Below are 59,000 nucleotides of genomic sequence, written 5' to 3'. Positions count from 1 at the left end.
AGCAATTGCATTGTGCATCACTTGCTTTGTATATTATTTTATCATTAGTAGTAGTAGTATTAACTTCTCTTCCTCTGCTGTCCTATTAAACTGCCTTTATCTCACCCCACAGGTTTTACTTTTTTTTTTTTCTGATTCTCTCCCCTATCCTACCAGGGCAGGGAGGGTGAGTGAGCGGCTGTGTGGCACTTAGTTGCTGACTGGGGTTAAACCATGACACAGGGACATCAGGCTCCTATGGCTGTCTTTATGCTCTAGCGTCAGAGTCCCATCTCTGTATGTTTGTACAGCCCTAATTATGGTTCTGCATATGAATTAAGGTTTCTCTATAGAGCTAGACTGGACTCGTCAGCCAGTGTGATAGTTGAAGCCACATAGGCAGAGCTTACAGCAGCCCACTGCAAAACCTGGCTCTCCAGGTTGTGAAATGCCCTTGCCCAGCCAGTGGACATTCCAATATCACCTTGAATCCTTGCTTGGGCTAGGCCCAGGAAGTCCTCACCCATGGTGTCATGGTGTAAGTCAGCTCTGCTGAGACATGCCAGAGTCCTGCTTTCAACACTTTTGGGGACCTCTACAAGCACAGGAGGAGAGGTCTTAGGCTGGGTGCTGCAGGGCTATGCAAGGGCTGGAGCACAGTGTGTCACCCTTTCCCTTGGGGACAGGCAGCTTCTCCCTGCAGAAGGTGGGGATTTCCCACCCCAAGAGTAGGCTCACCCCCTCTCATGCAGCCCCTGGGGTGGGTGCTTTAAAAGGCCATGGCCGGTTGCCACAAGCAACCTGCCCATTTTTGATTTGTTCCCATTGTGAATATCTCCACCATGTATGAGCACAGTGCTATTCATTTGAGAGGGATGTGGCATTAATATTTCTGTTTATTTATGTTAGTTTAACTGGTTACATTTGAATATGAAAAAAATTCTTTTCTGCCAACTGCCAGAATGGTTTGAAGCAGCAAAGAGACAGGCTTTAAAAAAATGCATTCCTGTGGGGTCCTCTTGTGTTTAATCCCTCTTTCAACAATTTCTGCGTCCTTTGGGGAATAAAGCGTCCCTATTCCAAGGCTGCTGTCATATCTAGGCATCTTAAGACACCCAGAGGAGACCACTTGCCTGTGTAACCTGTGCTGACAACTCCCCCCTCCATCTCCATCACTGACCTTGGCCAAGGTCACTGCAAAGGAAGAAGGCCTCATGAGAGGGCTTCTTTGGTCACCTGAAACAGAGCTGGAGATGGTGACATCAAAAAATATGATCATAGTGGGATAGAAGAGAGGAAGGTTACTTAAAAGAATAGCTTGGGATAGGTTAGTCAGAGCAGCATACAAAGATGTACGGAGTATGCAAAGGTAGAGTAATCAAGGCTTTGCTGTACATTTCTAGGTAATTATACACATCAAGAGATTAAATTTTTTGGTATCAGTTCCATGATCTTCTCTGAATGAGTGTACTCAACCAGTGCAAGACAGCCTTTTTTGAGTTGGAATCCACCTCAGATGGACATTCCCCCTGCCTGAGTATTTAATTCTGATCGACCTGTGTGTCTACCTTACAAAGAGGAGTTACACTGGCCAGATAACTGGCTGGTTTGATACACAACTTTAATTTTATTTAGCACGAAAATACGAAGTCACCCATTAAGAAGTACTATTTCAAATGCAACTTATTTGCACTATTTAAAGCACATATGCACAAGCTAATATGTTCTGCAAGAAAATCTACTTTCAGTATATTTCCTCTGCTTTTAAAATACTGACCATTTAACTGCTTCTCACCTCTCAGTCTTGCTGAACAGCTATGTTATGCTGCTTTGGCTGTAGTTATTGCTCATTTAAACCTGCATTAAGGGACACAATCGGATGTGTGGCATCAATATTCTTTAACCATTCCACTTGCACATAAAAGACAACCATGAATCCTGGGTTCTCAATATCACTATGTATTTACTGCTGCTGTCACTCATAACAACAGCCAGAAGCAGAGGAGCTTGGAAAGCTGTCTGAGGATTAGTTTGAAAGACTTCACCCCTGAGGTGAAATTGTCTCTTCGTGGTACAGTTACCTTATGGGTCCTATTATATTAAGACAGAAAAATATGGGCTACTTTCACACTGCAAATACATGCCAAGCAGGACTGAAAGATCTACACAGACATTGTCATGAGGAAAAAAGGAAGAAAAAAGATACAGAGATAAAAAAGCTTACTTCAAAGCACCAAAATGATACCATTTTGCATAAGTATATGTCTATTGAAAAAGGTTCCAGCTGGTGTGCTTAGATTAATGTTATTACCCACCATAAATATAATGGAAACAGCTGTACTTTCTATCTTCCTAAAGGATGATACTTACATTAAAGCTCCATTGATTTTCAAACTATAAATACAGGAGTAGTACAATAGCAGGTATGAGACTTGTGGACTTTCAAATCCCTCTCCATTTTTGGATCTTCTAACAGAAATGTTACTCTTGAATCATGTTAGTATCATGATGCAGAATTGTTTCAAGCTGGAAATACTGTTCTGCTTTGCTTTGCTCCATTCTGTTCCAATGTACAAGTGCTGATCTCCTTCCTCTTTCAACTAGGGAGCTACAGGGAGGCATTACACCATGTGGACCAGTCCAGGAGGGCATTTAGGTGCTTTGAGTGAAAGTTATTGTTTAAAACACAGAAACAGCTTTCTGAAGAGCCAAGCTCTTCTCTTGCTGTGGCTCAGCCATTGAGTTAAGCTGGATTCACCCTTGCTCCCATTTGCTGCCTCAGTTGCGCTATGCTCCAGGAAGAATAAAACTGCTTTAACCAAAAAAGGGAAATTAAAGCCCAAGTGGCAGAAGGAAGGAGACTCAATAAAGTATTGTGACTTAGGAGCTGTCTTGGAAGATATCATATTTGGGTCTGAATGCACTCAGACTGGGACGCAGCTAACCCAGGTCTTCCATAGCTTTGGTGGGGACTCTAGCTGCAGATACAGTGAGTTAGGAGTTGGAAGGCTCTGATGTCTTCAGCTGCATTGTAAGAACCATTTCTCTTCCATTTCCAAGGTGTTGGTATCCACCTCCTGGATTGTGAGTCCAGAAAGTTAGGAGACACCTTGTAGCAGTGCTGAATAAAGCACTCTCAAAGAAGGAAACGCACAACACAAGGTAGCTTTCACACATCAGCCTTCCACAGTGAGTTGCTGATTATGTCTATTAAGAGAAGTCTCCATCCACTTTCTGTGAGCTGGCTAGTCCTGAATCAGCTCTGAACCCATGATGTTACACAACATCACAGCCAGCACAGCTCTGAGACTGGACTAATAAGGCCTTGATGCCCTGTTAAAACATCTGCACAGTTTCTTGCTTGTGCGAGGTATTGACAAACTGACCTCACATCCAACTGCAAAAAGCCACACTGACTTGCCTTTAGGTAACTCTCCTCTGAAGGGGCTTTTTTGTGGGTACTGTATTGAAGTACAGACTCCATGCTCTGGATAGGCAGTCTCAGTGCCTTGTTTAGGGACTCCGCTCTGCAAACCAATGACACATCACAGCATACAGCATTCTTGACTTGCACAAACCTTTTTGGATTGGTGCTTGTGTAAATACAATATATTTATACATGGTGATAAATCTTTGTTAATGAGGCTGCAGCATACTTGCTGCCTTTTCCACTAGCACCAGTGCTTTGAATCAATGGCAACATCACATTTTTAGGACAAAAAAAAATTTCAGGATAGACGTGCTTGTGTGTAAAGGTAGAAGTACAGAGGGCCAAGCAGTGTATGTATACCCCCTGAAAGGTATAGAGTTTGGGACTCCATAGGAACCTTGCACAAATGTAAGGGACTGAGAGGAGAACGACTGTGATAGAAAGCAAGGTAGATTACTCAGTTAATCATTACCATCCTGTCTCTGGGCCCAGGGTGGTAATGCAACCTCACAGCTGCAGCAGACTGTAGCTCTGCATGGTGGAGATCTCCTCCTTCTGCTCACCTTTGGCACAAGAGATGTGAAAGCTTTCCTCAGATTCCCAGAACTAAGGGGATTTTTTGCATTAGTGAGAAAAAATGAATTAGTGTCTGAAGGCCAAAAATGTTGAGGGTCACCTGTAGGTGTCTCTTCCTCTGCTAATCTATACTAATTAAGGTATGTAAAATAAGCATTCATGCAATACACAGGAAGATAATAGACTGACTAGATGAAGATTGGTATTTGCACATGGCAGGTTCTAGTCAGTAGGCAGTGATTAGTGAGTTACAGCAAATCTTCATTTTATCTTCTGGAGGGCATTGCAAAGGATCCCCATCTCACCTGCAAAAGAAAGAATCAAAGCAGTTAATCCTACAGCTAGCCCATTTCTAACAGTCCTGTACATGTTTACCTTTTATATCCATTCCCTGAAAGAATAAGATGAACAAAGAAATGCTGGATCAGAGACATTTATTAGGGTCTTACTGGAGTAAGGTTTGAAGAGTCACCCCTTTGCCTTCATCAGCCATATGAGGATGGCTCAGAGGAGCAGGGGTGCTGGCTTTTAGCAGTCTTGCCGATGTTAGGGGGAAAACATATCAGGAAAAAGGCTAGAATGGCAAAAGGAAATAGGATTAAAGCCAAGCTTTTCCTTTTCTTCCTTAAGGAGAACTGCTAGACACACACATCAGAATCCATCACAAGGCCCTCTGGCCTTTCCTAGAACCTCCACTAACACTGGATATTTCAGATGTAACAAACTACAGTCAAGCGGAAATGTTATTTTGAAGCTTGGCCAGAATTAGGAAGCAATTTTTGCACCAGAAAGGAGATGTGTGCTGGTTGAATTTGGTTAGGCTCAGAGCATTAAATACAAACAGGCAAAATCTGCTTTGTGGTTGCTATTTCTGATCCAAGTTTTGAGGAGTTCAAGGTAACAAATCTGCAGTTCCTTACCATTGATAGTGTCGGCTAAGTTCTTCAGCTGCTTTGCATTGTCCAAGACTTCAATCCTCTGGGTGTAGGGATTGTACCGAACAGAGAAAGGACGAGGGATCGTTTGAGCAAATTTCCTGAGGCAAAAATACAAAAACACATACAAACTTGAAAAGCTCCTTCTTTTCAGTAACTCACTCGTTTCTTGGTGTGTGCATTTGATGAGGGAATAAGAAAATCTGCGAGAGGAAATAACTGAAATTCCTGCTGAGTGATCTGAGACCTACAGCATTCTGTAACACGCTTGAATCTGCATTTGTCCTTACCACCTTTGTTTTTTTCCAAACAGGACTAATTATGCTATTGGCATGGCAACACTGCTGCTGGTATAGGCCAACTATGTAGCTATTGGGATTTGCCAAACTTGAAAACCTCATTTTCCTTGCAGTAATGCAAAATATAGGAACCCTGATCCAAGTCTGCAATTTCTGGGAAAGTAAGGTCAAGTATCTATGCCACCCTGGCATACCAAGGAGTAAGCAGAGTGCTAACTTCTGGCATGGTTAGTAGCAGCTTCCAGGTCATTGCAAAGATAGGAGATAGTCAATGGACTGAAGCAGCATTCTTGCCACCCCTTATTTGCAGCCTTCCCTTCTTCAAAATAGTTAATTCCATGGCAGAAACATTAAGATTTTGGTATCTTGGGAAACATTAATTTGCATAACCACAGAACAGTGGAAAGGAGGACTCTGAATGGGATGAGATGGTCAGAGCTATTGTTCCAGGCTCCTTGTAGACCCCAGCAGGATACTGGCTTATATATCTGCTTTGGATTACTGAAGTTATTGCTGAAAGAGGAAGGAAAGCACGCAGGAGTTGATTATGGAGCTCCACTATACAGACTGTGACCCAGCATGGTAAATCCCATATGCCCAGTACAGTGGAATATGCTGGATGCCACCTCCACATTGCTCCTTCAGTTTAGTCCTAATTATCATCAGCTAAGACCATTGTCTCAAATAGAGTTCAGTGTGAGCAGGCCATAAGGTGTGACAGTGGAAAAGATTATGCTGGCTAAGATGAAAGTGTTTAGTGGCATCCGTCCAGTTTTTCTAAGGGGAGAGATCCATGTTAGAAGACAGTCTTCCTAAATCTCAGCTGAAGGTAAGATCCTAATTAGGAGATTAATGCCTTAAGCTGAAATATTTTAGGTCAGCCTCAGAATAATTTCTCAGGGAGGTTTTCCATTACACACAAACATACATGTCCAGGTGCAAGCCACAAACACAGGCACTGGACCAACCCCCAGACCTCTATTTCAATTTAACCAGTTTTCCAATTTGGTCATTGAAACAACTGAAAGAATCTCCAAGATCTTTTTTATAAAGTAAGGCAGCATATTCTATTTTCTCAAAACTTGCTACTCAGTTGGAGAAGTATACAGAGAAGACAGAAAATGTGTGCAGGATATTAACAGCACAAACCAGAAGAGAAGGCCATCTTTCTCAGGTATTACCCCAGAGAAAAGGGCAGAAGGAGAGGCTGCAGGCTTACGACAACTGAGGAAGGAACGGGGGAGGTAGCTAGGAAGGCTTTGGACCTGGGGAGCCTGGGGCAGCAGAATATCTTGGGTCTCGGTATACGTTTATCTGTGAATGGGAGAGAGAGAGAGAGAAGAGGTTGCAGGTCTGGGACAAGTCCCTGTGTGGCATCTCCAAGTAAAATTTTGTTGAGTGTGAAGCAAGGCTAACTCCCAGTGGCTTGGCTAACATCCAGAAATATGGTGGTGTGTTTTTTAACAGAAATAGATATATTGCTGTGAGGTGGAACCCAAGCTGAACCCCACAGTCTGAGCCATTCCTGTTTCAAGAACCAGAACTGAACCTGGACCTTTTTTTCAAAGTCTTGTTGAACTGGAAAGGAATCTGTATTTCAGTCACAGATGACTGAAAGATTTACTGTGTAGCCCTGTAGTCTTGTAAACACACTGCTGGTAACAAGCTGGAGGCTCTGTATTAAGCTAACCACACAGGCCTCAGGATTGGGTTTATTAGGCTTGCTTGCAGTTTTGTTTAGCTGTAATAGCAATTGTCTAATGACCATGCGGCTATTACCTAATTTGTTTTAGTTTTGCTTAATTCTGAATAACTGTGTGCTATAATGCCTATCATTAATAATTTTTATATAGGCAGGAATAGCAAGTAGTTATGCTGTACAGAGTGAACTAAGTCTGACCCTCAAGTAATGATGCAGCATAAAGGAGTACCAGCATGGGCTGATAACAGAGGTCTTCAATGTGTGAGCATAGGATGATGCTGGTTGTCCCTGGGCTATCAACAACTCCCCACTGGTCAGTTATTCATAGTAAAGCAAACTTAGGAGATGGGGGGGGGGGGTGGGTGGGGGGGTGGGGAAGAGTTTTAGAGAAAACAAAAAGGACAAAGAAAAACATATTTACCATAAATTGTAAAGTCAGAAGTAACATAGATTTTCAGACCAATGTAGAAAGAGCAAGACGTAAAGCATGTTAGAAAACATAAAAATGGCCCTGGGGAAACCTTGGGCTGAGGAGGAAGAAAGGAAGCATCAACACCATCCACCTCCTCACAGAAGAGGAAGAAGCTCCATTCATTAACATCGCAGCCCTCCTCTGAAGACCTCAAGATGCTGATTACTTGACAAATCCAGCCCCCCCACCAGACCGAAACGGTTCACTTAAGACACAAAAGAAAGTGTAAGGGTAAGCATAACTCCAGAGGAAAATGAGTAAAAACCAGGAGATTTTTTGTACAACAACTTATAACTATACTACTGTTACAGAGACTTGTTTTGCATTCATTAGCTAGCTTTGACCCTAAGTGTTAGTGTCATTGCAGTTGGACTAATAATAATTTTTTGTTGCGTTTTGGTTATACAGATGAAACTCTTAATTAGGTGAACCACAAATTCTTGGCTTCATGTATAAGGTATGTTCCCCTTATTGCCCATAACAAGATTTTGAGTGTAACAACTGCTTAGTCTCTTTAAGCATTGAACAACTTTTTCTAATGCCTCTCAAAACATTACTGTCAACACAGGACTTGTTATGGCAATGCGATCCATTTCATTGGCAGTGAACAAGAAATTGGATCTTATATGGAATGACTGGATTACCTTAGCTTTTCTTTTGCATCTTTAAAACTTTCAGCAACATAGTAGACAGGCTGGAACTCAGTAACAGGGTACTTCTGCACAGCAGTCTTCTCCAGGACAAGAGGCTGAATCTCAGGCTTACTTGATAAACAATACTATGAGCAAAAGGGTAAGAAATTTATTTCAGCTAAAAAGCACTTGAATTTGCTGTGAAAGAAAGATAGAGCTACTGAATGCCACCCAGTTTCAGACAGGAAAGAGTTGCTCCTGTGGAATACAATGACAATGTCACTTACAGGAAAGAAGCAGGTATGAGTCCCCTGTGTATGTATACACTGACACATTTATTAGAGCTCTTCAATGAAGTACAACATTTCATGCTATTTCTATGCACAAGTATGAAGCAAAATAAGGATCTGAAGACATTCAGAAGAGAAATTTGAGGGGTTATAAACATCTTTGAAATGTTGTTTTATAGAACACACCTGCAGCTCCCCAAATGAAGACAGCAGCCCTGCACCATATGCCTTGAGTGAATCGCCTTCTTTACATAGTCCAAACTCCACCGTAAACCAATAAACCTAGCAAGAAAATTAGAAGGAAGCATATGATTCCTTGATCAAAAAGAGCAGGCACACATCATTGATTTGAATATATTTGGAGTTTACATTTCTATTTAAAATGTTGCCATGTGTCAAATATCAACTGTATAAATACAATAAATGTCCTCACAGACTGCAATTCTTCACCTGGAAGGGGCACAGTGCTAGACTCAATGTGCCTGCAAATCAGTTCGGTTCCCTGACACACACAGTTGTATTTTACCGTGCTTACATTTGTCAGCAGAGCAGAGACAATGAAACCTTAGCAACAAAACTTCATTTTGGCTGGCCAACCCAGTTGAAATTTGAACCTTAGTTGACAGAAGTTTGTGTCCTGTTTCATACAGAGGGCATCTAGTTGCAGCAGCAAGAGAGGGAATAGGATGTTAGTGCAATATTGAAGAAAGATGGTGTGTGGCTTAGCTTGACTTCTTGGTCTGTCATTTTGAAGGGATACCTGCTCTGGCTCAGAAGAACTACCTCATCTATCAGAAACAGCAAAGATGGTGCAATGCTTCACCCTGTTGGGTTGGCACTGGGGACACTAATCTCACAGGTATATCCTTGTTTTTATTTGAAGTTTGCAGTTCTGGGTCTCAGTAGTCTCAAAGTAGGATTCAGGTGAGCCATACTGACTGCAGAGGACATTATCTGCCTGGCAGGGTGGAAGAGAAGGGACACTCGCAGGTAGAACAACTACTGAAGCTGCCTCCTGAAATTTCCTGTTGAGATGTAGTAACATGTAATCTCTTCTTGCCCAATATGTTTGTGCTGGAGGAAATCTTGTCTGGGCTTCTGTGTTTAATCACAACTGTCACTTTGAATAAGGGGTGCCAAAGTTATTTTCCTTTAATGCAACTGTTTCAGGGTGGGGTTTTCCAATCATGGACTTCACTCTGTTCCCATTCAACTCTATGGGAGTTCTATCAGTGACTTCAGTGGCAGCAGAATTAAGACAACACAGGGTGCTTTGGAAAATTGAGCCCTCATTTATTAAATTACCGTAGCGAGTTTCTCGATGAAATCATCTGGAGCTCCCAGAGATGCCAGTCCAATTTCCTGTAACAATAAACCATTATTCTTCAAGCTGTTTATTGCAAACATTCTTCCTGTCTCGTCTTATGTAATTTCTCATATTTTAAATGTTACCATCACTTACTACCACACACAAATGTTTACAGGACATGTTCCTATCATGCAACATCAATTTTAAACCAGAAATCTCTCCAGAAATGAACAAAGGGTCTTGTCCAAATGTCATTTACAAGGCACGATCCTTTGTGCCTGGTAAAAAGCCCACTGAGGTCAAATAAAATTTTCCTCTTGCTTTGACAGGCTTTTGATCAAGTCTACAATGCACACCCAAGAGAATGATGCTGTCAAAAGGAGGTAAATCAGTTACACCCACACACCTTAAATATTTCTCCTGTTAGCAGGAGTTTACCTGGAGCCTTGAATGAGTTACTTTTTATGAATGGCAGGGCACGATTTGAAAGAGCTTATTTTTACCTTAGGAGCTAATGGAGACTTTCCTGGGAGGCATGCAATAACTGGATTCAGAATACAGCCACACAAGACTGTATATAACCAGGTACCTTTCTTGGTTTGCTCCAGTGAGGACTGTGCAGTACAAAATCAGAGTCCCACACACACCCACATCAAGAGCATGGGAGCAGCCATCACCGTGTCATATCCTAATAAGTCAAGGTCCAGTAGGGCTTATCTTGCAGGAAACCCCAGTTCTGGGAAAGGGCAGAACCTGAGGGCAATACTGAGTGCTTACTAACTACTTCAAGTCAACTTTTGTCTTGTCAGCAGGATGCTACATCAAGTCCATTTTCCCTTCCTTCTTTCCCTCCTTCCTTCCTTCTTTCCCTCCTTCCTTCCTTCCTTCCTTCCTTCCTTCCTTCCTTCCTTCCTTCCTTCCTTCCGTCCTTATACCCTTCTGTCCTCCATCCCTCTTTCCATCCTTCTTTATCTCTCTTTTTTCTTTCTCGTCTTTCCTTTTCCTTCCTTCCTTTTTCCTTCCTTCTCTCTGACTCCTTCTTTCTTTCTTTCTTTCTTTCTTTCTTTCTTTCTTTCTTTCTTTCTTTCTTTCTTTCTTTCTTTCTTTCTTTCTTTTTTCTTTCTTTCTTTCTTTCTTTCTTTCTTTCTTTCTTTCTTTCTTTCTTTCTTTCTTTCTTTCTTTCTTTCTTTCCTTCCTTCCTTCCTTCCTTCCTTCCTTCCTTCCTTCCTTCCTTCCTTCCTTCCTTCCTTCCTTCCTTCTTTCCTTCCTTCCTTCCTTCCTTCCTTCCTTCCTTCCTTCCTTCCTTCTTTCCTTCTTTCCTTCTTTCCTTCTTTCTGTTTGTCTCTTTTTCTGTCTCTCTGTCCATCTGCCTTTCTGTCTTTCTGACTTTCTCTCTTTCTGTCTTTTCATGTTTTCTGGTAATATGCAGCCAAAAGTTTACTCCTTCACCGAGGTTTGGCTTCTTTTCCAGAGACATTAACACTACCAAAGAGAAAGCTCCTCTCCAGCCTTCTCCCATGCTTGCAGCTGGGACAGCTCCCCACTTCACTCAGCCTCCTCTGTGGCTTCAATAGAAAACAAAAAAAATCTTCACTTTCCCTAACATTTGGACTGCAGGGTGGGGCAATAATTCATCTGACTCATGAGCCATTTAACTTTGCTCAGAAGGATCAACATCTACAAAAAGGTTTTAGATTATGAGTTTTTCTGTAAAAAAACAACTCACACAAGACAGACATTTGGAGTTTGGTTGTATGAGTTCACCTAAGTGATTTGTGTTAAGACTTCAAGCAATAAATAAATCAGCCTCAGCCACTCTTAAACACTGTGCTAATAAACACCCCACCCCTCATGGCTCTTGGTTCATCCTCTGAGTTATTTAGTCTCTGGTGTGTTCAATTATAAAAATAGTATAAACACTGAGCAACTTACCTGGGAAAACTGAGCAAAGCTGGGATCAGCAAAAAGAGGCACATGTCCTAGCAGCTCATGGCAAATATCACTGCAGGAAAACATGACATCTGAATAACTAATTTAGGAAAAGTCCATCAATGCTGGATGAATGCCCCAGAGTCAGCACATAGTCAGGAGTGCCGCGCACTTGCTCCTACCAGCAAATAATGCTCCAGACTCACGGGAAAACATATTGCTCTAAAATCATTCTTGTGATGGAAAGGCTTGCACACTCCAGGGTTTTCAGTGCTTTTATCATCATACAAACCTCAGAGGAAGGATGATACATTATTTCTTTTTCCTTATGGAAGAAAACCATCCATTCAACTGCCCACCCCACTCAGAAAAGCCCAGAAAGAAATCACCCCACCAAAGGAAACATGGATATTTCAGTCTCAAGGGCAAGAAACCTCTTTAGATGAAGCTCAGGCTACTGAGACAATTTACCATGGAGTCAAATATGCACCTCAGGAGCTTAACTCCAGTCCATGTTCAGGCCCACAGCCTCCCACTGAGAGGTGGAAGCTCGCCCTTCCTCAGGTAGGGCTATTTTCATCACAAGTAGAAGTTGGCAGCTGGACAGGCACGTTTGGGGAAGAACTCACCTAGGGACTGCTAGATTTTTCAAAGACAGAGAAGTCATTTGGTAAGATGGAAAGGGGAGAGGGATAAGATGTTCCCAGGAGGGCAAGGTCTGTGGAAGATATTTCAGCCTGGCTTTGTACACAATAAGAATGGGGTGAGGAGAAGCAGTGAGGAAAATCAGAAGAATGATGGCTAGAAAAAAAGGATGGGAAAAGGAGGTTGTGCAAAGAAGTAGGAAGGAAAAAAATGATAAGGGAGAGGAGAAAGAATTGAAACAATATGAAGCAGAGGAAGAAAACTGTTTTGAAAACGACAAGTGGAAAAGGACAATGGACAGGGACAGAGAGAAACATTGCAATATAAAACTGAAGGAGAGAAGGGATCAATGATCTGGGCTTCCTCTCTCTTGCTGCCAGAAGCTTGCTTGTAACATGTTGAGTCATTCCTGCACTAGATTTCACACCACTATTTGAGTGCTAATAGCTAAGCTAAATGCCTTTGTACACTGCTCTCTTGCCTCCCAGCCACCACGCAAGCATGCCTTCAGTAGCAAAACTGTCTGATCAGTCCCATAAGAACTTGCAGAAGAGGATGCATCTTGTTAAAAAGACTAGAAATCTTCTGAAAATGTTTTCAGAAGAGAGCAGTCGCTTGGCTGCTCTCCATTAGCTCTGTTCCCAGGAGTGCCCCAGAGTTCCCACATGGTTATTATCAGTTGGGCTGACCCTGCTGTTAGGCTGCTGCAACTTTACACACTTTACACTTGTGCCAAAGTACTTACGGCTCTGGTGTGTACATGGGTTTGGACGAATGGCGAATATACTGTGTAGAGTGAAATACTCGGAATGCCAGCCCAGCCAAGAAGTCCCGAGAGGACAGTAAGCCTGCAACAGGACGTAGGCGAAATCCAGTGCAGGCTGAAGGGACAAAAAAAATGACATGTTAAAAACTAGTGTGCTTGATTTATCCTTATCTAGACTCCTCACAGTGGAAAAATTAATTGTTTTCTTTACTCTCCTTATGCTAAGCAGTTTAGTTGTGAAAAAGCAGGGAATCTTCTACCCATCACAGTATCTGAGTATCTGTACCATTGTACCCCTGGAAGTCTTAGAGAGGGACCTGGGACACGGGCTAAGTGATGTGCCCAAGCACCACAGGGAGCCTGTGATAAAGCAGGGACTGCTTTTCCATTTCTGGAAGCACCACCCCCACTGATAGCTGAGGCCTTTCATTTGATTTGGTTCTTTTATATGCTTCAAACTTACTCTGCAAGAATTTTGAAATGTCTTCAAGCTGGGGAATGTTGTCCTCCCGGTAGCCACAGTACTTCTCCAGCAGTGGGAACACATGGTTGTGTTCATAACAAGCATGAGTTGGATAGAGACTCTTCAGCTCCCTGAAGACTGTGGCCCATGTTTTCTTTTCTTCTTCCGTGTAGGTAACTCGAGGAATAGGCTGGCCACTGGAGAGAAAATGGATACCCTCCATAGAAGTGACAAATGTCCTATGGCACCAGCATCATACTCAGGAGCTTTACATGGGCTGGTGCAGCAGTGGAGATGCCTTTGGTCTGACATGTAGGTGCAAAAGGAGCCTCACTTGCCCCCAGGCACAGGCTGGGAAGGACTCTACTGACCTCAGCTGAGATACTGGCCTTTAGAAAACTCCTTGCATTACTCTGGTAAAAATAAATTAGTGCTTATTTGTCTTATCAAGATGTTCTAAAAATATTGGCTGGCTGTTTGTTTCAATTTATTTGCATTTCTAGATTTGGAGCAGCTGTTGTATTTCTTGCTCTAACACACATTACATTAATTGTTTTGGTTACAACAGGGAAACCATCAGCTCCAGAAAACTCTGTTTCTTGGAGGAGCAGAGAAATTCTGATCTGTGCTTTATGCTGTAACAGATGCAGACTCCAGCCAGTTTGACTTTTTATAATTGTAATGAGTAATTTTGAGTCAAATCCCACCCTCAGGCCTCCATGTACTTAGCTCATGTTGAAGCTAGCAGGAGTAAGACAATCACAAGCAAGGTAGTTTGGCCTCCTGTGAATAGTCAATTCCTTAGCAATAATGATAGGGCCATAGGTGAATACAGCAGCTTTGAAAAATCAAAGGGTTTTAAGTAACATAATAGGGTTAACATCACTGCTGGAATAATGCTGGAGCTTTCCAAGCCCCAGAGACCCATTGTTAAAATCTTGATGACACTCCGCCATCTCCCACTCCCTCATTTTTTCCTTGAGCCTCAGGGCAGCTCCTCTGGAGCACCGTCATTTTCTGTCTCTCTGTATCAGCCCTCCTTGATCTGTGGAGCTTTAAACATCATGTTGAATTATGAGGATTTCTGGGGGATTTTTGTTCCTATAGAACTCCTAAGTAATCCTCAACCACCTTCCAGGGCTACAGGAGGAAGCTATGGCTTAAAAACCTTTCAAATTTCAATTAAAAAATTTCAGGGATGAACAGGGCCAGAAGCAAAGGAAGGCAGAAGGAAGAGGCAAGCTAAAAGCAAAGAAAAGAATGGTCAGGAAAATTAAGCATTCAACAAAAACAATGGGTAAATGTATCAGGAGAGAAGGCAAAAGAGCAAAGGCAGAGTAGAGAGGCAAAGAGCAGAAGGAAAGAGGACAAAGTAGGTCCAAAAGAAGGGACACAGAAGAGGATGAAATTGATGGTGGGAAGAAGCGTACAAGACAAGCAACCACAGACACACCTCACCTTTGTAGCTGGGTAGCACCTTCACAAGCTAAGCACATTTGCCTTTTCAGATACTTCCCATGAAACCTGATAACTTTGGTTGCCCAGATCTCTGGATCTCTGTCCCCCTATGCTGGAGACACCCCCTTGACCTCTCCTCTCCACTGTAGACCCTGAAAGGCAGGTCTGCCAGGTGTAGCACCCAGGGCAAAGACATCACAGATCCATCTAGGCCTTCTCAAATCAACACCCAAAGTCACAAAAAACACACACCTTCTTTCCCCGAGCCCCAGAAGCCCAGACATGGGCTTTCACACCCTACTTACTGCTCTGTTACTGAAAGACCTAATTGGAAAGTCCAAGAACTTTACATAAAAGGTGCTTTTCAGACATAGGTCCAGGTCTGCATAGGCTCTGTTTCCAATGTGTCTGGGGATCTGGATAACAAACTAAATATTAATTAGTTACATCTTAGAATATAATGGTTTCATCTTCCTAGGATGGTTTTGAATCTTGGGGGGAGGGGGTGGTTAACAATTTTTTTGCTTTATTTCTATGTAGGATTTGGTGAAAGCCTGCAAACTAGAGACCAGAATTTGCTATCCATTATGCAGGAAAGATAAGTCCTCTGTGGGATACCTATAAATGGGCATTAGAACCATCTGCATCTGGCCACAAAGTCTTATCCAAATTTTCTAGCTATAAACTGGGCCTCTGACTTTTTTCACCTGACTTTTTTCACTTTCCATCAATCAGTCCAGCTTTGTCTCTCATTTTGTAATTAGATTATTAGCTCTTTGGCTCAGGAACTATCTTTTCATCACAATCTTGTGCAAAGCGGAGCCTTAAATGTACAGCACATGTTACTTTATCTTTTGCAGTCACAATTTTTACCAGTCTCAGCAAGAATCAGGCCCAGTAGTACTGATGTAAATGTGTGAGTGGTTCTGGGAACAGAATTTTATCTCCTCTGGATTTGATCACTGAAAGCAATCAAGCAAGCCTGTTCTAACTGAATTTATCATCTCCATTTATTTTTCTTGAGAAATGAGAGCCCAAATTGCTGATTGCAGCTGGGTCAGACATGATAAAAGTAGAGTATCAGGCGTTGGATTAGCATCAGAACCATAAGTTATTCATTATTTTAATAGTGTATGCAGCTCCTGCTTTAATGTAAATGATAGGCACTCCTCCCCCAGCCCTGGTTTAATGGGGAGAATACCAGAAGCGGCTTTATTCAATGCTCAGGTCTTTGTAGTAGCAACATAGTCTGCTGCTCAATTAGACAACAAAGCTGGGGAAGAGGGGTGCTGTGGGGAAAGAAGGGAGGCGACGTTCTTTTCTGAACATATGCCTGGAACGATTTACTTTTGTTTTACTGTGATTTGGGGATAAATGCACGAACAGGAAAATTTAAACATACGGCAGAGAAAAGCCAACAGCAGGAGAACGCTTGTGGAAACGTAGGGATTGCCAGAAAAGTGAGAGCCCCTAGGAGAGGGCAGGAGATGTGGGCTTGCTTTCTGCCCACACACAGAGCACTCACTGCCTGTAGTTGTAGGCGATATCTGCAAACTCCTTCCTCCGGGCCCGGTACACAGGATCTTTGAACCCCTAACGAAAAACAGTGATGGTCAGTCCCTGTGTAAGTGCAGGTGGTGAACAACCATCCTCTCACCAGGTGCCCTCAGGGACGGCTGGTGCAGTCCAAGAAGTGCAGGAGGGTGAGTGGGGAAGCTGCCTCCATCCTGCCCAGCTCCGCTCACATAGGGCACCGCTCCTTCCCGGTCTGCAGGGCCACCAGAGCAACCATTCAGCCACAGCCTCCCAGCACCTCTCACCCCGCAAGTCCTTTCATTTTCTCATTTACACTTGCTACAAAAAGGGGAAACATGCTCTTTGCAAGTGACAGCAAGGTGCTCCTGTGACAGCAATCCACCTCATTAACGGCACTCGAAAAGCCAGGTCCTTCCAGTTTCTTACAAAGCTTGTTGCAGGTCCCAACAGAGCTGGGCTGGTCTAGAGGAGCAAGGTTAAACCACTTTAGAAACACACTCATCAACTCAGTCAGGCCTTTTAGGTGGGTTTTCAGCATGAACCATGTTTCAAGGTGCTCATTTTCAAACTGTTAGAAGAACAATAGGCAGTTAGCAGGCCCCAAAGCCCTGTTTGCACTACGAATTCAACCATTTGAAGGGATTTAATTACTACAGAGAATGTCTAACGGACCTTGCAGTTGGGAGCTTGACCTTTGCAGTTTATTCCCAAAAAAACTAGGGGTAGGAAATATAATCTCTAAATCTTCATCTGGGATAACCATTCCCCTATCCCACTGTGCCTACTATTTAGACTAAAAGTTCCTCAGGGCTAGGAGTGTCTTCACCCCCTGAGGTGGAGAAACATCCTTCCAAGCTAGGACAGCCTTCTGCAGGCAAATAGCAACAACTCTCTGGGCAGTTCATGAATGCATCTCTTAGTGGTGCACAGCACGACTGGACTGAGGGGCCACAAAACACAACCAGGTATAGGAAACAGCTGAAGTAGGGTGGAGATCTAAGAATGTGTGTCAAAAAGAGGCAGTCAATGGCCTAAAAAATGCACTGTCCAAGATTAACCTGGCATGGAGGTATTTGTGATTAAATCCCATATCATTTAACTACAAAAAACACAGGCTCTTTTAATTTCTCTTTTTTTGCACTCTATGTACTGTCACACCTATTTACCTCAGCAGCTGGGTTTCCTTTTTTAGGCTCACTAACTAGTTCTAGGAACTGGAGCAGAGATCCTTCATTCCTTTTAATATGGGGGGTTTTTTTGGTGTCTTTTTTCAAATACAGTCTTGGTCTATTCCTGCATGACACACAAGGGGGCCATTGACTCAGTGTATCTCCTTTCATTCTGCCTTTCACATGACCACACTGAACATCATGAATCATTGTACATGATACATAACACATCTCGAATTAAGCAATAGGTAGTGAATGACTAATCACCCCATCTCAATTAAACTAATAGCAGCAATTTTTGTTGCGCTGCATGTAATTTATTTATAATCGCCCTATCCCAATTAAACTAATAGCAGCAATTTCTGTTGCACGGCATGGAACTCAGTGTGTTTTGACAAATGAAAATAAGTTGTTGTTTGCTTGGAGAGGGAATAGAGGCAGAAAGTATTCTTGTATCTGGAAGAGCTGAAAAACTGCTGAACAAATTTTTTTTATCAGCTAAGCCTCTGAACAAAACTTTCTGACTCTACCATTTAAACCACAAGCTTTTTCAAACAGAGACCTTTTCTTTTGTTCTGTCTCACCATACAAGAATCATTTCAGATTTAACAACCACATAACAAGGCATTAAGCTCAATTGTGTGTATGTGATCGAAGATGAAAAAAACAGTCTTCCTATCTCTGGGCTATGATATGCTGCTTCTGAAGTTTTTGTTGATAGTGATTCACAAAACAAGTCTGAAGTCACCATATCAGAGCCACTTGGGAAAAACAGAGGTGCTCTGTGCTCTGATGACCTCTATGACTTTTAAGGTCTCCTGGTATTTGCTCAAATTAAAGCAACCTTTGGTCTGATTTATTTCATACTAGGAACTGGGCTGATTCTAACCCTAGAAATGTGGTACCCTTCTTGTCCTAAACCACATGAGACTTAGTCTACTAGATTTACCTTAAAGCAGAGCAAATGTAAATAAGAGAAACATCTGATCCAATAACTAGAAACATAGTAAAAAAATAAAGCTCTGTTTCTTACAGGATGGTCAGCATCCAATTCTGATCCATAGCTTAGGATCTGATTGGCAAACCTGTCCAGCTCCTGGATGCTTCTTGGGAACCATGGCACTGCAAAACAGAAAAGAATAGAGACTGGTATGCTTCTTCACTACTTGGTTTGGGGTCGTCTTCTGGTCTTTCCATCTTTTCATCATAAATATAAAGAAACATATGCAAGGGGCTAAATTCTTTGGGCAGCAATGGTCTTTCCCTGTAGCAGGAGGCAAGAGCAAACCCTGCAAGTTGTCTTGAATTTGTGGCTGCTTTGCATTGCTGGAAGAATACAGAACATCAGGAATGTCTAGCCTTTGGCACAGAGCTGGCTTGTAATGTTTATGATTTTCTGTTTATTATTCTGGTTTCTTGGCTTACCAAAATGCAGAAATTTCTCCAGAGTATCCTTCCTGTCATAGTAGCTAGAATCAGCCATTTCAAAGGAACAGCAAGAAACCCCAGAACAAGGATGACACAGGATTATTTGACCCTCTGAAAATCTGTTTCTAAGACCTACTTGGTGGCCTCACTTAAGCTAGGATGCTGAAATAAAATGATAAATGGCACCCTAGTACCTCAGACTAGCATTGTATTACTGCAGTCATTATACAATAACACATTCATTTAATTAACATTCTGGGCCTTACTCTCTATTGCCTTGTAACTCACATACTATACACGCTGCCTACAGTACAGCCAGGATATGAAACAGGACCACACCAACTACACAGCATGTAATGCCAATGTGGCCCTCCTTTTACAGAAGGACATAAGGTGGAGAGCAAGGAAGAATCACAGGGCTTTCCAGATGTGATGTATTCAGATAGGGGAAAGCGGAAGGCAAGTGTCTTCATGGCAATTGCACCACGAGGAGAGGCTTTTTGCAGCACATGAGGTACATAGAGCAGTCATCCCAAGTCAGACCTCCTTCCTGGAGGCATGAGTATATTCAACCAGTGGTCCAGGCAGTCCCTTGCCACATGTTGTCTCACCAGCAAGAGGCCTGCCACACACATGCAGTGGCTGTACCAGGCTGCAGCCCCCTCTTCCATCTCCTCCAGAAGGGTCTGGCTGCATATCAAGCAAGGGACCTCCTTGTCAGCTACCACTGGGCCTGGCCACCCTACCGCTCTGAAACACTGAGACAGGGAAGTTCAATGGAAGGGGTGCAGGGACTGTGGGCCCATTCCTCTCCCTTGTCCTGTCATCAGTTCAGGAAGTGCATCTGTAGGTATCACTGGCAGCTGGGCACATCCTGGGAGCTGCCAGTGCTTCTGGGTTCAGCTTGTTTGGCTTTCCCTTCTACTGCCCCATTCTTACATTTTTTGGCCCTTTGACCCTAGCTGCCTGCCTCTTTTCTTTTCCCCTTCTCTTCCCTTCCCTCCTGCCTGAGTCAGAGGCTACAGCCATGACTGAATTTAAAAGCTTGTGATGAACTTCTCACAAATACAACTAATTGCTCTTTGAACCCATGTACACATCTGTCTCCAGAAAACTCTGCAGCACTGAACTCTATCATTTCTTTACATGTAATATGAAAAATTACTCCCTTTTGTTTTAAACTTGATTACTTCATTTAGTGTTAATTAGTTCCTGCATACAAACGTCATTTGTTGTTATTCACCTTCTCCAGGCCACCTAGCTCCCTGTCAGATCCTCCATCAACCATCCATCATCCTGACTGAGACTTTGCCTGTGTATTTCAGCCACAGAAACCATGCGCTATCTTTGAGCACGCACATCACTTCTCTCTGCATCACTTCCAGTTCTACCATGTTTTTTCTGAGGAAAGGGCACAAGACCTCCATTTAAGGACATACCCCATGCTTAGGCCCTGCAATCATGCCCTATACGCTCCCCACACTGAGTACAAGTCAGCTCCATGGACTCCGAGGCTAATATCACCCAAAGCTCTGCTGGTCCAAGCCCAGGGACTCTGAGCAGTCTCTTTATCAGTAAAATGTTGCAGTTCATTTAGTGACTTTCTTGCACGAATGGGTGTCACTTGCTCAGTCAGTGCTTGGAAAACAGCTCATTCCCCTGTGTGTCTCTCTGCTTGGCTGGAAGCAGAGGTATGGTATGCCGCTCAGCCATACCTCCCCATTTGATTTTGGGTTTCGTGCCAAGTGAACCTGATCCCCAGCCGGCAGCTGCTGCATGAGCTCCCTGCAGTGCTTTGCTGATGAGGCTCATCCCAGACCTGGATGGACCACCTACAGGATAAGAGGATCACTCTGTTTCTAGGACTATTCAGCCTTGCTTTCTGCTGTGTCTAACACCACAGAAGGCACTTGTGGCACTGGATTTCTGTCAGGCACCTGCTCAGAGGGGTCGGCGCAACATCAGCAGATTTACAGGGTACGCTTTGAGCAACCGCAGCTCAGCCCCACACCGAGCGCTCGCTCCCCCTGACCTGCTGTCCCACCAGCAGCCTGGCTCCATCCAACGCTCCTGCTGGGAGCCCTCAGATTTGTTCCAGGCAGGCCAGGGAAAGCCTGCCAGGGTGGCTGCCAGCCGGGGGAGGTCCCGAGCTGCCCGGGATCCCCGGGCTGCAGAGACCCGGTCCGGCAGCTCGGCAGTGCTCCCGCCTGTGCCTCCCCTTCTCCCGCCCAGCACAAGTGGGTTTTGTTCCCCCGCACCTTTCCGAGCTGCACCCCCTTCTGCTTTGCCCTAAAAACCAGACCTGAACCAGTCACTAGATGGCAGCAGCAGTCCCAGGAAGACCTTCCCAAAAAGACACTATTTGCTGGGTGTACCGTTAGCTCTCTAGTTTCTCCAGAAACAGCCTCTCACCTTGTTGTTAGCAACCTTCCTGTACCTCCAGCCCCTTCAGGAAACCGGTCAGAGGGGGTGAGTAGCAAAAGGTGTATTTGAGTCCTAGAGAGGAGTCACTACTCACTCACACCATGTGAAGGGTGAGCACACCCAAGCATCCTGCCCCTATTTTCTATGTGGGCAGCCAGGCACTGGGTTTATCTTCTAGCTCTGCCACCGAGCTTTATGTGATGGTGGGGCAATTGCTTCACTGTTTTGTGCTTCAGACTCCCCACTATCAAGTTGGGTGAGGCACACTGCTAAATGTTTTGGGAATAGGCACTGGGAAAAAAGTTGTCTGGCAGCCCCACAGCAAAGGATTTCTCAGTGTTAGAGTGAGTAACTGCTGTCCTCAGGGATGCACCATGACCTGAAGGGTCCAGGCAGTGCAGACAGACTGGTGGGGGCTGAAGTCTGCAGTGGATTTCAGTAGCAATGTCTGTAGAGTTTTGCTGCCCTCAATCAGAAAGGTCTAGCGGGCAGGGTTTGAATCATTGCAACTTCAAGAAGGGATAAAACAGATATATAATAGTGACTTACTTTCATTAAATACATTTTATTTTGAAGATCCGCAAAGTACTTGGTGCAGAGCTCATGATTAACTCTGGGACAGACTGACTCCTGGGCTGATGCGGTGTCAGTCCCAGGCGTGGAGATGGGTGGCTTGTTTCCCCCTACACAGGAGGAGCACGTTTTCTTTTAGGCATGCAGCCCCTATAGATACCTGACCTATTTTCACCAGATCTCTGCCCTCCACCCAGGTCCCCCCAGACACCAGTAGCTAAGAGAGAGCAGCTCTGAGCTCACAGAGCTGGATGAAAGGGGCAGGCTGTGAAAGGGAAATCCTGAGGACATTTAGTGCTATAGCATAGTCAGTGGTAAGTCAGGTCCTGTAAAGTCCTGAGCCTTCTCAGCTGTCGTGGAAACAAGAATCAAAGGTGCTGAGCACAGCCCCAAGGCAGGCGTTGCACCAAGTCCCATACAGCCTTCGCATCAGGCACCAGGATGCAAAAGGGCTACTGGATCTTCTCCCTAGCTGTGGTGTGCCAGGAGGCTGTCCTGAGCCCTCCCAGCAACTATTTAAAAGATCAAATCAAATTACCCCCTGGCTGAATCTTTCCCATATTTTGTTTGTGACATTCTCCTCCAGCCCTGTTCACCAGACTCACTGTCTGTCTGCACGGCCATTAATGAATTGCTAGGGCACGCTGTCGCAACACTGGGCCTCTGTGAAGGTCTGAGGAGCAAACGTGGGCTGATCAGTAATAAATATTGATTTGTCTGTAAGTGAAACAGCAGCATTTATGGCATCGTGCTGGACACCCAAGTGGTGACCAAATTACCACGGGGTCAAATGTTTAGCAGAATGCTAATAAGCCATTTATATGAGCAGCAGCAAAGCAGGGACAGCAAGGACTTCTGCAGAACTCCTCCATTCGGACCATTGTGAGGAGGGTCAAAGACAGGTCTATGCAATTTATAGCAGTGCAAGGCCCAGGTTTAGCCCTTTTTCAAACAGTCCCAAATGCTTTCACCAGCCTCAGGGTTTAGCAAACAAGGCCCCTACAGAACCTCAGCCTCCAGCCTGTCTCAGAAATACGATAAATTGTCTGCATTTCCCTAATACTGCAACAGAATAATATTTAATTATTTTTATTCATGGGCTCCGAGTGGTCTGCAGATAGCCAGCTTGTTTCCAAGAGCCATGAAGAGATGCACTGTGTTTTCACAACAGATCTTTCCATCTCTACAAAGGGCTTTTGGCCCAGTAAGAGATAGCCCATCTCATCTGAAGCTCTAAAACTACCTTTGGATTTAGACCATTTTCCTGGACTGCTCTCAACTAAAATTACACTGTTAATCCAAACCTGGTATTTGTAACAATTTTGGTGTGTAAACGGGAAACCAAAATTACATTTTGCATTTAAGAGAGGAAAGACCCTAAAAACAGTTAGAGTGCTGAGACCAAAAAAAGGCGCTGTTCATTTATACCTTGCCCAGTAAAGCACATACACATGAGTTTAATGCTGAACTATACAGGAGCAGCAAGGCAAGAAATTTTTTCTGACCGTCCCCAGAGTACTGTCCCAAGAATGGCATTACAGAAAACTGAGTAAAATAGGGGTTTTTTTGCTCAAATCATTAACATAAGCAAAGTGAAGCCTTAGCAAAGAAGGGCTGAGAGCATCTTCAGGCAATGATGAAAGAATCAGTCCCTTGGAAGCTCAGACTACCTTCAGGAGAAAACCTTCCCAGACTTTACCTGCCAACTGAGAAAGTGTGGCAATGTCCCCATAAACCATATTCCTGAGATTTTGCTCCCTGGTGGCATATTGCTCTCGTTCTGTGTTTTAGGAATAAAATATCACAAAATCACATCTGTGGATTACAACCAGATTTGCCAGGGTTCTGCCCTTGTAACTGCCTCAGCCCAGAATTTGCCACCTATGGTTCATACCCTAAGCAGGGCTTGTTTGACCTTTCAAAATATGGCTTTTCGGGGATTTCAGTTTGACTGGACCCTCTACTATTCATAAGAGAAGTTGAAATTTAAAAAAAAAAAAAAAAAAAAAAAAAAAGAAAAAGGGAAAGGGCAAAAAGAAATATCAGTCTTCCTCTCTTTCCTTGGCAATAAATTGCTCCCACTTTACACTATTTCTGAATTACTGAAACTAACAAACACAAGTTATCCTCTCAGACAGAAGGGGATCAAGTCCCTTTCTGCAGCACTGACAGGATAATCTAGCTCAAAAAATCCTTTGATCAACAGAGTAACATGCAGTGAAATTCTAATCCTACAGCTGACCAGTTTTGACTTCTGTGCGGTCAAAATTTCACTCACAAGCCTTTCTTGGCTGATATTTAGAGCCTTATCTCTATCCAACGCTGGCCTATGCTTATACATAACTTTATTTTTTAATAAAGTTTATTATTAACTTCTTAATAATAATTAGAAAAACAAAAGTGATGGCAAGCCCTGCTAAACACTGTAGCTTTCTTCTGGCAATAAAAAAGCCCCCCAAAGAGAACATCTTTGATTTGACGTGATCATAAATCACCTAATCAACCTTTTGTCCCTCCATCTCATGAATGGAGAGGACTGACTCCAAAGAGTATCTGCCTTCTTCTTTTTCATCTTCAAATGTAATGTCATGGATAGGACACAAAGGAAACGGTAAAAGGATTACCAGCACTGATCTCAAGAAGGTATTAATGTCCTTTCATGTTGTTCCTAGGAAGGAAGAGGAAGATCCAGACCTAAAGTATTTAAAGTCTGAAATCCTATTAAAATCACATCTGTTATCTGAAGAGGCATTTAAGTATGTCTCAGACTGGATGCTGGGCAGCCACCACCGTACCAAGCAGCCACAACTGGAGCAAAAATCTCTGAGAATTAGGAGTATGGACAACTCACAAAATCTTTCCTTATTTCCCTCTGAAGGCAGAATTATGACTGTCCTCCTTGGAATTTCTTTGAGAAACAGAGATTTATTCCTGCTCCCACCAAAGTATGTGGCAGAGCCTCCTCAGTTTCAACAGCAGGATTGAGGGGCACCCACAAGCCCAAAAATCAGAGAGGTGAATGGATGGTGTTGGACTCACATGTACCTGTGTGAGGGACAGTGGAGAGCAGGGGGGATGGTCACCCCATGGGACTTTTCCTCCCCTCCTCTCGTCTCAGCCCAGAGGTACAAGGGTCCCACAAGGATAGGACTGCAACAGCCAGCAGCCAAGGTGCACAAGACCAAAATCAGAAAGTAAATCCAGGTATTCAAAGGGACATGCCAGTGCAGGAGCACAGGAGGGCAATTTCTCCTCCTGCCCTATGAGGATGTCACTGCTTTATGCCAGGCTCTTGGCATATCCGCTACACTACAAGGTTTGTGCCAGGTTGATTTGTGAGGTCCAAGAGGTATTTGGCAAGGGGGAAAGCACTGCAACAGCACTTCACTGTCACTTTTTGTTTTGTTATGCTGCCCTTTATCAGCAGTTCCTACCTGAATAAGGAGAATCTGGAAGGGAGCTGGACTTTGTGTGAAGGATCCATTGAATAAACAGTTTATAAAGAGTCAGAAAATGAGAAACAACTGGTTTAATAAATAGTTAATTAATTGCTCACCAGAGCAATAGAATCCTTATAGCCCATAGTTACACCTAAGTTTTATCTAATCTACTGGAGACACTCCAGAAAAGAGCAACAAGACTGGCCACAAGCCCAGAAACCAGGTGTGCTGAGAAGAGAAGGCTGAGGTTGGGCAGGATACATCACAGACACCAAAAAGGCTGGTCTAAAGAGGAAGAGTATCTTCTGTTCCTAGTGTCAAAGGCAGGCAAGAGGAGAAGTCATCAGCTCTCAGTGCAGCAAGTGAGACTAGGTCAGAGCAGGGCAGCCCCATACTGCAGAGCCATGGAGCCTGGGAAATCTCCACTGCTCAGGACAGACAGTGGTTTAGCTAGTCCTGCCTTTTGCCAGGGGGCAGACCACATAAACCCTTGCAGGACTTTTGTCCCCATCTTCTCATTTAAAATTTTACATCTATTTTCAAGATGCCCTATCATAATTGCAATGTGCTCAACTGTCAGTGCTGGCTCTGTATGGCCTGACTCTGAATGTACTCGCTGTACAAGACGGCAAAGTCTGATTGAGTTTACAGGGCCTGTGTATCACTTAAAAGTTTAAAAAACACTTCTTTTCACCTGAGTGCCCTCTGGGAGAGGTGTCCAAGGCAGGGCAGTCCCCCCAGCTGGGACACACAATGCACAGGCATTGTAGATATCTCCAGGACACCCTCTTGGTGACCTCCCCTGGGACTCCAGGGAGCCATCCTTCCTTAGGAAGGCGAAAGGCAGTCTTCAATAGGTGACATTTTTCCACAACATGGCACTGTAGAGGCTTGACTCTTCTGGGTACTGAACAGCCACAGATTTATTATGGGGATGGGGTGGGAGTGAAAAGGAAGCAGATCAAGGCCTGGATTTCTCAGGAGAATTGATCGACCATCTACAAGCCAAGTCCATGTAGATTTTGCTGGAAGTGTTTGCTCTTTTAAATTCTGATTGAATTTATATGGGTTTTTGACTCGGGGCAGACAATAACTAGACAGATGTAGTACATCCCACTTGGAGATCCTAGTTGTCTCTCTTCTTCTAAGTTCTCATGTGGGCAGAGAACATAGGAAAAGGCTAAAAGTGTACAGGCCCTGCAGTGGCTTTCAGTGCTCAGTGGTACAAAAGCTATGGGATGGTAGTCAGAGATTCAGGTGATATGCAATTGGGCTTGATAAGCTAACGTATCTGCATTAAACATGGTAGTTTGGGTCCCACCTGTACCCCTGTTATTCCTTCATGTTACAGATGCATGTCAAGATGCATGTTGCCACACTGGATGATTTACCAAAAGCTGTGTATATAAATGCTGCTTGTTTTAAAACAGGGCAGAGACTGGGAGCAGAAAAAAGATGTACCTACAACTTCCTGCACCATTGCTTAGGGATTTACAAGTTGAGACCTTAGCCTGTAACCCCAATCATCCTTTGATCCCTGTTAACTTCTGCAGGTAGTGCAACAAGCTGCTGCAACAAGGCTGTCTTTTAGAGACTGAGTGCTGCCAACCAACCAGACAGATGACAACATAGCACCAGTCCTCAGGAGACCTAGTCAGAAGCACAGCAAAAGATGGAACACGGCAGTTCACACTGAGAGAAAATCTTCATATGAAAAAACTTACAACATAAGCAAAATAGGCAGAGGGGGGAAAATGCAGACATAAGATCCAAGAGGAACTCTTTTGCTACAGGAAAAAGAAGTCATTTAAGCATGTGACATAAATATTCCTTTTCAATGTTATCCTTATCAGTGTATCCTTACCAGTGTCCTTCTTCTTTGTTCGTGAAAGCTCATGGACCGTTGCTCCGATATCATTTCTCAGGGACTTGATGATCTTGTCCAGTGCTGGGACATTCTTGCCTTCCAAGTTAATGAAGAATTCGTACTCATCTTTGTTGAGACGGGAAGGTCGAGACTCAATGTGGGTCAGGTTTATACCTTTTTCCTATGAGAAAGAAAGATTTTGGTCACACAGTTTGGGGGAAGAAATATGACATAAAGACTAGCTAAAATTCATGTGTTAGTCAACAATCCATACTATACAATCCAAATAACTCAAAAGCAGACATGCCTCTGGCAGCCACTGGACTGAGGACTTGCACAACAGGGAGAAAGACAAAAGGGAAGAATGAGAAGGATGTGGGATTCACCCTTGTGCAGAGCACCAACATAAAGAATATGCACTACATAAACCTTTGAAAGTAGGAAGCAGGATACAAGTCATAAGTAGGCTTTGTATTGCAAAGGGTGACTCCAGTACAGCAAGTACATAATGGGAGCTTCTCTGGGTGGACAAGAACATTTCCCCGGGATCAACATGGGAAGTAGGCATTCTACCTGTAGAAAACCCTCTCATGAGAAAGCAAATGCTGTATTTATGAGCATCTTGATAGGAGGTTGGAAAAGCAAGCAGCTGGACACCCTGTGAGATAAGCTTCTGCCAAGCCATGGCACAGTCACCTGCAAAGCCACCTGCACTGTTTCCAGGGCTGTGAGCAGGTGCTGGGCAGAGGTCCAATGGGAAACATGGATCTGTACCAAAAAGGTATCCCAGGTTTGTGCAAATAAAAACATGGGTGTTTTAAATCACAGAATCACAAAACCACAGAATCTCAGAGTCGCTGAGGTTGGATGGGGCCTCAGGAGATCATCTAGTCCAACAGCCTGCTCAGGCAGGGTTGTCTAGAGCAGATTGCCCAGGACTGTGTCATCAGGTTTTGAGTATCTCCACAGATGGCCACTCCACAACCTCTCTGGGAAACCTGCTCCAGAGTCAGATCACTCTCAGAGCAAAGAATTCTTTTCTTTAGCACAGAAATTCAAATTCCGTCTCATCAAATTTTTTCACTGAACAGCAACAGTGCCTCCTAGCTCTGAAGAAAGGGATCATTGGCAACTATAGTGTTGATGACTATGGCCAGTGGGTACCTGACCTCAGACATGCCACCATGTCAATATGTAAAGCAACAAGTAGCTAAAAATCCTGTTCTTCCAGTCACTTAAACACAAGTCCAGGAAAATCTACCTCAGTTTAGCTGAACTCAAATGTTTTCCTGAGCACTGTAATTTGACTATGAAAATATTATTTGCTTTTTTTTTTTTTGAGAAAAACCTTTTAAACATATTTCAGTTGGTGCTGACTTTACCACCTGCCCTTCTTGTCAGGCTCACACTGGAGCCACAGCCACAGCACACCAGGGCCAGGTCTGGGCTTCTGTCCCCGGGAGGAATAGACAAACCCCTGGAGCAAATTTGACCCTGAAGATCAACAGCAGAAGATTCAGAGGAGCTGATACACTGTGCTCAGCAGCCCTGGAGAAGCAGCTGGTTTGCTGCTTTCAGGCTTAAGGCGGCCCCAAACTACACAGGGTGGAAATGATGACCCGCTGGTGTCAGTGTCAAACCTCCTGCTGAAGTGGGGTCAGGATTTCATCTGTGAAGAAATACTGCAAGGATCTACTTGTGACCTACAGGAAAGAAAGAGGGAAGCTTTTTTCCTGTACCTCCCTCTAGTCTGAGCTTCTCGAGCCCTTTAAGGTTTTCTTTGCTCCTCTCAGTGCTTGCACAGCACAGGGGAGCATCTGGCCATCAGTGGCAAAGGCCTCATTCACTCCACCACAAAGGGCAGTTTATTACTTGGTAGGAAACAGCATGCATGTCATTCCTCTGTTTCCTGAGTGTCGCACGCTACAGATGAACTTAAATTGTTTGGCTAGATACCAATACAATAAGTTGAAAAGGTCAAAAGCTCATTCGCCAACTGCTGCTCTTGAGAGATGCTGTCCTCGTGGGGCCGTCTGGGGGAGATAATGGCCGCCACTGTCCCAGGCCCCAAGGACAATTTGTTTTAGGCCTCCAAAGCCCCGTTTCACAAACAGACTGCACATTGTACCCCCCACTTGGTGAGGCGCGGGGAGGTGGGGCAGCCCAGAGCTGGAAGTTCAGATGACTCGGTGCTGGAAAGCTTTTGACAGAGAGCAGGCGCGGAGGGCTGCCGGCCCCTTCGCCACAGCCACGCCATGGACAGCAGTGCAGCAACATGGCGTTGGCACCTGGAGCCCAGGGCTGTTCAGCTGCTCCGTGGAGCTACTCACAAAGGTGGAGAGTGGGTGTAAAACCTCCCCCTGTGCAAAGGTTCAGGCATACTGGGATGCTGCTTTTCTTCCGCCTTGCACTGATGTGTCGGGGTGTTGTATTCCGTCTCTGTATAGATTCACAGAGGAATGGGGTCCCAGACCCTGTTTGGGCTTTCTACGTCTTGCAGAGGCTGTGATAACATGGACCTCTCTTTGGGGGCCATTATCCCCCACTTCCCTCCCCCACTCACAGATGTTCATCCCTGCCTCAGCATCCCTCCCCCAGAGATAGCAGAACTGTTTGAGAGATCACAGAGGTACCTCAACTATATCCCTTTTTTTTTTTGGCCAGGTGACTTTTCCGCTGTACCACCTCTCCAGCCTGGCTCAGTGAGCAGCTGCACAAACAGTAGTGCCCACAAAATGGAGGGAGTGATGCAGGGGTTGGGAATGAAGAGACAAGCTGTGGGGTGGGCACAAGGCATGCTTAAGGCAGTAGGAGCATCAATGCCTCCCAAAGTATTGCCACAACTTAAGAGAGTGCAAAAAAGGAAAAAAAAGAAGACAGGGAGGAAGGAGCTCATGGAGAGAGTCACCTCCTTTCTTACACCTGGGATAAGCAAAACAGCTTCCTCCAGAGTGTGAAGCTGTTTTGCTGTTTATTTGAGGGGTGCCTGCAGCTCAGCAATGTGCAGAGCCAACGCATTACTTTTTTGTGCCAATGCTTCAGGACCTCACAGCAGAGAAGCTGAAGGGAGAACCCTTCTGGTCACTGTTTTCAAAGCAAGAATTCAGCAGCATATGTCCAACGCCCTGAGCTGGCGCTCCTGTAGAAATATGCTGTCATACACTGTGCCTTGCTACTAAGTCCCTGATTTCAAAATATTTACAATGGCTCTGTTACTAGAGTTGCTTTACAAATCTCAATTTCATTCTAGTCCAACTACTCCATCTAGTGTTTAATCTTCATAGTTTCACATTGTTCAAAACCTTTCTGTATCCTCAGTATTGCCTAACCTTGCAACTGCATCAGGTTTCTCACAGTAGTTAATGCTTTATTTAAAGCTCCAACTTCTGGAGACAAATGGTTACCTGAGAAAAGAGAATGGGGGCATTTTTTGGCTTAGTTGTTTATTTTGAGCAGTTTTCAATCTCTCTGTGCTTTTCAGTAGAGCTTGAAATCTTGGCAATGTATGCCCTCAAAAGACAGCTAATAAATATTCTGTATTTATTTTATGGGACTTCATTATTTCTGAGCTACTTTTTGTTTATGGAACCTGACTCCTAACCTAACTGGTTTTGGAAGATCTGGGCTGTCACATGTTTGAGGCTGGATTCACACCTGAACTATTAATATTGTTCTCTTCTGCCTTTACTATTTTAGAGCTGGTAGGAATCGGATGAGCCCATGGCTTGAGATTAGACTCAATTAGAATTGCTGAATTCATCCCATCATTCACTGAAGCTGCAAAGAGCTTGAAGCAGGTTGGTGCCTCCCTACTTCTCCTCAGGTTTACGACCAGCATAGAGGTTGAGGCTCTCCTACACGGACACATCCTATCATACAGCCATGTACCTGCTGGAGTGCTTCTGTGTTGGTAGAGGAGGGGGTAGCTGTTCACCTTGCCGTTATTTCAAATCAGTGTACTAGGCCATTTCCAAGATACTTTTTAGCAAGTATTAACAATTCAGAACAGATTTTGCCTTGAGGACTGAGAGTAGCATTAGATGTAACACCTAATGGAGATCACAGGGGTACAGTATTGCCAGATCCCTTGAAGTTAGCAAAAGTCGCTCCAATTTTTTTGCTTTTTTTCTTAAAACCTCCACTCCTGGGGGTGAAAGAGCTCAGCTTTCATTATTTGAATATCCAAGTCAACTGTATCTCTGTCACTCCCCATTAGAGAAAGAAGTCTCAAGACATTCTCAGAGCTCAAATATCAAGTTAGAACTAGGTCCATTTTGTGTGTCATGATTTTTTGAATGACAGGGGTTAGTGATACAGATGTCAATTTACAACAGAGGCAATGGTGAACACAGGAGATTGCCCATCTCCCTGCCTGTCTCACCCCACAGTGCTGGATCTCAGCCTTGGCACCCTCTCAGAGGCCGTGAAGCAGCTCCAGCCCCTCCCCCAGATTATTCTAGTTATGCCATCCCAACCAAGTGTCTCCCACACTGCAGCTGCCCCACACAGGCGGGATCAAACCAACCTGGTGTTACACTACATTGGCAGTCTTACAGAGGTCACCACCAAGAGAATTTAGTCCCACCCTCAAAAGTTTAATGGCCTGATCATTGGAAAAGAAAAGCTATGTTTTCATAGCTACATGGGAAAGCTTTCAGTAGGGATGGATACTTTCTGGGAATGTTATGGGCTACTGCTTCCCATGGTGTTCATAGGTCCTTCTGTTTACACATTACTAAATGCTCCTGTATATTGTTGCTAAAACTAAGTACAGCTGTGAAATCCATCTGCAGCTTGTTTTCATGACTGTTGTCATTAAGTAAGTTTGGCTTCATCAGGACACCCCACATTGTTACCAGATGAAGAACAGTCGACATCACCACCAATCAACATTCAGTGAGAACTTGGATGAAATCTCCCAAAACAAGGATTTACTTGCACTTTCTTGATACAAAAAAAAAAAAAAGTTACATGTTCTTTTAATCCTTGTCACAGGCTAGTTCAGGGCTTCCTGAAGGAGGACACTTTCAGAAGCAGAAATAGTTAGGAAGTTACGGTGATGTCTTCAGCCATGGTTTCCCAAAGTGAAAGCAAAGGCAGCCATCTGGTTCAGCTTTACTGTCCAAGGGCCTGCTCCTTAGCTGAAAACAGTGCTTCCCCATCTGCTAGGGTATTGCTCACATGGCAAGCTCACAGAGGCAAAGGGACCCAGAGCTGGCCCATGCCAGCAAAGAGCTCCAAAGGGCAGCTGGCCCTGGAGCAGCCCCTGCTGACCATCACTTGGCACTTCTGCTCCAAGCCGAAAGTCTTCAGCACTATCTAGCCACAAAACATGTGCAGCAGCACAACCAAAAAGCGTATGTGACAGCATGTGGCACTGCACAAGCACCTAGCAGGAGGCCACTCCTCTGTTTAAACTAATGTTTGTTTGCTAGATCAAGGACTCCTGCTCTCCTGGCCTTGGAAGGAAGAGAGCTCAGACTGAGGACATGGATTTGAGCTATCAGCATTAGCTCAGTTGGTTAGAGCATGGTGCTAATAACGCCCAAGGTCAGGGGTTCAATCCCTGCTCACTGCAGGGGGGTTGGGCTAGATGATCTCTCAAGGTCCCTTCCAACCCAAAGCATTCTATGATTCTATGATTTGGAGCAGTGAGTTCAGGTGTAATAAAATGGTTGTAGCTGTGCATATGCATACTATGATAAAAAAAAAAGTCTCTCGGGAGAGGCATGCCTGGCCTCTTCACCTATCACTGCAGACATCTCCAACACACCCCCTGGCCAAAGTGAGCCAAAGTGACTGCTCGCTTTTCCTGATTTGGAAACAACCCAAAACACTGCACAGCCAATACCTTCCTGAGGGACAAAGAGATAACAGTCACTTTGGACTTTCTGTTGAATAAAGTAAGCTCCTAAACAGAAAAAGAGCACAGTTGTCTTTACTGGCTCTGAAAGAGCAGGGTCTCATTTACTGCAGCCCGTTACTCCCATCCAGTCCTGTCATGGAGCCGTAACTTACTCCAGGAGCAGGAGTACTACTCAGTGCAAATCAATGGGGCTGCTTTTGAGCTAAAGCCCTACCCACTGTAAGTAACACCACTGATGGTTGGAGCTTGTATGGAAGTCTGTATTTGGGAAGGTCATGTTGGTGAAGAGAAGATGGAAGGCTCCTCTCCGAGAATGGGTTAAGCAAACTTGTAATATATTCCAACCCAACATTTGCCACATACTACAGCTGACATGTCTTCTACTACTTGTAAATCCATCAGGAAAAGAACTTGGGATGAGATGAATGTATTCACAAATTAATGTGGAAAAATTTCAATTAAAACTGAGGGCAATCCTTTTTCCATATTGAAATGTTTAGTTCTGATATTTTTTAATGATTAATTTAACTTTGGAAATGCCAGTCTTTGAGGGGGGACAACTTTTTTTTTTCCCACTTTTTTTCTTTCAGAATGGACTTTGTTGTTTTTTTAAAAAGTGATCTCAATTTCAATAGGCTTTTATCACTACAGAGAAAAATAAACATTCCCATCAAGTGCAACACTTGGTTTAACCCAGAATGCTCTGCTTTGCTTTTTCAGTTTTGATAAGAAACCTGGAAGATTTCTGTCTTTTTCTGACCTGGACTTATATGCTGTAACTTTTTGATTTGTCCAATGAGTCAAAAAAGAAATATAACTCCGCAATAACTATTCTGTCTTCCTGATTTTAAGCATGATATTTTGCTTATGTGTGATGTTCTTTTTCAGACTAAGGTATTTATTCAAGTTTTGGCTTCCTAGCTATCATCTTCTGTAATAGCATGAGACAAATAAACAGCATGTGGCTGCGCCAAGGGGTGCATTAGCGTACAGTGGGTCCTATTAAAATTAAGTTGGTTTAAGGACTCTGCTGGTAGGTTTATGCTGTCTCCATGGCCACCCTAAAACCTGCAATGAGGACAGAGGTGTTGCCCAAGCAGAACCCATAAGGAAGCTGTATGTGCACTAGGACAGATAAAGATTGTGGACAAACAGGTTTTTTCAAGTGCAAAATAATTGGGTTTGATAAGCAGAAAGTAAATCTTTACTGCATCCCAATATACACACAGAGCAGCTAGTGTGGAAGCAAAGTGGATTCAGTTTTAACAACCTGCTTATTGCTGGACGTGATTGAGCTGCTATTACATCACAGCACATGTCAGTGGGCAAGTCTGGCCCTGTGGACACTGCCTCACCGCAGGGAAGGTGGAGAAGGGACTGCAGGGACTCTACTGTCAACGGTGGCATAGGGCACCCTGGGTACAGAGCAGTCCAGGAGAAGCAGTTTCACACAACCAGGCAAGGATTTGCGAAACAGAGGGCAGACGAGAGCCAGAGGTCAGAAGAGCTTAGCAGCCTGCTGAAGTTGGGTGTCTGGGCAGGGTCTTCCTGAGTGCTGCTTCATTTTGTGTGTGAGACTGGAAAAGGACTCTCGTCCTACCCAAAGTGGATGTTGAACCCTTCCATAGACCTGGTCTGGGTTTGCTTTTAAAGACAGAAATGCTTTCAGCTTAAAAAGCCATATAGTGTTTCTTTAAACATGTGCCTGCCCTTCTGAGGGTCCAGCCCTTCTTCCATACAGACCACTTGTTCTTTTTGGACATCGTGCATTGGCCCAGCACTGAAACACATTAGAGAGAATATGATTCAAGAGTAAACATAAGAAAAAAGTGGATATAATCAAGTATATTTTGGACATAAAGCCAGCAGACATAAGGAGCTGGGTACATCAAGGAGATTCCTCAGAGAAAAGCCTTCGAGCTACATAGGAAAAACAACAGTTGTCCCTGTAGCCACCTACTTGTGTTCATCTGGGATCTGAACAGAAAAACACAGTTTAGGTCTTTGAGAAAAAAACAAATCTGAGAGCATACAGCACTGTCAACTACATGAGCAACCCTGAGTGATGTTTGAGTAGGACAAACATTAATGTTTCCCCAAAACACATTGAAACTCTCTTAAACTTTGTGTCTCAGTTACAGGATGTAATTCTGTGCTATGAGCACTCTCTCTGTAGCCACTGGCTTTGTGCCTTCACCTACCTGGATACGAGGCTCCCCTACCTTCAGTCCATCCTGGCTCACAATAGGGGTTTACCCACTTCATCTGGGCTGTGTTTGGACACTGCTTCCTTCCCTGGGAGGTTTGCCTTCTGGGCAAGTACAGATTACGTTTGGACTGGGGAACAGCCATGGTGCTTGACTTGCCATCAGTTCTGGACCTCCTGTTATTGATGTGCAGGGCCAGGCTGGAGCACAGCACAGCTCTCTTTGGGCTCTTGTTACCTATGGAGTTCAAGCTGTGGTAGGAGCTAATGCCTGGCCAAGTTTCACCCCAGCACAGAAGTAGAGCATGGGTAGGATGTGAACCTGGGAGTGAGGAGCTGCTCCTGCATCCTGGGCAGGCACACAAGAGTGACTGAACAACCCTCCCAGAGTAACAGAATTTTCTTCTCTGGCTTTTAAGCCAAGGAGAGGATGAACCTCCCCAGGTCCACACAGACACCTCCTTTACAGAAAGGCAGCCTGGCTGATGATAGCACCATTAGATCTCTCCTTTCTTTAGGTATCCCCTCAATTTCCTGTGTCTCAGTCTGGATCTTGCTTCCACACTTTCTTCCTTGTCTTGAGAGAGGATTTATTTTCTTGAGAGAGGATTTATTTTCAAGACTTTCATATTTACAGCTCCCTCCTCCTCCTCCTCCCCTCTACAAGTCCCAGCATAGTTTTATAAATTGGCTAGAGAAGAGGCAAAATCCTCAAAGCCAATGCTGGAGGCACTGTCCCTTAATCACTCCCAAGCATGAGCTGGGAAGACAAGAGGACTGAGCTGTGCTCTCTGCCTGCATTCCCACACATGAGTGCCCAGAGAGAGACCCCAGCAGCCTGGGCAACCCCCAGCCTCAGCAAGGATCAGAGGGGCTCCAAATGTGCCACGCATGGCCATCAGGATGAGCAGCTGTGTAAGGTCTGGCCCTCTGTGGGGGCCAGTGGCTGCAGCGCCACGTCTGCTCCGGGGAACAGTCTGATCATATTTTGTGGCTTTTGTGTTTTCTTTTTTCCTACTTCATGTGGTTGTGTGAGGCAGCAACAGCCAGAGCAGCCATCCCCACATCTCCCTGTGCCGCCCCTCTGAGACAAACCCATTGTGTTTCCCCAGGCCAACACTGAGCCGGCAACAGAAACCCTGGGGACAAGGTGAGGGGTCTCCCTGCCCAGAAGAGCCCACCAACAGAGGGTCTGGACCAAGTCCTGTAGCTAACCTGTGTCTCACAGTTGATTTTATCAAGCAGGGAAGGGGTACAAGAGGAAAAATACCTCTTGAGGTCTTCCTCCTTGCCCCCACCCTTCACGTGTGTATCACCACCTTCCCCACCTCTGCTGCAGATGTCACTGAGCAAAAAGTCTGTGTCTCTGAAGCACAGTGATTATGGCCTGGGGGGGTGTGTTCATCTCAGCTGTGCATGGCCATGGGTCTTACACAGCTGTGCACAAGGCAAGGTCCTTTGCGTTGAGTTAGAACAGCCTAAGGGTTGCTCTGGTTTACACACCCCAGCACTCTTGAATTCATTAATGACAGCCCCGAGGAGCTGGAGTTGCAGGTCAGGCTTGTACCATTAAAACCCTTCCCTCCAGCCCTACTGCGATGTCAACAGCATGTAAAACTGGCGTAAGAGCTCCTATGCCTTGTCCTTGGCAAACCTTGATGCTGGGGGAGACCACAAGTTTGCACAGAAAGAATCGGCCTCATTGGGATGGGAAGCCACCACAGTGCAGACATCTTTAACTGAGCCCCATCTCCTCGGTTGCTGTCAGGGTCACTTGGGAAAACCATGATTCAGCCAGTCTAGTTTAGGTACCTGCTTTGGGACAAGAAGAGTCATATGCAAGGAGTGGCTATTTCTCTCCTTCCTATACTAGCTCCCCTGCAGAGTTTTCTTTAGGCTGATAGCAATTTGGTTAGTAGACAGCAATGCATTTAACAAGAGGATATCAACAGGCCTCCTTAGTTCACCTACAGGCGTGCAAGCCTCCGACATACAGACATTTTGCAGGACTGTATTACAATGGTCAATTCACAGATTTAGACTAGCTCTGCTGTCATTGGTATGAATTTCCCTTCATCTTAATGAATCAAATATGTCCTATAACCCATAATTATTTTTCATTTGTACTAATACCACACAAACCTTTCATTGCCTAGTCAATTCAGTTTATGAATGGAAAGTATGCAGGCCACAACTTTTTACAGTGTTCTGTAGAAAGAGCTGCTTTCAGGCACAACTACTACATAATGATGCTCTTAAAAAAAAAAAGAAAAGTCACAAAACCAATATAACAGTGTATTTGCTTGGGAGCACAGAGTACACAGCTGTGTGTGTTGCAACACAGCCATCCTGAATTGCACAGATTTCGTGCTTTTTAAACAGCATCCATGACATCTGGGAAATATTTCTGGAAGAACAAATAGGAACACAATGTCCTGAAAGGTAAATGGCTCGTTGTTTCCGCAAAAGCTTTCCAAACCAGTCAGTACAAGATGCTGAATTCATTTGGAGTGAACAAAGTACAAAATGCTGCCATTTTTATGCTGGTTTGTAGGTTCCGTCTACTCTCTCTGTAGAATTACCAACAGTGGGAGATGGTGGGCTTATTTATATCAGATTCACTGAGGTAAACAAAGGCTAAGAGGACGGTAGCTGCCCCCAGTAGAAATACTTCATGCAAAGTGCACTATGAGTTGCACAGCTCACATTCAGGTTATATTTGCCTTTCTACACATAAATATAAATGTGCATATACTTATACATACACATACTCAGATATCAATCTCAGGTTATGGCCCAATTCACTTCTACCTCTTACTCAAGCAGTTACAATGGAATATCTCCTTAAATGGAGAAAATGCATTTTTTTCCACCTTCATATCAGTTAAAAGTAGAGGTTTTAATTAAAAAGTCTGAAGTCAAATTTTACTCAAAAGGTCACTTCTGCTCTAGGACTTTAAGTGATTTTAACCCCAGAAAAGAAACACATGCTGGCTTTTCCCATTCCAGTGAAACGGAATAACAAACATGACCACAAATACCCTGAGAAAATGTTGCTGCAATGCAAAACTGTAAAGACCTGGTCAGGCCTCCTGGAGGAAAATATTTACCTCAAATGTGCGCAGAACTTTAGCCAATGCCCCAACTTCTTCTTTCAGAGAGAAAATCAAAGAAATCACGCCATTTTTATTTGAGGACTCTTCAATGTACATAGATTCCTGAAAGAAAAGAAAACAAACAAAAACATAAGTACATTCACCTTAGGAGTCAGTTTTGCTTTACTTCATTTCCCTTTTGTGTGGCATGAGCAATGCAAAGAGGGTATAAAGTTGCTTTAAGTAGGAATCAAGGCCACTGTTGCTGCCAGAAGTAGAGCAGCTCTGGGATGCTCTGATTTATGATGCTACAGTCACAAACCCCTTCTCTCAAACTAGGGTCCATGTGGGAGTGAGGTGGTCAAAAAGGACATGAAAATAGCCTTATATCATCTCTGTCTTGCTCCACCTCTCACGTATATCAAGCTCAGGGATGACTGGAAACATTATTGCATGTTACTACAGCTACAGTGCAAAGAATTTCCCACAGGTTTTCTTTTCATTAATGCTCAGGATTAAGTAGAGCAATGTAGATGAGCTCTGTGCAGAGATGCAGGCCATGATCTGTGTTTCCCTTCAGTTCTGTTTGTACCTTCCAGGTAGCTCAAGAAGAGGTGGTATTCACAAGAGGGATATGGAAGTTGTTACAACAACAACAAACAACAACCCCGAAAAAAAGGGAGGGGGAGGGTGCAGAATGTTGGAGCAAACATTTAGATCTTCCCTAAATCCCACAGTGAGTAAAGACTTAGTTAGGGCAAGATGTGTTTTCATTTATGTTTGTTCCTTTTCTCTTACTGATTTTCTGTTCTGCAAATTCCAAAAGGCAATTTCCAGTATTCCCAAGAAAGGAGAATGTTTATTTTAATTATTTTCATGGTTCTCATTACCAGAATGTCTTAGTATGTCTCAAGACATGTGTTTCTTTTCACAAAACCACTGTTAATTAGGGAAAAGCTACTTCATCACTTCAGAAACAGAAAACTGAGTCCTGGAGTGGTGCTAGATTTTCAAAATTATGGCAGGTAAGTGCCTGCTGAGATTTCCAGAATAGCTTAATTTTTCTGATGTCAGAGGAAATTTGATGCACAACCATCACAGACTTGAAAGTCAGATTATTGCCATATTTGTTGGGTTTTTTTTAACATCTGTTGGCCTTGGGCAAATTGCCCCTAGTTGGTATTTCAAAGATCACACCAGATATCTGCAATGCAGAGGGATACTGATGTGACAAGTCCTGGGCCAAAACTTGACTCAAGGTATCCATTCAGTTTTTCTTTATGAAGATCTGTATTTTCAGTCAGAGCCTGTCTTCATTATAGCTGTTTCTTAATTTAACATATAAAACAGAGTATAAAGAGTCACAGTTCCCAAATATTGTCCTTAGAAGTCTTTGTAGCAGGCAAATTAATAATCAAATCCAACTGCCCTGAAGCCATAAAGCTCTTGGGGGGACTACATTTTCTGAAGCAGTGTTATAAGGAACTGACTTCTTTTGTAAAGTAAACAGTTGCTGATTCTTTAGGCTCTCTCTGAGTCTGATGCTAACCTGAGAATTCATTGCCAGAGACCAGGAACAGATTTTTCTCTCTGGCTTTATTTCCAGAGGATGCAAAGGTTATCCAAATGTTTTCCACCTTCATGGGGAACCTCTAGTGGGAACTGTAGTAGAAATAGTGGTTTTATGCATCAGAGGGAAGACTGTCACCTGTCTAACTGTGACACTTCCCACAGCATTTCTGTGTCTTCTGGCTTCTCGCCCAGCCAGAGAGCTGGCCCAGCACTTATACAGTGGGGACCAAGAGGAAAAGCAGTCAAGAGTAATGTGGCAGCTGGCTAATGAAACCCATTTACACCTGAAGCAACCACAAGGGAAAACAATGACAGGAGTCTGTCAAACGGCAAACCAAACATCAGTAGTCTGGAAATTTTATGACAGTCGGTGTAACCAAAACTATCATCTGAAATCTTCTCCCAAGTAGTTAGCAATAGGACAAGAGGAAATGGGCTCAAGCTGTGCCAGGGGAGGTTTAGGTTGGATATTAGGAAAAATTTCTTCACGGAAAGAGTAGTCAAGCATTGGAACAGGCTGCCCAGAGAGGTGGTGGAGTCACCTTCCCTGGAAGCATTAAAAAAATGGGTAGACGTAGCATTTCAGGACATGGTTTAGTCTAGTCTACCCTTAATTGGTTTAGTGTGGGCTTGGTAATGTTAGGTTAATGGTTGGACTGGATGATCTTAAAGGTCTTTTCCAACCTAAACAATTCTATGATTCTATGATTCTATACTGTCCATGCATTGCTTTGCCCTTCTATTTTCCCCCACCACAAGCAAAACTGATCTTAAGGACAAAACTGTGCAACACCAGTGTCTGCCTGATGGACCAAGAATTTGGTTCTCATGGTCTTTACTGGAACTGCTTTAAAAGCCATGCAGTTACGTATTTAAAATACTCTTGCCAAGGCATGCCACAAGGACCAACTTATATGGCAGGTTGACTTGAATCTATGTGACAAAGGAAGAATTGGTGGTTTGGACGCCTGCAGGGTATATAATGCAAGGTTCAAGTCCTGCAAGGTAATTCTGATGCTTATTGATCCCTTTACACCATGGAATTATCCAAAAATGCGTTGAAAATCTTCTTTCCAACCCAGATAGATTCTCATTGGTCACTAGCCTTGATGTGTTGTGATCAGCCACTTTCAATCTGTCCTCACTCATTTTCCCACTCTTGTAAATTGATTTATATTGGTGCTTAAAAGTAAGACACATTGCAGTAGGGAGTAGACACTAATCTTGCAAACAGTGATACTTGCTTAACTTCTTGCACATCTGCAGATGCACTCAGTTCACTGGAAGATCTTTGTACAAACGTTAGTTCATGCCTGAGTCTGTCCACAGAGTGACAGCTTTCATTGCAAGGAGAAAGAAGAGTCAAATGATTGTCTTCCTGGTACCCAGTTCTTATTAATACATATGGAGGTAATATGCATCAATACACACTGGAGACAATATACATCAACATATACACTGGAGGTAATATAAATCAACATACACACAGGCACGTTTATTGCTGAGCTTTTTGTAGTACCTATGCATAGTTTTAACTGTTGATCACAGTTTACCCATTCTCAATTCTAATTCTAATTTCCTGTTTTTCAACCTGTGATATAGAGAGGAATTGCAACTTTGGGGTACCTCTACTCTTCTGTTACTACTGTGATTATGATTAAGAGTTGAACAAATAGTTTCATTGCCATTGAAATATTGTCTATATGGCTTGTATACATGATTTATAAATGTAATGTGGGATAAATTAAGCTTTAATTTTCTTCCAGCTCCTTTTTTTCCCAAGAATTAAAATAAAAACCAGTTGACAAAGTGAACATCCATTCCTGGACCTACTACAACCTCAAAGACAGGTGATGTGTAGATGAAAGGAGGGGTTTACCTGAGTGGAATGCAAACAAGCATTTTTAGTTAACGACTTCGTGCAGAGATTGATATTGCCTTCCTGACACACGTGGCAGTATTCAGTATTAGAGATCAGTAACACAGACCTGTCAGCCTTCTAATCCACTTCTGAGCAGGTTAGATAAAGCCTTTCAGAGTGAATGCCAACACTGTTAAATCCAGAGGAAGTTTGGCTTGCAGTTTCAGTGAGAGAAAATTTTCACCTCTGTGTCCCAAATTCCAGACTTACTAGATATACAAAACAGTTGGGAAAAATTTAGAAAAAAAATTTTCAAATTAAATAAGATTCCTAAGTTACTTCAGAAGATGGAACTACTTTCCAAGTCAGATTTCTTAAGGCATTTAGAAGCTCAGCTCCCACAGATCTCATTGGGACCAAGCAATTACACAACTTGGAAAGGTAGCAAGGTGAGACCCTGGAGAATTATTGTGGGAGTTCAGCCTCACACACAAAGCAGTAGGAAACCAGGCTTCCTTGGCTGATCCACTCTTAAAATGGCTTGTAGAAACTGAAGCCCTTTTTCTTCCCCCCCCCCACATCTTCACAGCTTGTCTCTGGCTTCAGCAGCATTGCATAGGACACATACATGCAGAATTTGGTCCTAATACTTAACCATGCTGGCCTCAAGTTATGCCACTTGCCCCTGCAGTAACTATAGTGCCTGTAATTGAAAGGCATGGGCTTCAAGACCTTCCTGTATTTTCAAAAACAAAGGGGCCAAAGTAAATCCATAAACGTTAAAGAACAGGGATGTCAGAGTCACAAAATTCAACAAGTAGCTCCACCAGAAGAGCATGTAACTTCAGCTGCCTTCCTTTAACAGAAGAAGACAACTTTCTTTTTATCACACAGGTTTAAGACCTCTAATTTGCTGCTGATCTTTCCTGCTGCTTCTTCTATTTGCCATATATGCAATGATACTGTTGCAACGTTCATTTTCATTCTCACTGCACTTTTGTGAGCACAATTAACAACAGACAAGTACACTGGTTGCCAAAAGGGAGAATGGTGGCAACCAGGCACTGCAAAGCATTGAGACAGGCGTGTTGTTTCCTCCCGTCTTGGGTCACGCTGCCCCGCAGAGAGTGGGGAACAAGATTTGCAAGCATGGTGGGGCAGAAGGGAGGCAGCCACAAACCCCCCTGCAAAAAGAGGACACACAGACCCCATCGCTTACCTGGAAAGGGTCACCATTCATTTTGCAGTGCTGTGCGTCCATGTTGCACAGGCAGCAATGCCCACACAGGGAGGCCCCTTTGTCGCTGCAGGTGAAGACTTCTGACCTTACTACAGTGGCCAGAGCAAAGGTATTTAAAGTGGAGCAAGTGAGGCAAAGCCATCCCCTTCCCCCCTTCCCCAGCTCCCTCCCCCGGACGCTGTGCCAAGGGGGCGTTCTCCCTACACGCCCCCCCCACCCACCCCTGGCACATAGACAAGCTGCTCCACGCAGGCTGGCCTCTACAAGTCCCACCCCGGCGCGTAGCAGCTCTCCAGCATATTGTTTCTATCTGCACCCAATGTGGACAAGCAGCATGCTTTGAATTAACAGCCTCCCGATCAACATCAGCTGCTGTTTTCATTTTCGCACGTCAACACATCGTCTTCGGTTCTGCCTCCCCCCCCCCACCTCCATTCCCACTGCTGTGTGTTCAGCCTCAGGTGGGCTTCCCATCGGGGCTCACTCCACGTGACCAGAGATCAGATGTTCTCCAGGATCCGCTCTTTGGATGCCAGGCATGAGCCAGGGAGGGCTGTGACACAGCACAGCAGCTGAGGGGTTTGTCCTTTAGTAGGACCTTTGGGGCTACTTCCAAGAGGTCAGAGAGTAGGACACATTGCTCTACACACCAGACATTGGAGAGAGAGAGACCCAGTGTAAAGGAAGCATGAGGCAGGAGTTAGCTGCATGAACCTCACACTGGGATATGAGTCTGGACATGGAGAAAGGGAGGAAGGTAAAGGAAGAAAAGGAGCAGGGAAGAGTAGGTCAGAGCTAGAGGGCAGGAGGATGCAGAAGAACTGTGGAAGATGTATGTGTGTGCCTGTATATAGTGTTAGACGTGGAGAGCTACAAGGGGAATGGGGAGGGTGGGCATGAATGATTTCAGAAAAGATTGAAAAAGGTTTGATATAAAAAAGCCCAGATTTGGTTTATAAAGATTCACCAAAGGGGTTGAGGAAATAATGGAAAGTGGTAGCCCAATACCACAGGGCAGGTGAAAAAAAACCCAACTGGTCAAGTATCTATCTTGCTATTTGGAAAGATGAAGTCTGTACCGACAGAAGCTATGTCAAGGCAGGTATTCGTGCTATATTTTTGTGACAAAGATAAATTCTGTGGAATAGAGAAATCATCTCTTTACAGTTATTTTAGCCTTGGGGGAAGCTCTACTGCATACACCAGTGCACACTCAGATTGGTGAATACTAACGAAGACTTACCATGAATTATTGGTACTTGCAAAATCCAATAGCTGCTAAATCCCATCAGCCTTATAGTAGGGAAACTGAGTGGAACCACTTTCAGGTATCTCAGTCCAAACCTATGTTGAACCCCATGACCGTGGAGTCAGAATCCAGCCCACTGAAATTATCGACTGTATAACTTGCATCTGAAGTAACTCAGTGCTTTGGGTGTGAATATATACCTTTTTCAGAAGAGCTACTTGCTTGTGCATCCTGCAGCTGCATGCAGGGGTGGAAAGTTGCTTTTTGAAGTAACCAGCAAGCCTGTGGTATGGGCTGGCAGGTCAAGGTAGGCAGCCAAATGCGATACACACATAACGCACCGGCTGACACCGTGGCAGCAGGTTGGGGCAAGGAGAGATGGGGCAGTAGGAGAAAGGGAAGTTAACCTTGGTAATTGCCAGCAGTATAAAAACTACTACTTTTTAACTGCCTAGCCAATAAGTTCACCACAGGAGGCAGTATTTTGTGTCCCATGTTTGTGCAGCAACCGGCACAGTCCTATCCATGATAGGGACATTGAAGGCCACCTTGCAAAAAAAAAAAAAGCAGTGAGATGAGGATGGTGAACAACACTGATTATAATAGTCCCTGTGCAGGGCAGGATGGCCTCCAGCAATGGGTCTTGTTTACTTTCCCCACACACCATGCGTTGCTACCTCATATATTTTTCAACTAGATTTTAAAAAACTGAAATGCATGTCCTAAGGCTGGCCAAAATATCTGTGGCATCCAAAGTCATAAACTATTTTTTTCTGTCATTTGTCTGTGCCTTGCTTTTTCTTTCTTTTTTCCTTCTCTTTTCACTAACCTTTGATTAATCTTTTTTCCTTCTCTGTGGCTTTTACATACATTTAGTCTTTTTTTCTTTTCTTCCATCCCTTTTCTTATGTATTACACCCTCTGTTCACTCTACCCTGACAGTAATGGCAAGGCAAAGTGAAATATCAGGTATGCAAAATACTGTTCATGCCAAATCCTTGTAATTCTCTATTTTGACTCTTCTTTCCCCCTGTTTTTTCTATTTATATTGCAAGCTTGTCTCTTACTCCTATTGCTACATGATCATAATAATATCACCAGTGTACTGCCACCAGTTCACCATTTAATCAGCCTGGACTGTCAGAGGTTGCCTGGTAGCAAAAGGCACTGGCTGGGGGAAGTAAAGCTCCTTCTTGCCAGGAGGAATTCCCAAATTCTCTTGTTCTGCAGCAAAGGGGTGGGAGGTCGGAGGGATGTGTGTGTATGTCCAGTGCCATTAGAGTATGAACACACAATTGCATCAGTACTGGTTACCTTGGACCATTTCAGAGTCCAAATTGCCTGAGCTTCCCTGTCCTCTTTGAAGTATTGGTTCAGCACATGGGTTCATCCCCCTGCAGTGACATTGCTAACCGGGATTTCCCACTTGGGCTTCAAGTTGCACCATGTGTCTGGTTCTGCATACTCCGGGTGAGCACCTGAGCTTTGGGTCCACTAGTCCTGCTCTGGGCTCTTGCTGCAGCACTGTGAAACCCCACTGCTTTCAACCATATGCAGATATGCACTGGTGTCCCACATTGCCTCCACCTAAAACCAGCTTTTTGCCCTTGGAAGCACACACTTCCTTGGGGCGCGCACGCGCACACATGCACCACACACATCCATTCCTGGCTGTGCTGCTCAGCCACAGCTTGAGAGGGCTCTTTGCACTGAAAGTTGGCTGGTTCCCCTGGCTGGCATGATGCAAGTTCAAAGGGCCACGGACTTTGGCTGCTTTTCAGACTGCTCTTTCCCACCTCTGCCTTTAGCCAGTATTTGCAGAGCGGCGGCTTCCCTGTGGCTGTGTGCTTTCTCGTTTGGGCAGAGATGCCCCTTCCAGTGCAAGGACACTGGGACTATCCTTGGCCTGCAGTTCCCCACCTGCCCTGCTGCTTCAGGATGTCCCAGTGGATTTGAGGGAGCAGTGAGCAATGGGGAGAGGCTTTTCTAGTAAAACCAGAAGCTCCTGAAAAATTTCCAAACGAGGATTCAGTGAGTATCTCCAGGGGGTTGTGTGTGTATGGCGGGGGGGGGGAGTCCCCTTTATCGATACTGTGTATGCATTTATCAGATGTGTCTGGGTGCTGCAGCTGCCCATGACGTGCCAGCCAGGCTGCATTTCCTCAACCCCCCGGTCTACATCGTGGTTGCAAAACCGCCCAGCCACATCCCCCACCTCCTTGCAGAGCCGGGCTCCCCGACATCTCCTGCAGCCCGCCGCTGAATGCTTTTTAGCCGCACCCCATCCCCTCCCCAGCCGAGTTTCCCCCCGTCCTCTTCCCCACGGAGCGCGGCGTGGCCGGGAGGTGGCACTGTGTCCGCACGGCAGCGGCCGCCGAGGCCGGGACCGGGGGCGGGGGCACCCGGCTGTCCCCGCCGCCTGCCCCCGGGTGTGTGTGGGGGGTGTCTGCCCCCCAGGCTGCGGCAGGCGTCACCCAAACCCCCCCACTCCCACCCCTCCTGCCAGGGGACTGCCACGGCGGAGGCGCGGGGAAAAACACCCCCCAGCCTCCAAAATTTAGCTCTCCAAAACGTGGCGATGGGGGGAGGCGGGGGGGCAGGCCGCTGTGATTTATCCCCCGGGGCTGTGATGGACGCGGGACGCGTGGCCGCACAATGGGGCCACCCGGCGGGGCCGGCAGGCGAAGGGCCCCGCTCCGCGGGCACGGAGGGACGGGGGCACCGCGCACCCCGGCGCCGGAGGGCGGCAGCGCCCGGCGGGACCCGCGGGAGCGGGCGAGGGGCGAGCGGGCCGGCGCTGGGGCCGGGGGGCGACTGCTGCGGCTGCTGCTGCTGCTGCTTTTTTTTTTTTCCTTTTTTTTTTTTTTGCAGCCCTATATGCAAACTGTCACTTCAGGTTAGCACAAGACCTGATGTAGCTCATTAGCATGAGCTGTATCTAATATGCTTAAAACCTCTAATTATTTATTATGCCCTAATTGGCAGCCCAAGAAATGTCTGCAAAGTGATGAGTGTTCATCCCAAGACGCCTTTCGAGTGGAATTCGGCAGCGTCCCTGGTCAAACGTCATTTTTAATTCTTCATTGGGGCACGGGCTTTACTCCTCTTGTAGACGATGCAACACTAAGAAAACTCATACGACTTGCTATCCCAAAAACTAGCCTCCCTCCACCCTGGGCAGGATGGGCAACAGTTGCTCAGGAACACGGTTTAAAGCTCGAAGTCCTTCTTTCTGTAAAGGGACGCCTCGGAAGAGACGTTAAAGTTTATCAAGTATGTATGCAAAAGTGTAGGCAGATGCTCCTTGAAAATCACTTACCCGAAGGAACAGCCGTCAGGGAAAAATTGCTTTCCTGCCTTCTGAATGTAGCAAAGTTTTGAAAATTATATTCACATAGAAACTGTTTCAGAATAAGTTTACCTCTCTGGAGTCACCCCCCTCCCTCCTAATTGCCTTTTTTCCCCCTTCCAAGTCTGTATTATGTTTCTTCGGGTTGCGTCAACTATTTATTTATCTTTATTCTTTCTCTCTTTCTTTTCATTCATTATTCTCTCTCCCTCTCTTTTTTTTTCCCCCTTCCTTGTGTGTGTGGCTTCTGGGTCTGATCTGTAGCTTGTTACCACCCACTGCACGCTCTCTCCTGCAGCCGAGGTGTTTCTATACAAACTTCAGCGTCCAGTTGTCATATTAATTATTACACTGAGTAATGACTGAAATAGTCAAAATAAGGGGAGACTCAAGAGAGCTTTTTCTTGCTGCTCAAAGATTCAGCAAAGAAGCCTTGCAACAAAGCACTAATTGGTCCCCAGAAATACTCTGACAAGGCATGGAAGATAGGTTTCATAAAGCCCAGCAATTGTGAAGGGGGAAAAGATCCTTGAATAGACCCCACGCTTCTTTTCTAAACTCTCTTGCTGAGCAAAAAATGGACTGCTTCTTGAATACTGGACTGATCTTGAATGCTATACCCAGCAGAGAAAAAAATGCACCATTTATTGTAAGTTTTTTTTCCAGCTATTCATGTGTTCTATGTGGAGAATAAGCTGGTTTTGTTTACCATGAAAGACCTTTTACTTTATTTTCACTCTTGGGGGGGAAGCTGGAAAGGGGAGGGGGAGGGCGAGTGGAGGGAGAGAAACACATGTGCCCAAATCCAGACGAGCTGCCTACTGTAACAAAATGGAGTGTAACAAATCCTACAGAAGTCCCGAATGTATCGATTCTTTGAAGATCTATATAGATTAACGACTTTCGTTCTGCTTTTCCAAGACGGCATTTAATCATAACGTAAATGGCCTTTAAAAAAGAAAAGGGGCGGGGGAAAAAAAAAAGGCATACCGAAGTTTAAAAAAAAAAAAGGCAAGGACTTCAAAAGACCTCATGAGTGTGGCTACAATTTAGGCACACAAAAAAGCCACTATAAAATAATGACAGTTCAAGATTAAAAAAAAAAAAAAAAAAAAAAAGGAAGAAAGAAAAAGAAAAAAAAAAAAAGGAAAAAAAGCCCAATGAAAAGGGTAAGGGCTATTTATCATTATGTTAGAATTAAGAATTTCGAAGTGCAGGTGCAGAACTGTGCATACAAGTGGGTGAAGGCAGGGGACCTTGAAACAATATTTATTATCTATAAATCTGGCAGCCCCAGACCCCTTAGTCTGCGCAATGAGCAGACAGGGAGCTGGCAAGATTGGCATTACCTTGGACAACGCGAGGGGCAAGTTTGTTCCCCAGTGGGACGTGCGGGGCGAAAGGAGGCAAAGGCTCTGCTCTGCATCCTCATCTCCCCCAGGCCCCGGAGCTGGGAGAGCTGAGCAGGGATAGAGCCACGGAGGCAAAATTACATGCAAGTTACACTCAGTGACCTCAGGGACTTGCGTCTTTTGCCTTTTTAAGAGCCCTCTGAGACTCGAGAAGGAGGGACCCAGAAACTCCGGTCTCATTCTGCCATTTCAGGGAAAAAAGGCAGGAATTTCCCTGTGTGGTGTTTCCAGGCCAGTTCTGGTAGTGGGCAGCTCCAGAAGAATTTCTCTGTTTAAATATATATATTGTTTACAGGGCCGCAGTTATTTTGATGTTTCTGTGGCTGCTTCCCAAAACACTGGGATGCGAATCGCAGGGCTGGTTCATTACTGTTCTTTCACTCCTGTGATGTCACAACGTGGAGCTGATGATGCAACAAATATTTCCAGTGCAGAGAATTCTGATGTCAGACAAGGGATGTTGAACAAACCATCCAGAAGACTTGGAACCGAAGAGGGAGATCTCCCTACACAGAAAATAAAAATGAATGGTTTATCCTGCTTAGGTCTGGCTGTCCTGCCCAGGAGAGGTTAAAATAATTTAACAGGTTTCACATGCAATGAGACAGTAGGCTAAAAATCAGAAAGAAACTCAGTGACCAGTGAAGAGGGCCCTGAAGTAAATACGATAGAGGTTAGACGAGACAGAACTGCTTCGCCTCTTTCATCATACATATTCTGCCACATTAAAAGTTTCTGAAAGACGAGTTAGCAGGTGCATATTAAGGTTCTGCCATACGACATTGCTGCTTATCCCTGTTTAAACTCACATGCCCAGCCAGGGTCAGGGATCCAGTGGCAGATGATCAGAAGCAATCTCTGCAGCTCCAGGCTACTGTAATTGAGGCCAGCAGCAGAGCAGGGGTTATTTTTGCACTCACTTCCACTGAAACCTGAAGAGGGACTGTGCAGGTCCCCTCCTTCCATGTTTTAGGGCTGGTGTGAGCACCGGGGATGAAAGCCACTTGCCAAGCACTTCCTAGAGCCATAATCTCACCCGTGTCAAGAGTGCCACGCCACGGCTCTGCTCTTTTTTGGGAGAGAGCACACACCTCAATTTTCAGAGTGCAGAGGTGGAGAGAGAGGTGGAGATGAGACAGAGCTGAAGGCAGAAAATGTGTTAAAGGTTGCACAGATGCATGGATATACGAAAGGCAGGAGGGCAGGGAGAGAAGGCCGTGCCGGGGTCCTCACTGCTGCTCGTGCCAAGAACAGGGCCACCAGTGTGCCCCGGTGCTGAGCCTGACCATGTCTCCCAGGCTGCCCACACACCCCCGCAGCCCCAAGGGTCGGTGTGACCACCAAGTCACGCCAGCCTCAAGCTCTCAGCACCTCGGCTCTGCTTTTCCACATTTGGCCCCGAGCCGCAAGCGAGAATTCACCTGGCAGCAGGGATAATTTCCCCTGCACAGGCCCGCTCCATCCTGACTCCCCAGTCATAAGCAAATGCCATCGCCCGCTTGGAAAGGTGGTGACGTGCTCCCACCTCGCAGGGTGCCACAGGAGGCAGCAGGGGCTTGGAGAGTGCCACGGGACCAGCAAGCGGACAGCGGGACCTGGGAAATGGGCTCCGGCAGCAAAGGGAGAACTGGCTCCACATCGGCTCGCTCTGCTTAGCACACCCAGACTTTATGCTGCCCTCTGAGACAAACCTCCTCCCCGCGGGCCGGTGGCAGCACCGTGGCACTCAGACCTTCCGGGTGCCGTCCACGGTGGATGGACCCAAGGGGGTTTTATTCTTTCTCTCCAGACAGGCTCGCCCCTCGGCACGCAGCATTTCAAGGGGGTAGCTCAGGGTGACTTCTCCCGAGGCCCCGCACGCCGCGGCTCTGAGCAGCGCTCCTCCTAACACCCGCACCCGTTCACCCGCCGTCGTCGCAAGCTAATAGAGCCATCACGCCGCCCGAGGAGCGTGTGCGATGCCGAGCACACGCGGCTCCGCCGCGCTGAGGGGAGCAGCCCCCGGGACACCCACGGGACGCAGGCTCGCAGCACCTGCCGAGCGAAAGGAGCGGCAGCGGGCATCCCGGTGCTTCCCAGGGACAAGGAACAAACCGCCCTTTCGCCGTCCCGCACACGGAGACGTTTCCCTTCCCGCCTGCCTGCGCACATGCACACGCCGCGTCCCGGCGCTGGCCAGGGCGCTTCTCCCGCGGGCGCGCACCGGCCCCCCTGCCCACGCCGCCGGACGCCTCCGTGGCAGCGCTTCCCGCGCGGCGGCTCTCCCCTCCAAACCCTGGCAGGTGCCACTGGGGTCGCCCCCAGCCCGCCAGCGCCCCGGCGGCAGCCGGAGCAGAGGATGCCCCGCACCTCCCGGGGCTGCCCGCACCTGCCGGCACCCCACCTCCGCGGGGAGCGGGGCGGACACGGCAGCAAAGGGCGCTCGGGCACCCCCCCCCCCTCCCCGTGCAGGGCTCCCCCCCTTTCCTCTTCGCCCGCACCCCCCCTCCCGGAGCCGCGACTCTCGCCCCCCCCTCTCCTCCTTCCCGCCCCCCCCCCGCGGCGGCCCACGCGCGCCGCCTCCCGCCCCGTCGGGCCGCGCCCGCCGCCGCCGCCGCCCCGCGCGGCGCCCCGGCGCGGGTGTTTGCTCAGGGCCGGGAGCGCGGCACGCGCCGGGCGCACGCACTTGCAACAACAAAACCCGCGAGGGGTGGGGGCGGCGGGGCGGGGGCGGGGGCGGCGGAGGGGGGCGGGGGGAGGCGGGGCCGCGCGGCGGCCAGCGCGTGTGCGCCGGGGGCCGCGGCACGGAGTGGCGGGGGGGGGGGGGGGCGTGCGTGTCTGTGTGTGTGCGGGTGTGCGTGGGGGGGGGGGGGGTGCGCGCGGGTGTGTGCGCCCCCCCCCCCCCCGCTCCCCGTGCCGAAAAGGCGGCGGCGCTCCGCGGGCGTTCGCGGCAAAGCCGGGGAGCGTGGAAGGCGCAAGGTGCAGAGTGTGCGTGCGTGTGTGTGTGTGTGCGTGTGTGCGTGTGAGTGAGTGAGCGAGCGCGGGGGGGCGGCGGGGGGAGAGTGCGTGCGTGTGTGTGTGTGTGTGTGTGTAGCAGAGGAGGGGGGGGGGGGGGCGAGCCCCGTCCGCCCCTTATAAGAGACACAATCCCCAGCCACTTTTTTGCAAAAGGGGCTTTGCAAAGCAGCCTGCGCACACGCGCGCGCCACGAGCCTCCCCGCGGCCGCCGCACGGAGGGCGAGAGGGAGGGGGGCGGGCAGAGCCGCCCGCCATCCCCGGCCGCCCGCCCGCCCGCTCCGCCGCCCGCTCCCTTTGGTCGCCGCTGCCCCTTTCCCCCTGCCCTCCCTCGCCTCTCTCCTTCTTTTTAAGCGAACGCCGCAAATTTTCTTTTTTTTTTTTTTTTTTTTTACCCCTTCCCTCTTTTTAATTTTTTTTTTTTTTTGGTGGTGGTGGTGGGGGGACGGGGACCGGCCGCCGCTCGGGCGCCGCCGCCTCGCAGGACGCCCCCGCGCCCATGGCCAGCGGCAGCCCCGCCAGGATGGCCAGCGGCGCCGGGCAGCCGCCCTTCCTGCAGCCGGCCTGCTTCTTCGCCGCGGCGGTGGCCGCCGCCGCCGCCGCCGCCCCGCCGGGGCCGCCGCCGCCGCCGCCGCCGCCGCCGCAGCCGAGCCCGGCGGGCGGGCAGCCCTCTCCGGGCGGCAAGGCCCCGGCGCCGCGGGCCGCCAAACGGCAGCGCTCGGCCTCGCCGGAGCTGATGCGCTGCAAGCGGCGGCTGAACTTCAGCGGCTTCGGGTACAGCCTGCCGCAGCAGCAGCCGGCGGCCGTGGCGCGGCGCAACGAGCGGGAGCGCAACCGGGTGAAGCTGGTGAACCTGGGCTTCGCCACCCTGCGGGAGCACGTCCCCAACGGCGCCGCCAACAAGAAGATGAGCAAAGTGGAGACGCTGCGCTCCGCCGTCGAGTACATCCGCGCCCTGCAGCAGCTGCTCGACGAGCACGACGCCGTCAGCGCCGCCTTCCAGGCCGGCGTCCTCTCGCCCACCATCTCGCCCAGCTACTCCCACGACATGAACTCCATGGCGGGCTCCCCCGTCTCCTCCTACTCCTCCGACGAGGGCTCCTACGATCCGCTCAGCCCCGAGGAGCAGGAGCTGCTCGACTTCACCAGCTGGTTCTGAAACGCCGGCGGGCCCCCGCGGCAGGTGGGTACCGGCGCCCGCGGAGGGCCGGGGCGCCGCGGGGCGGGGGGCGGCCGGGGACGGGGGGCGGGGGGCGGCGGCGGGGGGGGGGTGCAGCCGCCGGCGGAGGGGTCGCGCAGCCGGGGTGCCCCGCGGTACTTACGAGCGGCTCCGGCAGCCCGGCGCTGCGCTGGTCCCGGCGCGGCTCTGATCTCCTCTCTCTTTTATTGTTACAGGACAGTTGCAAAAGGGAAAAACAAAACAAAACAAAAACCCAAACAAAATATATCACACAGAGAAAGACAGACAAAAATCCACCCAGAAAAAAAAAAAAAAAAAAAGGACCTGTTGCGTTTCCCTCTCCCCCGCCGTCGGAGGGCGGTGCGGGCGCGTCCCTCGGCGGGCGGGCACAGCGCTGCGCGCCGCGGGGGCGGTCGGGCGGCCGCCCCCAGCCCCGGAGCCCGGCCGGCCTTTGCGCTCGGTCGCGCCGCCACGGACTGCGCCCCGGCGGAGGGGGTGTCCCGCGGGGGAGCCGCGGCCGCCCCGGCCGGGCCGCCCCCGCCCCGGGCCACGGGGAAGGGCGCTGCGGCTCCTCGGCCTGCGGAGGGGCTCTGCCTCCTCCCCGGCCGAAAGGCAGCCCCGCCGCCGCGGCCCTTCAGAGACTGGCGCTCATCGCTCTGTGGACAAAGTTAGTTCCCCGATGTTTGTGGAGATGTTGAAATTAAGCTATGCTGTACTCAAAGAAGCCCCCGGAGTCCCGTCTCCCCCCCACCTCCCCCTGCCTTCGCCTCTCCCTCCCCTCGCTCCGAGCTTTTCCTCTCGTTTCCATCATAGAATGCTTCCAATTTTTTTTTTTTTTGTGAATTTTTTTATTATAAGAAAATCTATTTGTATCTACCCTAACCAGTTTGGGGATATATTAAGCTATTTTTGTACATAAGAGAGAGAGAGATTTATAGAGGTTTTGTACAAATGGTTTAAAATGTGTATATCTTGATACTTTTTTTAATATGTAATGCTTATTACCTCTTCATGTTTAGACTTGTAGTCGACGTTACCTTACAACTGCCATTTTTGTACGTGGTTTTGTAAAGGACTTGGATTTCCTCCAGATGTACTTTAGCACCAACGTGTCTTACTTTATAGAAACTTTGTTAATGTATTAATAATGTTATTAAACAATGTTCAGAGTGAACAAAGTTTATGCAGCTATTGTCCAAACGCAAAATGGTAGCCATTTGTTTTTATATGCTGCCTTTTGGAAAAAAAAAAAAAAAAAACACAAGCAAACAAACAAAAAAACCAACCCCTATGCCACTGCCTTTTCTTACTGTTTTATTACAAACTTACAAAGGTCCTGTATAACCCTGTTTTATACAAACTAGTTTCATAATAAAACTTTTTTTAATTAAAATGATCGGCTGCCTACTGCATGCAATTTGTTTTTTTTCTTTCTGCCGTTGACAACAATGAATGTAAGGACAAAAAATGTCAAATGATGTTATGCCGGAGCTGAGTTGCATATGAAGTGTTTGTATCTGATGGATGTAACATATATATCTTTATCTATCTCTATATAAATATGCAAAGATCTAGCGGTATCACCATTGTTTTCTTGCCCTTCTGTGTTGCAAATGTGTATCCAGCCCAAAAGGCGAGGGGATGATTAATGATTGCATTGTCCTTCCTGAAATCACTGCACATTAAAGAATTCCCCCAAAAGCCCAAGTCCTAAAAAGAGAGGGCGCTCCATCCCGCCTTTCGGCGGTGTGACCCTGTCCTCCGCGGCTCTGACCCAACGGGGCAGAAAAACACGGGGCGGGGGGAGGGGGGGAAGGCACAGCCGCCGCCACCGAAAACACGGGCTGCTGTGTTGCCTCCGCAAAGGTGGCGGCTGGATAAATAAAACCGTCGGGGAAAGACGGGAAGCGAGAGGAGAAGGGAGATAAAATTAATAAATAAATAAAGTAGTAGAAATGGGTGGCAGCTTAGAGACACTGGTCTTTCTAAGCTTGTTATTCTACCCAAATAGCGTGATCTGCCTGTAAAAGTACCCAATTACCAAGACTCAAAAAGAAATTGGACTACCCCCCCCCCTTTTTTTTTTTTTTTTTTTTTTTTTTTTTTTTTTGGCTAGCCTGCTTGTTGTCAGTTAGCAAGGACGTGACCAGAATTCGCCTTCTCCTTTTCGCCTGGCTCCTGCATCACTTGCAAATTCAGTTTGCGTGCACTAAGCCAAGCGGAAAGCAAAGCGCAAAATGCATCTTACAAAAAAAAAAAAAAAGAAAAAAAAAAAAAAGAAAACCAAAACCAACAAAGACCGGGGAGAGCCAGTGTGTTGTACGGAGTTAAAAAAAATCTAGCCCCCTCAACAGCTACAAATGTGCCGTTGAGTTGTGAGGGATGCGCTATTTTTAAAAAAGAGGAGGGGAAAACTTCGGTGGGGCACCCCGCGATTTTCTCTCTCTGTGTGTATGTATGTGTAACTCTATATGTACGCACACACGCATACGCGTAGATGCACATATATACGTGTGCGTATCGGTGTATAGTCCTTTCTGCATCGCTTTAAGAGTACACACACATTTGCCCTTCACCTCCTCCCCCCACGCCCTGAAATGATCAATAAGTGATTTAATCGGGGGCGGGGGGACGGGGACGGGACACGCTGGGGTCACGAAATCCCTCATTACTTCGGCACAAACACTCATTGTTTTAACCGCTCGTGGAACTAATGTTTAGTTATGAAAATAATAACCGTTATATGCCTCCATCCGCTCTCCCTTTACAGCATCTCCTTTTTTATTTACCCACTTTTGCAAGTGTACAGATAAGGTATGCAAAGAAAGTGTAGCGAGTAATTTATAGCTATGAATATAACATTAGGATAATGTTTCATTCTGTTACAAAGGCGAAATTTCTCTTCCTTGTGTAGACAGGTGTTCTTTTTTGCTCACTTCTGAATAGTAAATATCCAGACTCATTAAACTAAAGGCAAAGTTACGCTGTTGTTCGCTACAATGTATAAGGCAGGCTCAGAAATTCACCACCTCCTCCCTCCCTTTTCCCCTCAGCCCCCTCCCGAAAGAAAGAAAGAAAGAAAACACACACACACAATTTTACTGAAGATAGGGAAAGGGCAAAGCAGGATTGGGGTAAATCTCATTACATCTGCTCTAATCGCTTAGCAACACAAAGCCTTTTCTTGTATTAGTGCGGAGAGCCTTTCAGCGCTGCCTGACAGACAGTATTCAGTTAGCATTAGTAAACTCCATAAATCAGGGACTTCTTTGGGCGCAGTATAAGTTTTAGAGCTACTCAGGGCTTTGGGGGGAAGGGGGGGGCGGGTAGTGGTGGTAGAGAAACAGGGGAGGGATGCAGATGGAGATTGCCGGCCCACGGATTTCTTAATTTATTTACCTGTGTATTTATTTACCGTAATGCTGGGAAAGCGTCCCGTTAACAAATGCCTCTCCCCGAGTTTTCTTCCCCCGCCCCAAATCAAGACCCTCGGGCAGAGCCGGGGAAGCAGCGTTGGGCCGCGGAGGTGGGCAGCACTGCCCCCCCCCCCCCCGCGATGTCCGCGCCCGCGGAGCCGGGGGGGGGGGGGCTCCCCGCGGCGTGGGTTTTCCCCTCGCTCTCCCTCCCTGTCCCCTCCGCTGCCCAAACTTTTTCCCGGGCGCGGGACCAGCGCCGGCCCCGCGGAGCCTCCGCCCCCCCCTCCCCATCCCCGCTCTCAGGGCGCTCAGGTAAGAGGGGAGGGGGAGGCACCCCCGGCCCTGCACCCCAGAAGAGGCGCGGGCACGCGGGAGAGCCTCCCCTTGCCCCCACGGGCTCTCCCGCCTTCCTCTCGGAGAGAGGCGCCGACCCGCACCCAGCCCCGCAAGCACCGGGCTTTGGGGAGCCTGGGGCGCTTTTCCCCCTTTTTTAAAACTTTTTCCTACTCTTTTTCCTTTTTTTTTTTTTTTATTTTTAATTTTTTTTTTTCGTTTGCTTGTGTGCCGTGTCGTGTCCCGCCCCCCCCCCCCCCCCCCCCCTTTCCCTTAATTCCTTCTTTTTTTTCCTCTCCCCCCGTCCCCGCGGCGCAGGTCCTGCCTTTTGTGTGCGGGCCCCCCGGGGCACAAAGGGGGGGGGGGGGGGGCTGCGGGGGCCGGGCAGGCAGCGGGCAGCGCTGCCCCCGCGCGTGTCACGCCTCGGCCTTTATTGCGGCGGCGGCGGCGGGGGCGCGGCGGGGGCCCGGCGGGGTGGGGGGCGGCGTGCGCCCGCCGCAGCTGCCGCCCGCCCCGCTCCGCTCGGCTCCGCTCGGCTCCGCGCCCCCCCCCGCCCCGCTCCGCGTCTCCCTGCGCGGGGCGCGGCCGCGGGGGGCGGGCAGCGCGCGAGGAGAGCGGGCACCTGCCCAAGGCGAGGCGGGGGCGGCCGCGGCCCGGGGGACGCCCCCGGTTCGCCGCTGAGCGCGGCTCCGTAATGCAGCGCGTATTACTCAGTGCATTCAGGGATTAGCTCGCCTTGAAGTGTGTGTGTGTGGGGGGGGGATCCTGTGTCCCCCCCCCTTGTCGCCTCTTGGAAAGGGGAGTGGGGAGAAGCGCACCCCCCCCCCCCCAACCCCGTCCCCCCCGTCCCTGCTCCGTCCCGGCGCACAGCAACTTCTTGCTCCCAAGCGAGCTCGCTTTTAGCGTGTCAGGCCGCACAATGCAGGGCTAATTCCTGCTGCAAAAGGCAAGTGGTGAGGAATCAATCGCAGGCTTTATGCAAGCAAAAGGGATGATGGGTTTGGGGTTGGGATTTTTTTTTTTTTTTTTTAAAAGTTCCCTGCCCCAGACTGAATTTCTCCTGCTCCTTACCCCCGTCCTATTAATAATCCCATGCAGGCGATTGCAGACCGAGGTAAAGCTATCATTTGTATGCGCCCGAAGATTAATTTCCCCCATGTACCAACTCAACGGCATAGTTATCTCTTTAACAGGGAAAACAGTTTGGCTCCATTGTCGGGTTGCCAAGACCGCCTTTTGAGAAAGGGAGCCCGGCTAGCCTCTGATCAAACTCAAAGGTTAGTTAAAAGACAAAAACAGCTGAAAATCTTCATGAATAATGCTGTTTCCCCGAGCCCAGTGTAGTGCAAGCGCACATTTCAATGCCAGAGCATTTTGTTATGCTGCTCGCCTAAGTCAGAATTTCACAGAAAAGGCAGAGAAGAAAAGCTCCAACAATTAGAGGGGGCCTGTCAGAAAACATTAACGCCTTCCTCGCCCAGCCTGTCAAGCGTGCTGGAAATAAAAAACTGGCATAGCGAATCGCACCTCCACCCTCTGGAGCTGCAGGAGGGGAGAGGGAGGGGGGGTTAGGGACAGAGAAGTAGAGAGAGAGACAAATGGACAGGCCCAGGCTGTTAACAGCCCCCCTCGGCTTTGCAGTTCATCCAAAAGACAGAAAAAGAAGGGGAAAGGACCTGCAGCTGGATATTCACTCTTGATATTTCTCCCTCTGTTTCATGCTCCAGAATTACATTTTCTCTCGGGACCATCACACGCACTCACACTGTCTCTCTGCATCTTCAATCCTTTGCTGCATCCATCCTGCAAAGCACAAGTGAGATGCCTGGCCAAACAGCAGCAGGGCAGAGCTGTTGCTGCCTTTTGCTTTCTGCTCCCTCAAATTTATCGCTTTAACTACCTGGA

General features: G+C 46.8%; 2 protein-coding genes across 2 annotated transcripts; one reads left to right on the top strand and one right to left on the bottom strand.

The window, feature by feature from the left end:
- Positions 1-4,246: 4,246 nt before the first annotated feature.
- On the bottom strand, positions 4,247-43,183 carry PAH (phenylalanine hydroxylase). Its single transcript, XM_009491587.2, has 13 exons — positions 43,142-43,183; positions 38,505-38,612; positions 27,320-27,503; positions 18,624-18,712; positions 16,411-16,478; positions 13,428-13,624; positions 12,944-13,079; positions 11,557-11,626; positions 9,621-9,677; positions 8,502-8,597; positions 8,038-8,171; positions 4,906-5,021; positions 4,247-4,290 (listed from the first exon to the last, which is right to left on the bottom strand). The coding sequence occupies exons 1-13, from the start codon at positions 43,181-43,183 to the stop codon at positions 4,247-4,249; spliced, it is 1,341 nt and encodes a 446-aa protein (XP_009489862.1).
- A 9,482-nt stretch (positions 43,184-52,665) lies between these two features.
- ASCL1 (achaete-scute family bHLH transcription factor 1) lies at positions 52,666-53,325 on the top strand. The gene has a single exon (XM_075727556.1). It carries the CDS (start codon positions 52,666-52,668, stop codon positions 53,323-53,325), a length of 660 nt encoding a protein of 219 aa, XP_075583671.1.
- The last annotated feature ends 5,675 nt before the right edge of the window (positions 53,326-59,000 follow it).

Source organism: Pelecanus crispus, chromosome 1 (genome assembly GCF_030463565.1).
Source record: "Pelecanus crispus isolate bPelCri1 chromosome 1, bPelCri1.pri, whole genome shotgun sequence".
Classification (NCBI taxonomy): domain Eukaryota; kingdom Metazoa; phylum Chordata; class Aves; order Pelecaniformes; family Pelecanidae; genus Pelecanus; species Pelecanus crispus.
Note: the sequence above shows the minus strand (reverse complement) of the source record. Positions and strands in the feature narration are given on the sequence as shown.

Excerpts from the sequence above, each read along its gene's own strand:
- ASCL1 (XM_075727556.1), top strand. The coding sequence starts at position 52,666 with ATGGCCAGCGGCAGCCCCGCCAGGATGGCCAGCGGCGCCGGGCAGCCG.
- PAH (XM_009491587.2), bottom strand. The coding sequence starts at position 43,183 with ATGGACGCACAGCACTGCAAAATGAATGGTGACCCTTTCCAG. Across the intron at positions 11,627-12,943 it reads CCCATGTACACACCAGAGCC|TGATATTTGCCATGAGCTGC; the intron begins GTAAGTACTTTG and ends GTTTTCCTGCAG. Across the intron at positions 9,678-11,556 it reads GCTTTGCTCAGTTTTCCCAG|GAAATTGGACTGGCATCTCT; the intron begins GTAAGTTGCTCA and ends TTATTGTTACAG.